Source organism: Oncorhynchus mykiss, chromosome 25 (genome assembly GCF_057628025.1).
Source record: "Oncorhynchus mykiss isolate SJ-2025 chromosome 25, ASM5762802v1, whole genome shotgun sequence".
Classification (NCBI taxonomy): Eukaryota; Metazoa; Chordata; class Actinopteri; order Salmoniformes; family Salmonidae; genus Oncorhynchus; species Oncorhynchus mykiss.
The window spans coordinates 18822689-18894777 of NC_143046.1; the positions used below are offsets into that span (position 1 = coordinate 18822689).

Genomic DNA, 72089 nt, shown 5'->3' on the forward strand with positions numbered 1-72089 from the left:
CTTATGTCTGTCTCTATCTGGTGTCTGTCTCTATCTGGTGTCTGTCTCTGGTGTCTGTCTCTATCTAATGTCTGTCTCTTATGTCTGTCTCTATCTAATGTCTGTCTCTTATGTCTGTCTCTATCTGGTGTCTGTCTCTATCTGGCGTCTGTCTCTGGTGTCTGTCTCTATCTGGTGTCTGTCTCTGGTGTCTGTCTCTATCTGGTGTCTGTCTCTATCTGGTGTCTGTCTCTGTCAGATACTTGTTTCTATCTAATGTATGTCTCTATCTAGTGTCTGTCTCTATCTAGTGTCTGTCTCTATCTAATGTCTGTCTCTATCTAGTGTCTGTCTCTATCTGGTGTCTGTCTCTATCTAATGCCTGTCTCTTATGTCTGTCTCTATCTAATGTCTGTCTCTTATGTCTGTCTCTATCTGGTGCCTGTCTCTATCTAATGTCTGTCTCTATCTAATGTCTGTCTATCTGGTGTCTGTCTCTATCTAATGTCTGTCTCTGGTGTCGTTCTCTCTCATATGTCTGTCTATGTAATGTCTGTCTCTTTCTAATGTCTGTCTCTATCTATCTAATGTCTGTATCTATCTAATGTCTGTCTCTATCTAATGTCTGTCTCTATCTAATGTCTGTCTCTTATGTCTGTCTCTATCTAATGTATGTCTCTTATGTCTGTCTCTATCTGGTGTCCATCTCTATCTAATGTCTGTCTCTATCTGATGTCTGTCTCTATCTGATGGCTGCTCTATCTAATATCTGTCTCTGACGTCTGTCTTTATCTAATATCTGTCTCTTATGTCTGTCTCTATCTAATATATGTCTTTATCTAATATCTGTCTCTTATGTCTGTCTCTATCTAATATCTGTCTCTATCTAATGTCTGTCTCTTATGTCTGTCTCTATCTAATGTCTTTCTCTATCTAATGTCTGTCTCTATCTGGTGTCTGTCTCTATCTGGTGTCTGTCTCTATCTGGTGTCTGTCTCTATCTGGTGTCTGTCTCTATCTAATGTCTGTCTCTATCTGGTGTCTGTCTCTACCTTATGTCTGTCTCTGGTGCATGTCTCTGTCTGGTGTCTGTCTCTATCTGGTGTCTGTCTCTATCTGGTGTCTGTCTCTGTCGGATACTTGTTTCTATCTAATGTATGTCTCTATCTAGTGTCTGTCTCTATCTAGTGTCTGTCTCTATCTAATGTCTGTCTCTATCTAATGTCTGTCTCTGTTGGATACTTGTCTCTATCTAATGTCTGTCTCTGGCAGATACTTGTCTCTATCTAATGTATGTCTCTATTTAATGTCTGTCTCTAGTGTCTGTCTCTATCTAATGTTTGTCTATCTAATGTCTGTCTCTATCTGGTGTCTGTCTCTATCTAATGTATGTCTCTATCTGGTGTCTGTCTCTATCTGATGTCTGTCTCTATCTGATGGCTGCTCTATCTAATATCTGTCTCTGATGTCTGTCTTTATCTAATATCTGTCTCTTATGTCTGTCTCTATCTAATGTATGTCTCTATCTGGTGTCTGTCTCTATCTAGTGCCTGTCTCTTATGTCTGTCTCTATCTAATGTCTGTCTCTTATGTCTGTCTCTATCTAATGTCTTTCTCTATCTAATGTCTGTCTCTATCTGGTGTCTGTCTCTATCTGGTGTCTGTCTCTATCTGGTGTCTGTCTCTATCTAATGTCTGTCTCTATCTGGTGTCTGTCTCTATCTTATGTCTGTCTCTGGTGCATGTCTCTATCTGGTGTCTGTCTCTATCTGGTGTCTGTCTCTGTCGGATACTTGTTTCTATCTAATGTATGTCTCTATCTAGTGTCTGTCTCTATCTAGTGTCTGTCTCTATCTAATGTCTGTCTCTATCTAATGTCTGTCTCTGTTGGATACTTGTCTCTATCTAATGTCTGTCTCTGTCAGATACTTGTCTCTATCTAATGTATGTCTCTATTTAATGTCTGTCTCTAGTGTCTGTCTCTATCTAATGTCTGTCTCTATCTAATGTCTGTCTCTATCTGGTGTCTGTCTCTATCTAATGCCTGTCTCTTATGTCTGTCTCTATCTAATGTCTGTCTCTTATGTCTGTCTCTATCTAATGTCTGTCTCTATCTGGTGTCTGTCTCTATCTAATGTATGTCTCTATCTGGTGTCTGTCTCTATCTGATGTCTGTCTCTATCTGATGGCTGCTCTATCTAATATCTGTCTCTGACGTCTGTCTCTATCTAATATCTGTCTCTATCTAATGTCTGTCTCTTATGTCTGTCTCTATCTAATATCTGTCTCTATCTAATGTCTGTCTCTATCTGGTGTCTGTCTCTATCTGGTGTCTGTCTCTATCTGGTGTCTGTCTCTATCTGGTGTCTGTCTCTATCCGATGTCTGTCTCTGGTGCATGTCTCTATCTGGTGTCTGTCTCTATCTGGTGTCTGTCTCTATCTGGTGTCTGTCTCTATGTGGTGTCTGTCTCTGTCGGATACTTGTTTCTATCTAATGTATGTCTCTATCTAGTGTCTGTCTCTATCTAATGTCTGTCTCTATCTGGTGTCTGTCTCTGTTGGATACTTGTCTCTATCTAATGTATGTCTCTGTCAGATACTTGTCTCTATCTAATGTCTGTCTCTATCTGGTGTCTGTCTCTATCTAATGCCTGTCTCTTATGTCTGTCTCTATCTAATGTCTGTCTCTATCTAATGTCTGTCTCTATCTAATGTCTGTCTCTATCTAATGTATGTCTCTATTTAATGTCTGTCTCTAGTGTCTGTCTCTATCTAATGTCTGTCTCTATCTGGTGTCTGTCTCTATCTAATGTATGTCTCTATCTGGTGTCTGTCTCTGTTGGATACTTGTCTCTATCTAATGTATGTCTCTGTCAGATACTTGTCTCTATCTAATGTCTGTCTCTATCTGGTGTCTGTCTCTATCTAATGCCTGTCTCTTATGTCTGTCTCTATCTAATGTCTGTCTCTATCTGATGTCTGTCTATCTAATGTCTGTCTCTATCTGATGTCTGTCTATCTAATGTCTGTCTCTGGTGTCGTTCTCTCTCATATGTCTGTCTATCTGATGTCTGTCTCTTTCTAATGTCTGTCTCTATCTATCTGATGTCTGTCTCTAACTGGTGTAAGACTCTATATGTGGTTTTGATTGATGCAAGACATGATGCTGGGTCGGCCCCTTCACTTGTGTCAAATTGTCCCTAGCAAGAGCTATTCATTGTACAGTAGCCTACGTTGCCTGTTAACATTGTTCCTCTCTAGATATTTTTTTTTGAAGAGATCAAGTTGCTAATCCGCTCTAAGTCGTTGTGATTCAGATATGCTTATATCTGAGCGGGAATGGTCCCAGAGTAGTAGCCAGCGCAAGGACAATCAATACCCAGTCTGAGGTCATCCTATCTTGGGCAGCCTCTGTAGTGCAGAGGCGTGGGAATGGATGATGTTACCTCAGCCTCATAGAGCTCCTGTTAACAAAGATACAGCCCTGCAAGAACAAAGGGATCTAATTCAGTTTAATTAAGTGTAAATGTCCACCGGAATTTTTTATTTAACCAGGTAAGCAAGTTGAGAACAAGTTCTCATTTACAATTGCGACCTGGCCAAGATAAAGCAAAGCAGTTCGACAAATACAACGACACAGAGTTACACATGGAGTAAAACAAACATACAGTCAATAATACAGTAGAAACAAGTCAATATACGATGTGAGCAAATGAGGTGAGATAAGGGAGGAAAAGGCAAAAAAAAGCCCATGGTGGCAAAGTAAATACAATATAGCAAGTAAAACACTGGAATGGTAGATTTGCAGTGGAAGAATGTGCAAAGTAGAAATAAAAATAATGGGGTGCAAAGGAGCAAAATAAATAAATAAATAAAATAAAATAAATACAGTAGGGAAAGAGGTAGTTGTTTGGGCTAAATTATAGATGGGCTATGTACAGGTGCAGTAATCTGTGAGCTGCTCTGACAGCTGGTGCTTAAAGCTAGTGAGGAAGATAAGTGTTTCCAGTTTCAGAGATTTTTGTAGTTCGTTCCAGTCATTGGCAGCAGAGAACTGGAAGGAGAGGCGGCCAAAGAAATAATTGGTTTTGGGGGTGACCAGAGAGATATCCCTGCTGGAGCGCGTGCTACAGGTGGGTGATGCTATGGTGACCAGCGAGCTGAGATAAGGCAGGACTTTACCTAGCAGGGTCTTGTAGATGACATGGAGCCAGTGGGTTTGGCTACGAGTATGAAGCGAGGGCCAGCCAATGAGAGCGTACAGGTCGCAATGGTGGGTAGTATATGGGGCTTTGGTGACAAAACGAATGGCACTGTGATAGACCGCATCGAATTTGTTGAGTAGGGTATTGGAGGCTATTTTGTAAATGACATCGCCGAAGTCGAGGATTGGTAGGATGGTCAGTTTTACAAGGGTATGTTTGGCAGCATGAGTGAAGGATGCTTTGTTGCGAAATAGGAAGCCAATTCTACATTTAACTTTGGATTGGAGATGTTTGATGTGGGTCTGGAAGGAGAGTTTACAGTCTAACCAGACACCTAGGTATTTGTAGTTGTCCACATATTCTAAGTCAGAGCCGTCCAGAGTAGTGATGTTGGACAGGCGGGCAGGTGCAGGCAGCGATCGGTTGAAGAGCATGCATTTAGTTTTACTTGTATTTAAGAGCAATTGGAGGCCACGGAAGGAGAGTTGTATGGCATTGAACCTTGCCTGGAGGGTTGTTAACACAGTGTCCAAAGAAGGGCCAGAAGTATACAGAATGGTGTCGCCTGCGTAGAGGTGGATCAGAGAATCACCAGCAGCAAGAGCGACATCATTGATGTATACAGAGAAGAGAATCGGTCCAAGAATTGAACCCTGTGGCACCCCCATAGAGACTGCCAGAGGTCCGGACAACAGACCCTCCGATTTGACACACTGAACTCTATCAGACAAGTAGTTGGTGAACCAGGCAAGGCAATCATTTGAGAAACCAAGGCTGTCGAGTCTGCCGATGAGGATGTGGTGATTGACAGAGTCGAAAGCCTTGGCCAGATCAATGAATCTGCACAGTAATGTTTCTTATCGATGGCGGTTAAGATATCGTTTAGGACCTTGAGCGTGGCTGTGGTGCACCCATGACCAGCTCTGAAACCAGATTTAATGATGTTCTTAACGCATTCAAATATGTTTGTGATTCATTATGCAAAAAGTTCAAAGGAAGATTATGTGATAAAGACACTCCTCTTACCTCACACACAATGCTACTTTTCATTATTATTATTAAATTTTTTGTTGTTGTATTTTACCACTCCCCAATTTTTGATCTTGTCTCATCGCTGCAACTCCCCAACAGGCTCGGGAGAGGCGATGGTGGAGTTATGACATCACGGATTCCCCCGGTACTGCCACTTATTCTGTTCACCAGGCTTCTAGGCGTCACTGAACTGGATCATCACCACAAACCTCAGACTGTCTTGTCTCATTACGCACACCTGGTTCCTATTCCCCCGGATTAGTATGTGTATACCTGTGTCCTCTCTTCCCCATTGTCCTTGTTGATTATTGTTCCATGTCCGTTGGTCTTGTGAGTACCTGTGCCCTGTGGTATCGGCGTTTGTGCTACGTTTACTGTACATTGTATTACGGTTTACATACCGTGTTAGTGTGCACTTGTTATTACAGGTCTTGTCCCGTGCATCGTCATTACGGGTCTCGTCTGGTTTATTTATTCTAGGTTTACACCTTGCTCTTTGGTTTGTGTTACAGCCCTGTGTGATATACAGTACGTGTTTGTACTCTATTTTTGGGTAGTGAAATAAAAAAAAACTATTTAGTATTCCTGCGTCTGTCTCAGTATACAACGTGACACGTGTCCTCTGAAACATGACCCACCTAACTGCGCTCCTTACTGCTCCACCCGCCAGCTTAACCCAGAAGCCAGCCGCACCAATGTATCAGAGGAAACACAGTTCAACTGGCGACCGGGGTCAGCTTGCAGGCACCCGGCCCGCCACAAGGAGTGCTAGAGCAAGATGAGCCAAGTAAAGCCCCACCGGCCAAACCCTCCCCTAACCCGGACAATGCTGGGCCAAATGTGCACCGTCCTATGGAACTCCCGGCCACAGCCGGTTGTGGCACAGCCCAGGAATAAACCTGTGTCTTTAGTAACGCCTCTCACACTGCGATGCAGTGCCTTAGACCGCTGTGCCACTCTGGAGGCCCTGGTTTTTCATTATATCTGATCATCATAACAACATACTGATTCGTGCTTCTATTTTCCCACAATGGAAGATAACAAAGAGACTTTCGAAGATTCAGTTAGCCCACACTGCAAGGCGAAAGCTAACCTAGTGTAATCGGAGTGAAATGGCTAGCTAGTTAGCAGTGCACTAGTAGATGTGGTTAGCCCATGCTGCAAGGCGAAAGCTAACCTAGTGTAACTGGAGTGAAATGGCTAGTTAGTTAGCGGTGTGTGCTAATAGTGTTTCAACTGGTGGCGTCAATCACTCTGAGACTTTGAAGTAGTTGTTTCCCTTGCTCTGTAATGGCTGCGGGTTTAATGGAACGATGCTTCGTAGGAAGCAGTTGTTGATGTGTTCAGCGTTGTCCCTGATTATAGCCCAGGTTGGGACAAGGACGGGGACGGAAGCAAAACTGTTACACTAGCTAGCTCACTCTACGTGCGTGCGTTACTGCCTCGGTATAATGATCACCACCAAGAAGAAGAAACATACAAACTACAGTATAATCTAGCAAAAGAGAATACAAGCAGGAGTACGGGAAAAACGCTGGTTGACTTGAAAAACATAGAAGACGAACTGACACAGAGATACAGGAAACACAGGGATATATACACCAGGGAAAATAAGTGACACCTGGAGGGGGTGGAGACAATCACAAGACAGGTGAAACAGATCAGGGTGTGACAAATGTGAACCACAAGTTCTAATCTTATCTCATCAGCCTTCCTCATGATCTATTCTCTTTTAAATTGCAGTCAATTCATCACCAAGGCAAAGATCTGGAGCAAAGCTACAGTAACTGAAAATGATGGTTAACGATAAAGTGACACGGCTATAATCCAGTAGTAACCTGATAAAGGTTAAGATAAGGATTAAGATAAGGGTTAGTAGTAGAAGTTGGGAAAATGGATGGGGTAAGACCTTTGTAGACAATTATGAAGCTGTACTTGGGAGGATTTGACCTTTTCTCTGTGACAGAGGTGATGACATTGCTCTTAGGTGTTCAGCAGCACTGCAACCTTCCAAATGCCAGCCGTGATCTCATGCTTGTCTCCGAGGAGAAAGGTTGCAGCAGATTCCCTCTGTATGACGTCACCTTTTGCATGTGAGGGCCTTACTAATGTCTCATTTCGTTTGTGTAAGAAAAGTATATATCCTCTATATATCCTCAAAATGCATCCTGACATGCAGCACTTGTTTTACGTCATCTCAGAATGATTACGATACAATACTGATGAAACAGTATCTATAGATAGAGGGACCTTTATGTTCTGAGTCAAAGCCCTTCCTCTCATTACATGACAAAAACACACATTTCAAATCATTAGTCGTTGAAGTGGATTATCTTAAAGCTGAAATCTGCATAAGGTGAAACAGCACCACTGTTCGCCCCAGCACATTTGTGATAGTTTTTTTGTTGAGTAAACGGAGGAGAGGAGCATCCAGCATTGTGGTAGAAAAGAAATAGCTGTTCTATCACGTGTTCAATGATGTTCAATGATGTACGAGGGGGGAAAAACGTGATCATTGTTTAAAGGATCTCCTTTGTCGTTGTAATATTGCAAATGGACATGGCAGTTTCATCATTACGGATTCCAGCTTTATATGATGTATATGAGTTTTCTCAGAGGTTTGCCATGTTTCTAGCCTCATGCTCTCGATCTCATCTCAGTCTCATACTGTCAATCTCAGCTATTTAACCAACTCCGGTTGAGCTCTGTTCAAAATTAGTGCAATATAGAGAACAGGGTGACACTTGGAACACCACTTGTTGATGAGCTCACTCTAAACTTCTCTTTTAGTGTAATCAATCCATGATGTTTACCAATGATCAGCCAATCAGAGACTATATGTCCATAATAGTCTGTGTGGATAGACTTTTGACCAGTGTCTTCAGAAGGGTATGGAGTGGTAAAATGAGAAGATGTAGAGGAAATGGAGGGATGGAGGGTGGAGAGGTGTGGAAAATGGAGGGGTGGAGGGAATGCCGTGGTGGAGGAGTTGAATGGGAAAATGTGGAGGAAGGAGGGGTGGAGTAATGGAATGATGGGGGGAATGGAGGGGTGTCGTCGAGGGATGGAGGGGTGGGGGGTGTAGAGATAGAAAGGGGTGGAGGAAAGAAGGGGGATTTGAAGGAATTTAAATAGTCTAATTATGGAAAGTAGCATCCAGAAAAAAATATCGTCTTCTTTTATGTTACAGAATTCCTCTGCTTTCATGTTTCCAAATTCATCTCCTTTCATGTTACAGAAGTCCTCCCCTTTCATGTTACAGAATTCCTCAGCTTTCATGTTACAGAAGTCCTCCCCTTTCATGTTACAGAATTCCTCAGCTTTCATGTTACAGAAGTCCTCCCCTTTCATGTTGCAGAATTCCTCCGCTTTCATGTTTCAGAAGTCCTCCCCTTTCATGTTACAGAATTCCTCAGCTTTCATGTTTCTGAATTCCTTAGCTTTCATGTTACAGAATTCCTTAGCTTTCATGTTACAGAATTCCTCTCCTTTCATGTTGCAGAATTCCTTAGCTTTCATGTTACAGAAGTCCTCCCCTTTCATGTTACAGAAGTCCTCCCCTTTCATGTTACAGAAGTCCTCCCCTTTCATGTTACAGAAGTCCTCCCCTTTCATGTTGCAGAATTCCTCCGCTTTCATGTTACAGAAGTCCTCCCCTTTCATGTTGCAGAATCTTTGTATTGAAAGTTTAAATCAGCCTTTCCTCCTCTGGGCCTGAAGAGTCCTCTGCTTGACTGTTCAGACACTCCTGATCTCTATGCTCACACCCTCATCAATAAGGATGAACTATTCCATCACAGGGCAGAAAACTAAGATTTTCATTTTCATAGACAGCATGTAGACCAGCTGTTTTATCAAGACCATTACAGAACAGGTGGCGTAGTAAGAACCTCTGTAGAAGAATATCTTCTAAATGTAATGTACAAAATATATATTACCTTGTGAGAAAAGTTCCCTCTAAGCTGCAGATGAAATATCAGCCTGCGCAGAGAAGCGCAAGATTGAATTTCACACAACTTGCTAGTTTTCTCCATTAGTTAACACTATCAACGTCTCCCTTTCCTGAGGGAATTGTGATCGAATCAATGCAACATTACACCGGAACAAAACAACTAAACAAAACTAACTATGCAAGAGATTTTGTTGTAGGCAGAACTCATCCGAGTAGGATTCTACTGTATTGACAGGTAGGACTTGCAAGATAGTACTCTACACAGACCGGTGACCCATAACCAATCAAAGCTGCAGTAGGTCTACATGCAAATAGACCATTGACATATACAGTTGAAGTCGGAAGTTTACATTACACTTAGGTTGGAGTCATTAAAACTCATGTTTCATCCACTCCACAAAATGTATTGTTAACAAACTGTAGTTTTGTACTGTACAACAATTCCAGTGGGTCAGAAGTTTACTTACACTAAGTTGACTGTGCCTTTAAACAGCTTGGAAAAGTCCAGAAAATGATGTCATGGCTTTAGAAGCTTCGTATCAGTCAATTGGAGGTGTACCTGTGGATGTATTTCAATGCCTACCTTCAAACTCAGTGCCTCTTTGCTTGACATCATGGGAAAATCAAAAGAAGTCAGCCAAGACCTCAGATATTTTTTTTAGACCTCCACAAGTCTGGTTCATCCTTGGGAGCAATTTCCAAACGCCTGAAGGTACCACGTTCATCTGTACAAACAATAGTACGTATAAACACCATGAGACCACACAGCCGTCATACCGCTCAGGAAGGAGATGCATTCTGTCTCCTAGAGATTAACATGCTTTGGTGCAAAAAGTGCAAATCAATCCCAGAACAACAGCAAAGGACCCTGTGAAGATGCTGGAGGGAACTGGTACAAAAGTATCTATATCCACAGTAAAAACGAGTCCTATATCGACATAAACTGAAAGCCCGCTCGGCAAGGAAGAAGCCACTGCTCCAAAACCGGCATAAAAAAAGCCAGACTACGGTTTGCAACTGCACATGGGGACAAGACTGTACTTTTTGGAGAAATGTCCTCTGGTCTGATAAAACAAAAATAGAACTGTTTGGCCATAATGACCATTGTTATGTTTGGAGGAAAAAGCATAATTATTGCAAGCCGAAGACACCATCCCACCCGTGTTGCACGGGGGTGGCAGCATCATGTTGTGGGGGTGCTTTGCTGCAGGAGGGACTGGTGCACTTCACAAACTAGATGGCATCATGAGGAAAGGAAAATTATGTGGATATATTGAAGCAACATCTCAAGACATCAGTCAGGAAGTTAAAGCTTGATAGCAAATGGGTCTTCCAAATGGACAATGACCCCAAGCATACTTCCAATGTTGTGGCAAAATGGCTTAAGGACAACAAAGTCAAGGTATTGGAGTGGCTATCACAAAGCCCTGACCTCAATCCTATATAAAATCTGTGGGCAGAACTGAAAAAGCGTATGCGAGCAAGGAGGCCTACAAACCTGACTCAGTTACACCAGCTCTGTCAGGAGGAATGTGCCAACATTCACCTAACTTATTGTGGGAAGCTTGTGAAAGGCTACTCGAAACGTTTGACCCAAGTAAAACAATTTAAAGGTAACACTACCAAATACTAATTGAGTATATGTAAACTTCTGACCCACTGGGAATGTGATGAAAGAAATAAAGGCTGAAATAAATCATTCTCTCTACTATTATTCTGACATTTCACATTCTTAAAATAAAATGGTGATCCTAACTGACCTAAGATAGGGAATTGTTACTAGGATTACATGTCAAGAATTGTGAAAAACTGAGTTTAAATGTATTTGGCTGAGGTGCATGTTAACTTCCAACTTCAATTGTATGTATCTGTGCCATTCACTTTGAACTGGACTGTTTTCTACAGAATTAGAAAAGTAGATGCGCTTCATTTGAGATCAAAACAAGAGCTACATGTAGCGACATGTGCACATTTGAATACTTGTTCACATCCTTCGCTAGTTAGTGAGTTATTATCGCAGTTATAGATCATTTGTAGTCAGCAATGGGGGAGCGATTGCTTCCTACAAGAGCACAAAATGTGTGCATTACTAGATATCTTTGAAAAGCAAGTCAGGTAAAAAGCAATTTTTTTTTTTAGCCCTTTTTCTCCCCAATTTCGTGGTATCCAATTGTTTTAGTAGCTACTATCTTGTCTCATCGCTACAACTCCCGTACGGGCTCGGGAGAGACGAAGGTTGAAAGTCATGCGTCCTCCGATACACAACCCAACCAAGCCGCACTGCTTCTTAACACAGCGCGCATCCAACCCGGAAGCCAACCGCACCAATGTGTCAGAGGAAACACCGTGCATGACTGTAATAATATACACTATCTTTGACCGGTCCAAAGGGAACGAAGATGGCTGCACCTTGAAAATAAGGGAGCATTGAGAAAGAAAACCCCGGCAGGTTCCAGGATCCCCAGAATATCACTCCGGAGGAGGAAAGCAGGGTTCTTGAGGAGCCGGTTACTGGGTGGTTGGGAGGTCTCGGAGGTGGCAGGCTACCTATGAGCTAACTCACTAATTCGCTCCATGATAGCCTTGAAACCTTGGTCGAGACATTCCGTCAGGGAACGAAGCCCTTCCAAAAGGTCCAGCAGTAGCTCCTCATGCTTCCCAATGGTGGCTCCCTGTAGAGAGCTGGTCCAAGTCTGCTGGGTCTGTCATGGCCAGTTCGTACTATAAGGGCACAAGGCGAGACCCAGGTGCAGACACGGGAGGCAGATGGTTTGAGTCTTTGATATTTATTATATGCAAAAGGGGTAGGCAAGAGAATGGTTGTGGACAGGCAAAAAAGTAAAAACCAGTTCAGAGTCCAGGAGGTACAGTGTGGCAGGCAGCCTCAAGGTCAGGGCAGGCAGAATGGTCAGGCAGGCAGGTACAGTGTCTCGAAAAGAGGCAAGGGTCAAAACCGGGAGGACTAGTAAAAGAGAATAGAAAAGGCAGGAACACCGGAAAAACACGCTGGTTGACTTGAAACATAGAAGACGAACTGGCACAGAGAGATAGGAAACACAGGGATAAATACACCAGGGATAACAAGCAACACCTGGAGGGGGTGGAGACAATAACAAGGACAGGGGAAACTGATCAGGGTGTGACAATTTAAAGAATATGCCAGTTCAGGACTTGTGATGCATCTGTTTCTCAAACTAGACGCTCTAATGTACTTGTCCTCTTGCTCAGTTGTACACCCGGGCCTCCCACTCCTCTTTCTATTCTGATTAGAGACAGTTTGCGCTGTTCTGTGAAGGGAGTAGTACACAGTGTTGAACCAGATCTTCAGTTTCCTGGCAATTTCTCGCATGAAATAGCCTTCATTTTTCAGAACAAGAATAGTTTCAGAAGGAAGTTCTTTGTTTCTGGCCGTTTTGAGCCTGTAATCGAACCCACAAACGCTGATGCTCCAGATACTCAACTAGTCTAAAGAAGGACAGTTTTATTGCTTCTTTAATCAGCACAACAGTTTTCAGCTGTGCTAACATAATTGCAAAGGGGTTTTCTAATGATCAATTAGCCTTTTTAAATGATAAACTTGGATTAGCTAACACAACGTGCCATTATAACACAGGAGTGACGGTTGCTGATGGTGGCCTCTGTACGCCTGTGTAGATATTCCATAAAAAATATGCCGTTTCCAGTTACAATAGTCATTTACAACATTAACAATGTCTACACTGTATTTCTGATCAATTGTATGTTATTTTAATAGACAAACATTTTTGCTTTTCTTTCAAAAATAAGGACGTTTCTAAGTGACCCCAAACTTTTGAATGGTAGTGTACAGTGGGGCAAAAAAGTATTTAGTCAGCCACCAATTGTGCAAGTTCTCCCTCTTAAAAAGATGAGAGAGGCCTGTAATTTTCATCATAGGTACACTTCAACTATGACAGACAAAATGAAAGAAAAAAACCAGAAAATCACATTGTAGGACTTTTTATGAATTTATTTGCAAATTATGGTGGAAAATAAGTATTTGGTCAATAACAAAAGTTTAGTTCAATTACCTTTACTTACTTAGGTTCATGGACAATGGTGGCCATCTTGAAGCATGTGCGGACAACAGACTGGGATAGGGAGAGATTGAATATATCTGTGAACACACCAGCCAGCTGGTCTGCGCTTGCTCTGAGGACGTGGCTAGGGATACCCTCTTGGCCGGCAGCTTTGCGTGGGTTAACACACTTAAAATGTCTTACCCACATCGGCCATGGAGAAGGAGAGCCCACAGTCCTTGACAGCGGGCCATGTTGGTGGCACTGTATTATCCTCAAAGCGAGCGAAGAATGTGTTCAGCCTGTCCAGAAGCAAGACGTTGGTGTCCGCGACGTGACTGGTTTTCCTTTTATAATCGGTGATTGTCTGTAGACCCTGCCACATACGTCTCGTGTCTGAGCAGTTTAACTGGGACTCAACATTGCCCCTATACTGACATTTAGTCTGCTTGATTGCTTTGTGGAGGGAATAACATAAGACAACTACTAGAAGTGGGTATGAAAGCTGATTGAACATTCTTCCTACTCATACATTCACTGAAAGGAATTTTCATTCAGCAAGGTCAGGTTTTGTTGTCTTGTACAAAGTTGGAGAAATCGCTCTCCACAAACTATCAATACTGACAGGACGATTCTCAGCAACAAAATAGTTATTCAATTAAGATCCTACATCTGTAGCTGTGCATTCATCAAAACACAAACCTGAGTCACTCCTCACTTGAAATGTACAGGTAACTGCCAAAATAATGGAAACACCAACATAAAGGGTCGTAATAGCGCGTTGGGACACCATAAGCACTTTATTTTGGCAGGTACCTGTATAACGCTGTGAACGCTGTTACACATTCTTTTCACAACTCTGCTGCTGCTATTTCAAAAAATCCTGTGAACTAAAAGTTTGAAGATGGATTCTCCCTTGAAGAGAACAATCAACAGAGAGAGGTATTCCAGCTAGTTATTTCGGGAGATTTAACATCCTCCCTCTATGTTTTGGATGGCATTGATCTCCCCTCGTTGTGCAGTGTCAGCCGTATGTAGAGGCGTTTGATGAAGAAGACTGAAGTCCTGGTGTTATCTGCTGTAATCTCCTAATGTGGTAATGACGGGCTACCTCCTAACCAGACAGCAGCTAGCACTGGGTCTTGGTCACAGAGGTTGCTCCTGGTTACAAGTAGTGCACTATATAGGGAATAGGGTGCAATTTGGGAGGCACATCTACCCTACCCACTCAGTATCACAGGTTGTGGACTGTTTGCATGCGGCTCAGTGAGCTGAGCACATTTCAAAAGAATCAGGCCACTCTAAATCAATCTCTTTTCTCTATGCTTTCTGTCTGGAACAAATCTAATTTTACCAAAGGGACAGTGTTGAGGTTGTGTTAATGCCTAGAACACCACAACACTGCTAACACCTGACCCTATTCATTGCTGCAACGGTCACGGGAGAGGAGCCATGCGTTCTCCGAAACATGACCCCCCCTAACCATGCTCCTTAACACCCACCAGCACCAATGTGTCGGAGGAAACACTGTTCAACTGGCAACCGGGGTCAGCCTGCAGGCCACAAGGAGTTACTAGGGCACAATGAGCCCCACCAGCCAAACCCTCCCCTAACCTGGACGACGCTGGGCCAATTGTGCACTTTCCTTTTCCACAGCCCGGGAATGAACCCGGGTCTGTAGTAACGCCTCTCACACTGCTATGCAGTGCCTTAGACCGTTGTGCCACTCAGGAGGCCCTACTCACCCTATTCATTGTGTTATTCATTTTATTGTGTAGTTGTTCGGTTGGGCCTCACATTATTTTAGGGGAGTGGATGTTGTAGAGGAGGTGTCATGAAACAACAGCTTTTCACCATACAACAACATAGAGCCTTTTACTGCATGAGCATCACTTCACTACCTGGGGTGTATTCGTTATGGAAATTATTGAGCATTTTACAACCAAATGGTAGCAAACTGCAAAACAAGAGTCTCCATTGGACAAATTCAGGCAGGTCCCTCCTCGTTCCGTTTGCTTCTATTTTCCAACAGAATGGGCGTAATGAATAGGCCCCTGTAAACATCGTCATGGCCATGGAACTTCTGTTTCAACAGGGTTTGAGAAATCCATTCAAGAAGGGATCTGGAATGTTGTCAGCTTTATACTTCCTCGAAGAGGCATTATGTTAGCCAGGCACTAAATCTAATGCATTACATTATTTGACTGTGGGACTCCACTCTTCACATTCAACTTTTGCTGATTTGGAGTGTCCATTTCCCACTGGGCACACACTCGTTGAAACAATGTTTCAATGTCCTTTCAATGAAATGACGTTGAACCAACGTGGAATAGATGTTAAATGGACAAATATGCTCAGTTGGGTATGAGTAAGACTGGAGCCCTTGACCTGGATTACAAAAGTCCTGTTTATACCTGGTTTTAACATTCGTCTTTTGTCCTGATCTCATCCACACTCTGATTGTGCCCACATATAAGCCAGTGCCTTTACACATGGCATTAAAATGTCTCTTATCCATCCACTGCGTCCACATTGTGAAAGGATTTCCTGGTCCCTCCCTGTATGCACATTATTTGTATAGATATTCTGTCAAATATATGTATATATTTTTAAAGAGAAATCAAGTCAATGGTGCCACCGGTCAATGATTTTAGAGAGTGAAATAATGATGATTTAAATGGTTTCATTGTCCATATCTGTCTAGACTTGTAAGATATCTAGACACAATGAGTCCCTGACTTCCTCCGGAGGTTGGCAGGGAGATCTGATCACAATGTGTCTTTTGATTGGTCTGCACTAGTCTAAGAATGACGGGCAGAATCAGAATGTGGACAAGATCAGGACACGTTTGAATCAGGTATAAACTGGGCTAGTGTGTCTGAGTGCTGTTCTAGGATCACTTTTGCATTTTATATCACAATGAGTAAGATTACATGGACAGGGGGGGGACCTGATCCTAGATCAGCACTTCTAGTTTAAGATGCTTTGTGGATATGGACCCTGACTTGCACCCTATCTGTTGCCTTGAGGAGAGTGAACAGCTGATGAGCAGTGTTGTATTGCAGTTTACCCACCTTTTGTGGAAAAATGAATTGTGAGTATAGGGAGCTTTTTTCACTGTGACCGGCAATTAGTTTACCCAACAATTATTTTTAACCACTACATCACTGCTGATGAGGTGCAATACTGGCCCACGGTGGACATCTGCGTTATTTCAAACAAGCCTTCTCAGGAGGGTGCCATTTTGATCCGTTTGGATGGGTTCCAATTAACTAATCAATCCTCAAACGTTCACTCTGGTGTCTAGAGTGTGGTAAAGTTTGGTGGTGCATGGCCACTGTGAAGTGGGCATATTGAGTTTTGCATTAGTCAGCTCAGTTTCCCAGGAGACCAGCTCTCACCTGAGGCATTCACAACCTGGAATCCAACTAATGACGGAAGATTCCTGCCAGTCTCTTTATTACTTGGACATCCTGCAAATTATGTTGGAAATGGGGCATCAGAGAGCAAGAGAGGGCAGAGCTGCCAATCTGAAGCCCATCATGATGGAATTCATTACAGGTAATACCCAGCATCTCAGAGCTGAACAGCATGTAAATATTGGTTCGGGGCAAACTCAACAACAAAAAATGTGAAGCATGCCAGCTAAGCCATTACACAACACAACACATTAATTGCACCATAACAGTGAAAAAGGTTCCCACAAACTGTTTGGGCCTACATAAAGCTGTACCAACAGCAGAGCTCTCTTTTCAGCACCATGGAGTGAATCCTTGCCACTGCTACACCTGGCTATCAGTGGAGCCTTGTCTGGCAGCGAAACAGTTCATTCAGCCTCATTTTAAAAAAAACATAGCTGATATGGATGACTTGCTTAAACAAATATGGTTTCTACTGTGAATTGAGATGTACAAACTATGGCATAAGGGGACGATGAGCAGATAAGAGGCAATTCATAATGTCCATTAATACATTAATGAGCGAGCTTGAACGGACATAGTCAATATAACTATTTGTTCAGCACTTCTGAAATATACAGCGACAGAATTCAGAACATGGGCCGTTCTTACAGTATTCTTCATGTACATCAAGTCAGAACCGTAGGATAAATAAAGGGGGCATATAAGCAGACAATGAAAGCTCTTACAATATTCTGACATTTCTCTAAAACAGGCTACATGTGCACCACCAACAGCTTACTACACAACATACACTTAGTAGGACTTTCTTAGCTACAGTATACATATCTCCCTGGCATTTTACATCATTTATGCAGCAGCATACAAGACATTGTTGGGCTCACCTTGTGCTGTGCTTTGAACAGGAAGGTGGTGCGGCGGTCCTTTGTGGGCAAATTGTCATCAAACTTTGTCAAAGTCTAACATTTTCTGGATTTACGGTGCTTTCAAGACAACTGGGAACACTGACGTCAGTGATCTTTAGGTTGGAGCGCTAGAAAAAAGCCTGATTTCCCGACTTGGAATTCTGAGTAGGATGACCATTGAAAACGTATTGATCTATAATTTCTCTACATATGACAAGGATTAAAAAAGATTTGCCAGTAGATTGTCGTCTTGATTCATGATGGTGACTGCTAGCTTGCTAGCTAAGATTGAATGTATGATGTTGACAGTCCAATCAAAGCTACGGTAGATATAACGTGATTTGACATTGTCTGTGGCCAATCACCTTGAGCCTTCTTGGATGGGCACTAATGTAACTATATGGCAGCACCCAAGGGGCCTGATTTTTCGAGCTCTGCCCGTAAATTTTGCTGTGACGTAGTGTTCCCATGAGTAACAGAACACTGAGCCAACCATGGCGCAACTAGAGAACATTACCAACCCCAGCGCTCCGTATTTTCTACTGGCTGCACCACCACCACAGAAAGCACTGAGCTAGGCTGAAACACCTGCATTTTGGAGCTGCCTTACTCAAGAAAGCAAAAGAGACCATGTTTGTTAGCGGCTTTATTAACTCAATTATGTTTTTGTTTTTTTACATTGTTTGCAAACTGATGTGATACATATTAAAGCCAAAATAACAGGCACTTTTTAATTTTTGCTGAACGGGGCTCTGCCTCACCTGCCCTGAATTAAGGGTCGCCACTGGAGCTGAATCATTAGGTCAGAAACACTGATTTAGCAAATATATTTATCCAACCAGAATCCCTTTGTTTTACTTATTCAACTAAAGAAAATAATTTAGCCGTCATTCATCATTTGTATTTATTTTAAAAAAAATTGCTATAATAAAGACACAAGATTGAGAAAGAGGCTACAACAAAACAATGTATTACAACATGACAAAGTACCATAGCATTTTAGTAGAAGCTGTTTGCCGGGGGAGACTAGCATTTCTTCTCTAGCATGACAAAGTACCATAGTATTATAGTAGAGCCATTTGCTGGGGGAGACTAGCATCTCTTCTCTAGCATGACAAAGTACCATAGTATTATAGTAGAAGCTGTTTGCTGGGGGAGACTAGCATCTCTTCTCTAGCATGACAAAGTACCATAGTATTATAGCAGAGCCATTTGCTGGGGGAGACTAGCATCTCTTCTCTAGCATGACAAAGTACCATAGTATTATAGTAGAAGCTGTTTGCCGGGGGAGACTAGCATCTCTTCTCTAGCATGACAAAGTACCATAGTATTATAGTAGAAGCTGTTTGCTGGGGGAGACTAGCATCTCTTCTCTAGCATGACAAAGTACCATAGTATTATAGTAGAAGCTGTTTGCCGGGGGAGACTAGCATCTCTTCTCTAGCATGACAAAGTACCATAGTATTATAGTAGAGCTGTTTGCTGGGGGAGACTAGCATCTCTTCTCTAGCATGACAAAGTACCATAGTATTATAGTAGAAGCTGTTTGCCGGGGGAGACTAGCATCTCTTCTCTAGCATGACAAAGTACCATAGTATTATAGCAGAGCTGTTTGCTGGGGGAGACTAGCATCTCTTCTCTAGCATGACAAAGTACCATAGTATTATAGCAGAGCCGTTTGCCGGGGGAGACTAGCATCTCTTCTCTAGCGTAATCCAAATACCCTTCTCTGGTCGGAGTATGAGGTCACCCAGAGGTCTCAGCTCCTCTCGGCTCTGGCAGGCCCGCACGGAGAAGTGACGCAACACCGAAGACAGCACCACCTTCTCCTCCATCATGGCAAACCGCTGGCCTGGAGACAAAGGACATACAGACATGCATGTGAGGACACCATACAATGACATAGGCCTTTTCCGAATACCCATACTTGTGTTCTAAATAGTAGACTTTTTGGGTATGAGACATTTAGAAGTTTGAGTATGCTTTAAAATGTCATACTAATTTTGTATTTTTATCAAGTAGAATTTGCTGCACACTATTTGCTGCACCCTCACAGGTGTTTCAAATAGCAGATAATCAAAATAGGGGACACACTCTACAAAAATGAATGAATGGCGGGAATCAAGCTCACTTGCGCATTCTGATGAAGCCTTCTCAGTATGGGTGAGTTGCTTACTGCATACTTTTTTACTGAACAGTATGTTCAAAATAGTATGTAGTATTAGTACACAGTCTGTAGTTTTAGTAAGTAGTAGGCAATACAGTCAGACATACAGTAGACAACCGTAAAATTGTTTCCTTTCATTCAGCTTTTGTGAGTCTCTCTCTTTGTCACTCTCTCGGTCCTCTCTACCCCCCCACTCTATCATCTTGAGGAGAGAGACAATCTGTCTCATTCAGTGTGTGGGAGACAGGGCTGATTGGCGGCAGCGGCTCTACTCTCAGGAGATGGAGAGTCAGTGCTCCTTTGCTCCTCCTCGCTAAATGGATGATTGATTCTTGAGGAAGAGTGGGCTCTTAAAGGGAATGGGAGCGTAAAAGAGGTAAGTGAGGAAGCTGTTTCATAATAAGTGTTGGCTTTATTGCAATGTGACCCATCAGGGAAGGTGCAGCGCCCTGCTTCTAAATTGAGCTTCTCCTTTCAGTTTCTTTTCTACTTCCTAAAGCCAGACTGTGGGTCAAAATAATTTAGCTGGGTCCTTGCCCTTTGTCTGTACCATTGCAATCATTTTGATAGATCATGGTTCGTATATTAGCCCCATATTAAGAGGAGAGAGGGATATGAATGGTAATATGTCCTGAGCGAACCGATGCAGTTCCTGGGTCCAGCGGAGAAGGGGATGTATGCGTAGGGATGTCGTCCTGTGCTGTTCTCTATCAGGAAACGCTCTGGCCGGAACTCCTCGGGATCCGGGAAGTATCGTGGATCGCGGTGCAGGGCGAAGGGAATGATCAGGGCATTCACTCCTTTAGGAATTTTAAAGCCATCTGCAATGGGAGGATATTAAGTATCAGTCATGGAATTACATTTTATTAATTTCTAACTGTGGGCTCATTGTACTGACAGTTGCATTGAACATTATGTCAATATTTTCTACCTGCAGAAAAACACTGACTTGTATTAAGCAAGGATGTTGCTTGGTCACACAGTGGAATCAAAGCTCAGTCCTTTGGCAAAGAGTGACATGTACCCATACTCAGACTAACAGATGCTTGCCCACCCTGAGAAGGAAGACCGGATTACTAACACTGTGATTTCGCCACTGAGTCGACAAATCTGTATTTCCTCTAAAACTACAGTTATGCTTATATTCAGAGAGAACAGGAAGTGCATATCATTTTCTAATTAGTCTAACAGTGAAATCCATCCATCTGCTTCCGCCTTGGTTTTACACTATCAGAAAATGCTTTTACTGCAAGCGGAGAGAATGGAAAACAGGCTGCCAGAGCTGACAAATACAAGTCCTGACATGTGCCGTTTCAATGAGATGGAGATGACACCCATGGATTCAAACAGTGAGGATCTTAGTCTGCTGCCGTTTTACAGGTAAAGGTGCACTTTGGGACAATCTGCTGCCACCTACTGATGTGACAGTCGTCGCTTACGGTGCGTGCGAACATGGGCACGGCGGGGAAGAGGCGAAGGGTCTCCTTGATGACGCATTCAAGGTAACGTAACCTCTTCAGGTCATCGACGGTGACGGAACGGTTGGAAGAACCTGGGTGGGTAAAAGAGGGACATATGGATGGGATTTCATAATACAATGGTCACATGCGAAAAGGAGAGAACAGGAATATGAATGTAAAGCAGTAGTGAGACAGAGATACGTGGCTATATGTAATACAACTGTCACATGGGATGAGGAGAGAACAGGAATATGAATGTAAAGCAGTAGTGAGACAGAGATACGTGGCTATATGTAATACAACTGTCACATGGGATGAGGAGAGAACAGGAATATGAATGTAAAGCAGTAGTGAGACAGAGATACGTGGCTATATGTAATACAACTGTCACATGGGATGAGGAGAGAACAGGAATATGAATGTAAAGCAGTAGTGAGACAGAGATACGTGGCTATATGTAATACAACTGTCACATGGGATGAGGAGAGAACAGGAATATGAATGTAAAGCAGTAGTGAGACAGAGATACGTGGCTATATGTAATACAACTGTCACATGGGATGAGGAGAGAACAGGAATATGAATGTAAAGCAGTAGTGAGACAGAGATACGTGGCTATATGTAATACAACTGTCACATGGGATGAGGAGAGAACAGGAATATGAATGTAAAGCAGTAGTGAGAGAGATACGTGGCTATATGTAATACAACTGTCACATGGGATGAGGAGAGAACAGGAATATGAATGTAAAGCAGTAGTGAGACAGAGATACGTGGCTATATGTAATACAACTGTCACATGGGATGAGGAGAGAACAGGAATATGAATGTAAAGCAGTAGTGAGACAGAGATACGTGGCTATATGTAATACAACTGTCACATGGGATGAGGAGAGAACAGGAATATGAATGTAAAGCAGTAGTGAGAGAGATACGTGGCTATATGTAATACAACTGTCACATGGGATGAGGAGAGAACAGGAATATGAATGTAAAGCAGTAGTGAGACAGAGATACGTGGCTATATGTAATACAACTGTCACATGGGATGAGGAGAGAACAGGAATATGAATGTAAAGCAGTAGTGAGACAGAGATACGTGGCTATATGTAATACAACTGTCACATGGGATGAGGAGAGAACAGGAATATGAATGTAAAGGAGTATATTTACCAAACACCACTTGGAGCTCCTCCTGGACCTTGGTCTGGACCTCAGGGTAGGATCCCAGTAGGTGAAGGGCCCAGTTCATAGAGGCTGCTGTGGTGTCATGGCCCTATGAACACACAATCATTCAGAAGAGCGCATTAGGGTTGTGCTGAATAGGGTGCCATTTGGGACATAACCCATGTGCAGTTGTCTAATGTACATCAAGTAATTTCAAGTAAAAGAGGAACTATCCCACCTACAGTATGAAATGTTGTTCGATTGCAAAGGGCCTCAGTGGAGTCACATGCTAAATGTGTGAGCATATTGGTGTTGGGTTTCGTTACACTACCTCAAACATAAAGGTGTCCACCTCCTCTTGGATATCACTATGGCTCAAGTAATTTCCCTCCTCATCAGTGGCTTTTAACAGCATGTCCAGGAAGGCAAGTCTTCTCCTTTTGATGCCATGGTCAGATTCACTGTCAGAACCTGCATTCTCCATGCTTTCTGCTCTCTCCTTGATCACCTGGAGATTACAAACATTAATACCGTACATTTATATTTCATTTTTGTTCAAAATAAATCTGTGCCAATAGCCATGCTAACAAGATGATTATTACAATATATAACAGATAGTCAGTCGACTGGAATCCTTTCTTACCTGTTATATATTGTTATATCCATTTTGTTAGCATGATCATTTTTGGCAGTCCAAACCACAAACACTTGGACATACAATAGGTTCCTTACAGACCTCAGTAGATCTACTCACACTCTGAGTGAATGAATGGAGGATCCTCAGTCTATTGTCATGGTCCTTCCCCTCCCATAACAGACTGTAGATGAAGTCTGGCCAATACCAGGGAGCTCTCTGGCGACGACCGATGATGTCACTCATTCTGTAAAGAAAGCTCAGTAAATCTATCAGAAACACCAAGGAATGTAGACAGGATGTAGACCGTGTATAAGACTATGTCATGATAGTTTATTAACACTTACTTGTACACACTGCGGACGTACTCAGACTCGCTGTTACTTTGTGCGTAGATGTTCTTTCCCATTGCCGTTTCTGAAACAAAAACAAAACAAATAGGAAACATTATCATTAGCATTTATTACAAATGACTTTGATCAGATTTGGAGAGTTGATTTTTACAGTGCCATTCCAAAATCAGTCACTCACCACAAATAATGTCCAAAGCACAGAGTGTGATGTAGCTAAAACAGTTGAATGGATCTCCTCCAGCCTGCTTCTCCAGTTTCTGTGTTAAAACCTCAGCCTGCTCATTCATCACCTCCAGAAACTCAGCCAAGATGGAGAAATGGAATGTCGGGGTCAACATCTTCCTTCTGCCACGCCACTTATCCCCTGTGCTGTTAGAGGCAGGACAGAGAATTACCTTGAGTATTTCCCAAATGACACCCTATTCTTTATACAGCCCAATTGTTTATACAGCCATATTCTTTATACAGCCCTATTCTTTATACAGCCCAATTGTTTATACAGCCCAATTGTTTATACAGCCCAATTGTTTACAGCCATATTCTTTATACAGCACTATTGGCCCTGGTTAAAAGTAGTGCACTATGGCCTGCCGAGTGCTAGAGGCAACACTACAGATCCGGGTTCAATCCTGGGCTGTGTCGCAGCCGGCCGTGACCAGGAGACCAATGAAGTGGTGCACAATTGGCCCAGTGTCGTCCGGGTTAGGGGAGGATTTGGCCGGCTGGAATGTCCTTGTCCCATCACGCTCTAGCGACTCCTTGTGGCAGGCTGGCGCATGTACGCTGCCTTCGGTTGCCAGCTAGATGGTGTTTCCTCTGACACATTGGTGCGGCTGGGTTGTGGGTTAAGCGAGCAGTGTGTCAAGAAGCAGTACGGCTTGGCAGGATCGTGTTTGGCTCTCATGGCTCTTGACCGTCGCCTCTCCTGAGACAGTATGGGAGTTGCAGCGATGGAACAAGACTAACTACCAATTGGATATAACAAAAATGTATTTATAATTAGACTATAATGGGAATAGGGTGCCAGTTGGGATGCAACCAACACTGAATCAGAGGGGTGCAGAGGGATGCCTTAAATCGACAGCGATATTTATGTAATCAGTTTAAAGTCCTCAGTCCCAATACGGTTTTTGATAATGGGGGAAGGAAGGAAGGAAGGAAGAGGAAAATGACCTACCTGGTGAGCAGGCCAGTCCCAAGCCAAGGCTGCATAAACCTATAGAAATAGGCCTTGTCTATGTGTTTGGAACTGTGCAGAATCCCCTTGGAAGAGAACAAATGAAATGAGAACAGATCCAGAAAAACAGACCAGAATTAACAAAAGATTGGAAGACTAGCTGTCGTCATGACATCAGCTAATGGGGATCCGAATTAAGTTTAAACATTAAAGTTATGCTCAATGGATAGGTAATGTGCTATATCTTTGACAGTATCTGATGATTATCCAGTCAGCAGTAATACAGGTAGTAAAAAAGTCCCAGCAGTGTGGTGATTACCTCCACAGTCTCTGCATGAAACAAGACCACCAATGGCAGGGGTCCAACCCAAACCTTCAGCAATGGTAAATGTCTGAACTCCTTAGTGCCTTCAATAATCTGGTTGAAGAAATCTACCAAAAAATAAAAAGTACTGCTATTGCATTTGTTACTTGGAAAATATTAGATAGCCTAACTTAAATACAGCTCAGAGGAGAGGATCTTACCTCCTGCATTAGTGCTGAACAGAAGTGCATTCCCAATGATTGGATAAGCTCCATCCACTCCAGGGATTGGCCTCAAATCGTTCCAGTCCTGAAAGTATTTCTTCAGTGGATGGTACATGATGCAGGCCAACAGAACAATCAGAAGGACCAGACATATGATCCCCAGCGTGTATGTTCCAGACATAATCACCATCTTGGTTTAACGTAGCAGTCTGCTATGTTGTGAAATCCCTCTGATCTGTATGCGGAGCAGCTTTTGACGGACTTTAGACTGGTTATGCACTTCTCTTCTTTGGCACAGTTAACCGTACGGGTACTGGAACCTCGACTCTCATGCAGCTACAGTGTGAGAAACTGGGTCATGTTGGCTGCAGCAGTTAAGTGAGGCGTGGAATGATGGGGATGGGTAATGTGAAAACAAAGGTTGGGTGTGTAATGATAGCAATTACACAATCTGTGTGTGTGTGCATGTAGTAGTTAATAGTTATTTTCTCTTCTCCTCTGACATTGACTCATGGGGTCAAACCACAACTACAGTATCATTTGCACACTGATTAGATAAGCTCATTCCACTCCAGAAATACAAATGTGCAAGTAACAGAAATAGCCATTTATTGCATAACAAAATTATATTGTTACAATTTCAAAACAATATTTGAATGAATGCCAACGTCGCCATGACATAAAAATCCCTGATCACAGTTGTAGGCTATTGGAGAATACATTTTTGTACAACTTTTTTTACCACACGACCCTGCCAAGCCGCACTGCTTCTTGACACACTGCTCACTTAACCCGGAAGCCAGCCGCACCAATGTGTCAGAGGAAACACCGTCTAGCTGGCGACTGAAGTCAGCTTGCAGGTGCCCGGCCTGCCACAAGGAGTCACTAGAGGGTGATGGGACAAGGACATCACAGCCGGCCAAACCCCTAACCCGGACAACGCTAGGCCAATTGTGCCCACCTCATGGGTCGCCCAGTCGCGGCCGGCAGCGACACAGCATGGGATTTAACCTGGGTCTGTAGTGACAACTCAATCACTGTAATGTAGTGCCTAAGACTGCTGCGACACTCGGGAGGCCTCATATTGTACTGTATTTTATATAACTTAGATTTTCACAAAAAAAACTATCAATATTTCACTGCTGATTGTTTATTTTGGATGAAATATCAGCGTACTATTGCTTGTATGCATAGACACTGCTTCACAATGCTAGCTAGCTTTCAAAAACAAACAGTAGTGAACAATGTATTTAATCACATTTGTCCTATCCTGTAATCGCTCTTGCCACATAAACAAACTACAATGTATCTAATTAAAACGGCAGATATAAAATATAACCAAGCAGATTTGTCCTGCTAAATGCCATTGCAACCTAAATGTGGTATTTTCAAATTAAAACCCTCTCCTTATTGTCCACCCGTTATCTGCACATTGCGGTCTTACCTCTGTCAGGGAGGCTAGCTAGCTATCACCATAGCAATGGCTTCAAAACGTAAGTCCAAACTCTTGTGTTAGTTCTATGGTAAATCTCACCGTAGCTGTACTTCATCAAGTCACACCCATTAATTCCAAGTGTTGGTGTTCCTGATGCATTCTGGTCTTCCTGTCTGGACTGTGCTGCTATGACAACACCACCTGGAGTCTCTTCTTCACATGACCAGGAAACCGACCAAACACTTTACGTTGATGAGGAACACCTGGATAAGTGTTATACTTCCGTTAAACTACAGTAGAAATGACACATGCTTAATTACTGCTTAATTTCCTTATCCATTCAATTAACTTTTCTCATCTCCCTCTACTTATCTACCTACTATCAATTTTCCTGTGCACATCAATCTACGAGCAGCCCCGTTCTCTTGCACATTGCACTAAACCTTACTAGTGATGGAGGAAAAAAAAAAAAAAAAAAAAAAAAAAATCAATATTTACATATCGCAATATAGTTTATTATATGGTTACATGAACCTTTAGCTAGCGCTAGTTGGCTGTACCTGTGCCAAAACTGGTATTTTTCATCCTATAGCTTGTTTTCCATCACCACTTATATATTTCCCTGACTGATCAAAACTCATGTTCTCATGGCCCTCTGGTGAGCGATGTCTGGAACATCAAATCCGGGGGAAAAAAGCAGTACCGAATCGCAATACATATCGTATCGACACCTAACTATGGTGATAATATGATAGAGGTGCCTCAGTATGATGGTAATATGGTATCGTGAGGTCCCTCAGTTATGGGGGTGATATGGTATCATGAGGTCCCTCAGTATGGTGGTGATATGGTATTGCGAGGTCCCTAGCAATTCCCAGGCCTATGCAGTACCCTCTCCACTTTCCTCCTAATAACTCCATGTAGTCATTTGCCCTTTATACAGTATTTACCTAAGAGCAGTGGTTCGGTCCCACTCTCTCCTTCAGCGGAGGAGGAAAGCGGGCGCTGGCGTCTCATCGTTGTCATGGTGCTCTCGGAGAAGCCGCTGGAGCCGGAGCAGGTGATACCCACGCCAAAGCCTGTCACGCCAAAGCCTGTCACTCCAATCGGAGCACAGTCACCTAGGAGACCATATGTGACGCATTACGACATGCCCGTCTAACGCTGACACAGGTATCATCCCAAATGGCACCCTATTCTCTGGCTTCTCATGTATCATGATGTCTGACGAGTACACTTGCAGGGCAAGGGAGGAAGAAATTATTTTTAAATGGACTGCCCTTGGCTGGAAATTCATTCATCCTGCGATGATTGGGTTTTCAGCCACTGGTAGTTTGTGGGTGCTTTATATGTGCTACAGTCAATTATGATTGCATGTCTACTATAGAACTATTAATATACGGCTACTGTATGATAGATAGCAAATTAATTAGCTAACTCACGTTGGCCTTCCTAGCAGGAACTTATGAAGGAAAATGTTTTCTACAATTTCCAAAAGCTAAACAAACAAAAACATAATTCATTTTACGAGACGTGTTTGTGCATTAGTAGCACAATGTCTAACTTACTTACATATGTTTTTACTTACACTTTGTATGTTGACTCCATATTGACGATGAGGTTTCGGCTGACTTTTCTTAGTGAATGTACAATCATCGCTAATTGAAATATGGGGTGTTCCAGCCCCAACATAATTGTATACTCGCAACTCCATTAAGAACGAGGGCTGAAGGGCTTAGGTTGCAAACTTCCCTTTCTTGGCTAATAATTTGGACCAACAACAAATATGGCCGTGGGGTTTCCCCCAAGGGCATAAGGCGAGGGTAAGTGGACAAGGGTGTCTTATGAGTTGAACCGCAGCCTCCGTCTAATGCACTACTTTGAACCAGGGCCAATAACACATTCTGCCTCTGCCTTTAACCTCCACTTTCCTCAAAGGCTGTAATAATAAATAATGAATTCCAACAACACGAGGCTATGAACACGCACTGAAAAAATAAACTGTCCTGCTTAGTCCCAAAAAAAATCTAAAAGAATATTTACAATGTACATAATACTTATAGATCCCCCTGCACTGGATACCTGTCCTGTCATTTGTTGGCTAGACACATGAGTACACAGTACTATTGCAGTCACCTGGGTGAGGTCCTTTCCCAGTCTTCATGTGGCAGGTGAAATCCATGGGAGTGAACAATCGCTTCATGGGTGTGTCTGACTAGAAAACAAATAGCTGCTTTCAAGTCACATGTTAAAAGAAAAAGGATAGTATTTGAGCAAACACACCTAGATAAATAGTGGTAATATGGAACCTACACTACAGTAATCCAAGTTAAAACAAGGATAATAATCTATTATGTTACCATAATTACCATGGCATTGTACAAAAAGGTAGACAGCTTTTATTGATTTAGCCCTTATTTAACCAGGTAAATAAACCCTCTACAGACTAAGCCTTACTGTAGCGAGTGCACTGAGAGTCGGGAAGCAAGTTCAATGACCACGAAACACAAACACCGACATGAAAACAATAACACCTGAGGAAAGAACCAAGGGGAGTGACAGATATAGGGAAGATAATCAAGGAGGTGATGGAGTCTAGGTGAGTGTTATGAGGTGCAGGTGCGCGAGACGATGGTGACAGGTGTGCGGGATAATCAGCAGCCTGATGATCTAGAGGTCGGAGAGGGAGTATGTGTGACACTTACTGCTATTAGCCCACATAAACACGTTGAATAACATTTTCACTACATGAAACGAAAGATAGTCCCCCCAAAAAATCAGTCCTACTGAGAGATATAAAACCAAATTATTTTACATGTATTTAACCCCTTATTCTTGCCACTAAACTGTCTCCACATATACTTCCATTCATTTTTTAAACTGGTACCGGGGGACCTTCAGACAAGTCTTGTGAGGCCTGTGGGCGTCCTAGAGTAAAACAACCGACATGTACGTGTTCGTGACAGTCTCGTATTTGTGTGTAGCCCAAACTGTTCAGACGCTACAGACATAACTTGACAGATCGGCTGTACCTCAGAGTAAAACGGAGAACACCATCGTGTATGTGAGAGTCTCATCTTTCCATAGAGGGGTCGTATGCTACATCATGGTCTGACAAACACCGCTCTAGCTCTGCCACCTTTCACCTCAGATGCAGAAGTGAAATATCGGCGGATGTGGTGGATTGAGACGCATCCAATGCAAAAACAGATCTCTAACTTAAATTGACAGATTTTAATGGGGATGTTTTTATTATGCTAATTAGATGTCCACAGGGGTGCAGACATCGACTCTAGGGGGCATTAAGAACACATTCTCTTTTCCAATAACGAGTTGACCAAGGTCGAGCAATAAACCACGCTGCAAAGCAGACAGCTCTGTACCCTTGATATAATGATAAGGGCATCTGCTATGCAACAGACAGTAATACAATCTCTTCTACTAACACGCCCACAGACAACCCCACCACGCCACCACTGTGTGTGTGTGTGTGTGTGTCTCGTACCCGGAGTGTGTGTGTGGTGTTGGGACGAGACAGGGACTCCAACAGCAGAGTGGGCTCTCTGAGGGGTGGAAGGATGGAGATGGGTACAGTGGTATGTCCTCCTTGCAGAATCCTCCCCCTGAGCTGTGAGAGAGAGCGAGAGATATAAAGCCCTTGAATTGAGAGAGAGAGAGAGAGACCAAAGTTCACTTGCCCTACAGCAGCACACACCTGCTCTTTGTACTGGAAATACGCATGTTTGCAAGGTCAGCCAAGCCAACACATATTTGCTTTCCATGTCCATGCAAATGCAAGAAGCGGAATCAATATGGTCATTTACGTTCAGTCAGAATGACAAGTAATTTAAAAGACATGTCATCACTACCCATTTATTATGGTATTCAGGCAAATGTAATTTACTATAACCTGCATTAGAATTGACACATTGATATACTAACTTCCTGTACTGACATTTGAGTACATTGACGAAACAGTAGGTCACCTGGTACCTGCATGGGTGCAGCAGTACACACGGAGGTTTCCAGCTCTGATTGGTCAGCATGGAGGAGGGGGAGGAGCCTCTGGTTCTGTATTGAACTGAGGATTGGGGACGGCTGTCCTTCTGTCACTGTGGTCCTACAGTACAAACCAGGACAATTACAGCCTTGTTATGATAGTTGGACGGCAGGTAGCAATGGGGCCAGTAACTGAAAGGTTGCTGGTTCAAATCCCAGTCAACTGGGTGAAAAATCTCTCGGTATGGCTATGAGCAAGTCACTTAACCCTAGCTGCTCTGGATAAGAGTCTGCTAAATGATGTAACACTTCTCTAGAACAAAACTGCAATTTTATTATTTGACCTAAAAATGTAAATATTACCATAACCAAGTCCTAATCATTTAATGTAGTTGCATATACCAATTATTATTGTGTTGCAATTAAACATCAGCCTAGCTTACTTATTAATATATACAGTAGATATCTCACAGTCTGGTTCCTCTGATGACCTGGTGTCTGGGGACAGTGTGTCTGGGGCTGAGGCAGCTCCTGGCCCTGCCCCTGGAGCTGGTACTTCTGGAGGTGGAGCTGGGTCTGGAGCAGATATGGAGCCTGGGCAGGGGCAGGCCTCGCTGAGCTGGGCCTGGGGCTCTGTGGGAGGGCGTACTACATGCTCTCCTGGATGGAGACATAGTGGGGGCTGGAGCTCTGCTGGGTCTGTCCTCCAGATCACAACTACAGAAAAGTTTTTAAAAAGTAGTGATACTAATGACATTACTTAAAGTCATACTAGTGTGTCAATTTATTTTCTAATCTATTTTAGATGTTGGAGTTCTTATTTGTACTCATCTCAAAGCCTAACAGAAAGGCTCTATCCCAAATGGTACCCTGTCCAGCCCCAAAGAGAAACAGGAATGGTTGTGTTTGTTCAGGATCAGACCCGAGCTTATAGCTGGGGATTCAGACAGACTTACTGAGACTTCTCTGCAAATCCATGTTGTCTTTGTTGAAGAGGCTTGGCTTGGATTGTCATAACACCGTTTAAATTCATCTTGAAGGTACTTGATACCTGAGAGGCCTAGGAAAAAAAAGAAGTAAATAAATATAGCTCAAGGCTTGTTTTAAGGGGGCCTTGGCTCCTCTTTTGAGGCCATTGTAATAACTGTATTTGAGATAAATGTAATTCAATTGAATGGTGTTGTTGCCAGAAGTGCACGAGCTCCTCTAGAGAGTCAATGGCAGCAGCTGACACTTTTATGTGGCTGGCAGACTTCTCACCTGTGTACTGGGGCAACAGTTGGACCACAGCAGCATGCTACGTGTGTTGGAGCCCCTGGAGAGAGGGACACGCTGACATTTACTGTTGATGTGAGGAGAGGGATCACCCAAGACTCCACCAAGAGCCTCCAAAACTCCTCTGTGACCTGCTCCACCTCCGGTAAAAACAAAATACTTTGATTCGTAACTAGGACCCAGAGTTTATCCTGGCCAGGTCAAGTGATCAGGTCTAACTCCTAGCCCAATTCATAACACAGCATAACAAAAAGCATCAGTTATAACAGAGTTGGTGTGCAGTACCATGATTGCTGTGTATAATAGGCATATCGTCATTGGTATTCATGTAGTTCTATGGCAGCTCTGTAATACAGTGGTTTGTAAATAGACAGACCAGTGATTTGTCTCTGCCAGTGTTTGTGGAGGAGCTCCCCCAGAGAGTTCACCACCTCCCTCCACATGTCATCAAAGGCCTCGTCAGCCACGGCATCCCTGATACAGGTGTGGGGAGACACAGGGGGTACCCCGGATCTCCCTGCTGCCCCCACAGATCCCGAGACTCCTCTCTGACTCACCCACTCATCCTCCCTGGGGAGAGAACACTGACGTCACGACACACTGGAGCAATAAGGCCCTCGTTCCACCCACAGGCTTGCACACAGACACATGCACACTCCCTCTCTCTCTCTCCCACAGGCTGTTACATGCTTCCACATAATCTTGAAATATTATGCTTAGAAAGTAAAGTTCAAATGCCTTACGTGTCTTTGGCATCATAGGCAAGAAATTCCTCCATCCTTCCCTCTGCCTCGTAGACCTCTTCTTGTAGAAGGGATGAGTGATCACAGAGAGAGTGGGAGAGAGGGGTTGCCCCCTGCAATGTGCAGGGAGTTGGGGAAAGACCGTGACCTTCAACACATAACCTGCAGTCAGGAAAGCAGATTATTATGAGTACAGTGCCTTGCAAAAGTATTCATCCCCTTTGCATGTTTCCTATTTTGTTGCATTACAACCTGTAATTTAAATATATATTTTTGGGGATTTCATGTAATGGACATACACAAAATAGTCCAAATTGGTGAAGGGAAAAAAAAGACTTGTTTCAAAAATTCTAAAAAAAATCAAAATGGTGGTGCAGTGGTGCGTGCATATGTATTCACTCCCTTTGCATATGTATTCACTCTCTTTGCATATGTATTCACCCCTTTGCATATGTATTCACCCCTTTGCATATGTATTCACTCCCTTTGCATATGTATTCACCCCTTTGCATATGTATTCACCCCTTTGCATATGTATTCACTCTCTTTGCATATGTATTCACTCCCTTTGCATATGTATTCACTCCCTTTGCATATGTATTCACCCCCTTTGCATATATATTCACCCCTTTGCATATGTATTCACCCCCTTTGCATATGTATTCACCCCCTTTGCATATGTATTCACCCCCTTTGCATATATATTCACCCCCTTTGCATATGTATTCACCCCCTTTGCATATGTATTCACCCCCTTTGCATATATATTCACCCCTTTGCATATGTATTCACTCCCTTTGCATATGTATTCACTCTCTTTGCATATATATTCACCCCCTTTGCATATGTATTCATACCCTTTGCATATGTATTCACCCCCTTTGCATATGTATTCATACCCTTTGCATATGTATTCAACCCCTTTGCTATGAAGCCCCTAAATAGATCTGGTGCAACCAATTACCTTCAGAAGTCACATAATTAGTTAAATAAAGTCCACCTGTGTGCAATCTAAGTGTCACATGATCTTAGTATATATACACACACCTGTTCTGAAAGGCCCCAGAGTCTGCAACACCACTAAGCAAGGGGTACCACCAAGTAAGTGGCACCATGAAGACCAAGGAGCTCTCCAAACAGGTCAGAGACAAAGTTGTGGAGAAGTACAGATCAGGGTAGGGTTATAAGAAAATATCAGAAACTTTGAACATCCCACAGAGCACCATTAAATCCATTATTTAAAAATGGAAAGAATATGGCACCACAACAAAGCTGCCAAGAGATGGCCGCCCACCAAAACTCACAGACCAGGCATGGAGGGCATTAATCAGTGGCAACAAAGAGCCCAAATATAACCCTGAAGGACATGCAAAGCTCCACAGGGAAGATTGGAGTATCTGTCCATAGGACCACTTTAAGCCGTACACTCCACAGAGCTGGGCTTTACAGAAGAGTGTCCAGAAAAAAAGCAATTGCTTAAAGAAAAAGCAAACACATTTGATGTTCGCCAAAAGGCATGTGGGATACTCCCCAAACATATGGAAGAAGGTACTCTGGTCAGATGAGACTAAACTTGAGCTTTTTGGCCATCAAGGAAAACGCTATGTCTGGCGCAAGCCCAACACCTCTCATCACCCCTGCCACTTCGCAGTTGTAAATGAGAACTTGTTCTCAACTAGCCTACCTGGTTAAATAAAGGTGAAATAAAAAATAAATAAATAAACCCCGAGAACTCCATCCCCACAGTGAAGCATGGTGGTGGCAGCATCATGCTGTGGGGATGTTTTTCATCGGCAGGGACTGGGAAACTGGTCAGAATTGAAGGAATGATGGATGGCACTAAATACAGGGAAATTCTTGAGGGAAACCTGTTTCAGTCTTCCAGAGATTTGAGACTGGGACAGGGGTTCACCTTCCAGCAGGACAATGACCCTAAGCATAATGCTAAAGCAACACTCGAGTGGTTTAAGGGGAAACATTCAAATGTCTTGGAATGGCCTAGTCAAAGCCCAGACCTCAATCCAATTGAGAATCTGTGGTATGACTTAAAGATTGCTGTACACCAGCGGAACCCATCCAACTTGAAGGAGCTGGAGCAGTTTTGCCTTGAAGAATGGGCAAGAATCCCAGTGGCTAGATGTGCCAAGCTTATAGAGACATACCCCAAGAGACTTGCAGCTGTAATTTCTGCAAAAGGTGGAAGTATTGACTTTGGGGAGTGAATAGTTATGCACGCTCAAGTTCTGTTTTCTTGTTTGTTTCACAAGAAAAAAATATTTTGCATCTTCAAAGTAGTAGGCATGCAAAATCATTTTAAATCCAGGTTGCAAGGCAACAGAATAGGAAAAATGCCAAGGGGTTGAATACTTTCACAGGCCACAGTATACCTATTTCAGACAGAATTCATGCTATGTTGCCAGTAAAAAAATATGTCACTGTTGCAGACAAAGGAGTCCAAAAATCTACCGCTAAAATTTGTCCAAACAAGTCAAACAACGTTTCTATTTAATTCTCAGGTACTCTAAAATGTAAATAAACTATAATATTTCATACGGAAAGTAGTATGTTTAATAGGAAGGCAAAATTAGTAAGCGCGCCCTCTCCCTCTGATATTGTTCCGGTGCTCTCTTCACCAAATCTCCAAATTCTTGCTTGTTTTTCAAAAGACAAGCCTGAAACCTTCAATAACGACTGTTGACATCCAGTGGAAGCCATAGGAATTGCAATCTGGGAGACGGAATTACATAGGGCCCATAGCTTTCCATTGTAAGAGCCTGGGACCTAAAAAAACAATATCTGGTTGGTTTTTCTTCGGATTTTCATTTACCATATCAATTCTGTTATAGTCCCAGATATTATTTTAACAGTTTTAGAAACTTCAAAGTGTTTTCAATTCAATGCTACCAATTATATGCATATCCTGGCTTCTGGGCCTGAGTTACAGGCAGTTTACTTGGGGCACATCAGTCAGGTGGAAATTCAGGAAACTAGACCCTATCCCTAAGAAGTTCTTCCTGACTGATGTCTTGAGATGTTGCTTCAATATATCCACATAATTTTCCTACCTCATGATGCCATCTATTTTGTGAAGTGCACCAGTCCCTCCTGCAGCAGACCAGAGGACATTTCTCCAGAAAGTACAATCTTTGTCCCCATGTGCAGTTGAAAACCGTAGTCTGGCTTTTTTATGGCGGTTTTGGAGCAGTGGCTTCTTCCTTACTGAGCGGCCTTTACGGTTATAGGACTCATTTTACTGTGGATATAGATACTTTTGTATCTGTTTCCTCGAGCATCTTCACAAGGTCCTTTGCTGTTGTTCTGGGATTGATTTGCACTTTTTGCACCAAAATACGTTCACCTCTAGGAGAGAGAACGCGTCTCCTTCCTGAGCGGTATGATGGCTGCGTGGTCCCATGGTGTTTATACTTGCGTACTATTTTTTTTGTACAGATGAACGTGGTACCTTCAGGCATTTGTGTGCTCCCAAGGATGAACCAGACTTGTAGAGGTCTACAAAAAAAATTCTGACGGTCTTGGCTGATTTCTTTTGATTTTCCAATGATGTCAAGCAAAGAGGCACTGAGATTGAAGGTAGGCCTTGAAATACATCCACAGGTACACCTCAAATGTACTCAAATGATGTCAATTAGCCTATCAGAAGCTTCTAAAGCCATGACATAATTTTCAGGAATTTTGAAAGCTGTTTAATAGGCACAGTCAACTTAGTGTATGTAAACTTCTGACCCACTGGACTTGTGATACAGTGAATTCTAAGTGAAATAATCTGTCGGTAAACAATTGTTGGAAAAATGACTTGTGTCATGCACAAAGTAGATGTCCTAACCGACTTGCCAAAACTATAGTTTGTTAACATGAAATCCGACCTCAACTGTACCTGTGTTACCCATGTACTTTTTGTATTGATTTGTTGTTAATAAAAAATATGTTTCTTTTTTTTTTGCTAAAACAATAAAATAAAAAGCTGGGACAAGTTTTCAGAGGCATCATCGAAGGATTTTTTTGTAAGAAAATACCACAACCATGACTGTGTCTCGATGCGGATTTTCATGTACCACATTTTTTACTCCCTGCCCCTTTCAGATATAAAAAAAACAGAAGGCAGACAGTATGGTAAAGAAAGTCAGGTTTTGATATAAAAGGGATTTTAGTTAGCTATGGTCTGAGAAAACATCAAGGTTGTTTAAATCTTTCAGAGTTCATCTTGACGTGTACTTGGATTAGGTCTTTTGGCATTTCTCCTTACTAGATCATTTCTAGATCATTGCTTTTGATCACCTTTGAAAGCATACTGTGCTACCACTTGCATTGTATTCATACCATACTACAGTATGTGTATTTATGCAGCCAGACAGTCATTCTCCCACTAGTCTGGCTCCCTCACTGAATCCTGAACAAACAAGGCTGTAATAGGGGTGTTTAAGTAGGTGTGTTTAATAAGGTAAATCCTCGTTTGAAATTGATTAGTAAACAAACAACTGTGTTGCCGGGAGACAGACTACCTGGATGTTATTCCCAGAACCATGGCAGATTGCTCATTATGCCATCTGTCCCTTAGCTGGCCCGCAGCCACAGAGCTCACCTCCACAACACACACCTGAACACACAACCATAATACCACTCCTCCAAAATTCTCATGTCTGCTCTGTTGCCATGGGAAACCAACTGAAGCACCGTGAGATGTTAGCGTCATGTTGTTGTTTTTGTGTAGTATACACAAGGAGCCAGGCCTTACTCTCCAGAGTTCTCCCTCTTGTCCACACACGGGGGCAGCACTGTACCCCCTCTCCCTCCACTGGCCTCCATTCTCCTGTGAATGTACTGAAACCCTTCCTGATTGGGCGACTCCAGCTGATTACCCAGAATTCTGTGAAGGAAAGACAGAAACATATAGAAGAAATTATTGGAAAGAGACACAGAGGGAGAGCCAATTCAATTAAACACTTTCACATGAAGGACTTTATTTGCATCCCAACTGGCACCCTATTCCCTATGTAGTGCACTACACTTGACAGGGTAAAGAAGTGCAGTATAGATAGGCATTTGGGACATGGTCATGCTGTTGGTGTACCTGAGGTGTGGGGAGTGTCCGTTCCACTCCTGACACTCCTCCTGCAGTCCAAGGGAGCTGCTGTTCACCCTCCCTTCATACAGCAGCTCGTCCACATCACTGAATAGCTGACGCACATGCTGGGTGTTCACTCTGTCAAACTCCTGAACACACCACAGGAGGCACACACTCACAAGACCTTCTTTACTGCAAAGGGCTCTGTGTGTGTGTTTTTTTTATTTAACCTTTATTTAACTAGGCAAGAACAAATTCTTATTTTCAATGACGGCCTAGGAACAGTGCCTGTTCAGGGGCAGAACGACAGACTTGCCAGCTCGGGAGTTTTGAACTTGCAACCTTCCGGTTGCTAGTCTAACACTCTAACCACTAGGCTACCCTGCGTGTGTGTGTGTGTGTGTGTGTGTGTGTGTGTGTGTGTGTGTGTGTGTGTGTGTGTGTGTGTGTGTGTGTGTGTGTGTGTGTGTGTGTGTGTGTGTGTGTGTGTGTGTGTGTGTGTGTGTGTGTGTGTGTGTGTGTGCGCTCATACATCATATCTCCATGAGTAGAGAGAGCTCTGTTCAGTAGAGAGGCCTGTATCACAGCTCTGAGTCTCAGACCAGCAGGTGAGGAGTCTCTCAGGGGTCACTCCTCCACAGGAAGACTGGTACGAAGACAACTCGCTGGAGGAATACATTAGCATCAGAGAAGACCTCACCCACAATGGTTGCATCCCAAATGGCACTCTATTCCCTATATAGTGCACAACTTTTGACCAAGGGCTCTGGTCAAAAGTAGTGGTCAAAGGTAGTGCACTATAGAGGGAATAGAGTGCCATTGGAGAAGCATTGGAGAAGTTATATTAAATGTTACTTATCTGTTAAATCTACTGTTAAAACATTTACTACCGATTTCTATCATTGGAAAATTACAACGTAACACATGATTGATTTGAAGCACAGTACCTTAGCTGACTTGCAATGGCCACTCCTTGACTGCCTCGGGTGAAGAGGGAAGGGTTTGAGAAAATGCTCTTCTCGCTGACCAGCTTTTTCCTGGAACAAATGCAAAGAAAAGCTGGCAATGTTTAAAAGATTTTGCTTTGTGGGGAAGTATAGTAGGTAGGTAGATGGAAGGCAGATGAGGAAGTTACATACCTATGTGATTATCTTGCATACATTATACATACCACATACACCACATAAACAGTCAAGTCACACCTGATACGTCACCTCCATGCTTACCTGATGAGTGACAGTGCCAAACAGATGTCCCGTTCAAAAGGACACCAGCAACATTAGCACGCTGATGGTAACAAACCCTCACCCAGCCCGTACAACAGCACCCCAGCCAGCTTTCTTCCACTGACTGACTACCCCCCTAATCCTCCTGCTAGTTATGACATCAATAATTCAACCTGAACAAGGCACGGTAATAAATATGCCGACAATTACATGCCTGAATGAGTTAGTCTACTACTTCATCTTTTGTTGTTTGTTTGAAATAAAGATGGATAGACAGAATTAGAATAAAAACATTGAAATATATATTTTAAATTCATATCCACATGTCATATTGTTTCAATTTCTTGCATAATATGTCCCTGAATTTCCATTTAAATGTCTCTTGTACACAATGTAATCTAAGGAGAGAATAGCACAAACTGGTGTGAGGTAAATGTACAACGTCCGATAATGCCACTTCTAGTCCCTGCTGAGTTTTCGGCTGGGATAATGAACAGCGTGTCCTGACACTATTGCAACATACACAGCATGCTACAAATATTACAATGAACTATGTATGTCATAGAGCAATGGAAATGTTAAACCGCTGAAAAGTCATTACAAGATGGAAACTGAAACCAAATCAGTGCTCGACTTGGACTGAAATAGGTGCCGGTACTCATTTTGGGTGCTGGTACTATTTATATTTAGGTGCAGGAGCTACACAATACTTTGAGCTAATATTCTATAAAGAGGAACAGGAGCTCAAGCTGTGGAAAATGTCAGGTGCCAGTTCTCAACTCTGGTGATCTCCTGCCCAAGTCAAGCACTGAACCAAATGTCATTGAAACTAGACGCCATCAGGTGATACAGATGAATGGAGTGGAGATAAATGTCTCAAATATGCATTTTTTATAATCAACTAACTATAGCTTCCTTACAAAAAAACCCTGACTTGACTTACCCTATGACGATAAGTGCCCTGCCCCTGCTGTGTTCCCCTAGCCTACAGTAGTCCGTGTGGAGCGGGTGGACCAGCAGTGGGAGGCTGGAGACAGGCAGGGCCCCCAGGTTGAGGGAAACACCCTGGGTAACGGCAGCCGCAGGCATCTACTCTCCCTCCCTAGAGGTGCCTGGAGCCAAAGAGCCAGGGGTTGTCCACTGCCTCCTCCTCAGCTGTCTGACCTGGCTGTCCACCCCAGCACTCTGCCCGGCACACCTCAGCCCACACTCACGCATCTCCAGCCAAAGAGCCAGGGGTTGTCCACTGCCTCCTCCTCAGCTGTCTGACCTGGCTGTCCACCCCAGCACTCTGCCCGGCACACCTCAGCCCACACTCACGCATCTCCAGCCAAAGGTTCCTCCTCCCCCACCTCCTCTCCTGCCTCCTCTCTGGCTGGTACAGTAAAGGTCAGAGCAAACCCCAGGGTGCTGGCCACGCACAAGGTGACAGTCTTCTCATCTTCCCCCCCCGCCTCCGACGCCCCCCCTTCAGATCACCGGATGACTCTGATACCTTCTTACGGTCTGACCATGGTTGAAACTCCCTGCTGACGTCCCTCCTCTCTTTCTCTATCCCTCCCCTCCCTCTCCTGTCTATCCCTCTCCTCCCTCGTCTATCCCTCCCCCTACTCCCGTCTACTCCTCCCGTCTATCCCCCTCTTCCTATCCCTCCCCCTCCTCCTGTCTATCCCTCCTCCCCTCCCTCTCCTGTCTATCCCTCTCCTCCCTCTCATCTATCCCTCCCCCTACTCCCGTCTATCCCCCTCCTCCCTCTCATCTATCCCTCCCCCTCCTCCCATCTATCCCTCCTCCCCTCCCTCTCCTGTCTATCCCTCTCCTCCCTCCCATCTATCCCCCTCCTCCCATCTATCCCTCCCCCTACTCCCGTCTACTCCTCCTGTCTATCCCTCCTCCTCCTATCCCTCCTCCCCTCCCCCGTCTATCCCCTCCCTCCCATCTATCCCTCTCCTCCAGTCTAACCCTCCCCCCTCCCGTCTATCCCTCCCCCTCCCTCCCGTCTATCCCTCCCCTCTCGTCTATCCCTCCCCTCTCATCTATCACCTCCTCCCTTCTATCCCTCTCCTCCCTCCCCTCCTCCCATCTATCCTCCCCCCCTTCTTCCTCTCTCTCCCCCTTCCTGCTCTGTCTCTTCTATGTCTATTGGTCTGCTGGGGACAGGCAGTTCAGTGATTCATTAGTTGCATGCGCGTGCACACACCCAGACACAGACACACACACACACTTACTAGTACACCGTATCACTCCTGTCTTCATCTCTCTTCCTACCTTTTCCTGTTCTGTTTCAACTCATCTCTCTCTCATTCTTTTCTCCCTGAATCCTTCTCCATCCCATAGCAACAAATGCTATCCATACATCTTTCTCTCCGTTTCCTTATTTCCTTGGCTCCCACAGCAACAGTTGAGCCCCAGTGAGTGGAAGACCGGCCGGTCCCACCTGTGGTTCAGTAGAGCGTTCATGTAGAAAAACCACACCTTGCTATCTTTGTCATTCTCTCCCTCTGGGCAGAGAGTCTAGCAGCACAATGAAACTGCTGTCCTCATCATTTTCCTATAGCTCGTTCATTAAAATAATAAATGCACAGAGGAAAAGATGCATGTGGGGGAAAAGCTTCATTTCCGCAAAAGGAATCAACCTTAACTTGCATGTGAGGGGGATCCTGTATACTTCCTGTAAACACCACACACTACCACCCTCTAGTAAACAAGAACAAAAACCCTCCTGTGTGATATGGATGGCAAAGGAAAACTAATTAGCGAGAGAGTGATGCAGGCGGCTTAACGGTTGGTGGAGGTCAAAGAGGAGGGTGGACGTCGCAGCCAGACAGCTCACATTTCCCTCACAGAGCAAATGCCAAACCAGCCGAACACAACCCAGCCAACACATGCTCATCAAACTTTCAGCAACAGCACGGGTACAGAAAGGCCCACCTAATTGAAATGGAGTCGTTTTCTCCCAGGCCTTTGTGAGGCAACAATAGTACAGTGATTTCATAGGGCTTGAGCAACCATCCCTGTGAGATCTCTGCTGCTCCATATCTGCTTTTCTGTCAATTGAGTGACCACCAAGGTTATTATAGTAAATGAAAACGAAAAGTAAATCATGAAAAAACTATTCAGTAAACTGAAATAAAATGATTAACAAACCGGTTTGAAAAACTACAACTATACTGAAACTATTATCTTTGACTCTAAAACCATTAAAATAAAATAAAAACCAAAATGAAGTATTTTCAGTTTTTTTAGGGGGCAAAAATCAAATGGGGTTTTCAAGGTTTTTTTTCTGATTGGGTTTTCAAACTTCTTAATTTGGCGGGTCACATTGACACTGACTTTGTCATTTAAAAGGTAGACTCAGCAAGATGGCGTCGAAATAAACACGTATCTAACCCCCATATCACACACTCACAAACTGAAATTATAATAGTATGTGTGTACATTATACAATCAATTAGTGAGAGAGCGCCTCAAATATTACATTTATTTGTATATATCCACTATCCACATAAATCCCTGCAAATGTGTTCTTGTTTCAGTCATGTCTTTGGTCACGTTCGCATGGTTATACAAAGACTCCCCAATGCGTGACAATAGAGCCTCCCACAGTGCAGGCGACGGCTGCATGGTGCAGCTGGTGAGAAGCAACTGCAGAAACTGGCAGTCAAAACGTCATGTCCTTTAATTGCATGATATTTGTAAAGTACATGTAGGTGTAAAGGATGTCACGCTGCTTGCTTAGTGAGTACCACTTCCTCATGATTCGGCTCACACCGAGGCTCGACCCCAGGACCTCTGCCTTGCTAGCACTAGTGACCGGCCTTCTAAAGTGTGTTACCAGTCTGCGCCAGGCTAAAAGCTAGCAATTCTCTGGCGGGGACACTTCAGGCTGCGGAGTACATTTTACACATCCCCATGTGTATGCAGTCCTCAGTCAGACAATTGCTATCCCCAGAATGCAACACTCCTTGAAAAGCGGTAACCGACGATGGTCATCGACTTGGCAAAAATGATCCGCTCGAAAGCGGCCATTGAGATGAGCACGATGCAAGGCTTTCATCTCACACAGTCAGAAAGAATACCTGGGATATGTGCATTTACCAGTGGAGGCTGCTGAGGGGAGAACGGCTCATAATAAATGTCTGGAATGGAGAAAATGGAATGGTATCAAACACATGGTCTTCATATGTTTGATACCGTTCCATTACACTGCATTCCAGCCATTATAATGAGCTGTCCTCCCCTCAGCAGCCTCCACTGCACAGCACACTGTTACAATGTTACAATGTGGTAGCTACAGGACCAAAACAGCTGAGAAGTTTAGCCTCGCGCTTCAGCGCTCCTGGTTTTTGAGGAAATGTATCCACTACTACTAGTTTACTTGGTGCAGCTAAATCTCCTGTCATTTCTCTGAGTCTACCTCTAAAGATAACGTAACCTATGACCTGACCCATCACCTTATGCATTACTGTCCAAGTAGCTTGGCGGTTAGAAGCATTGAGCCATTAACCGAAAGGTTGTTGATTTGAATCCCTGAGAAGGCAAGGTGGCCATTCTGCCGTTGAGCAAGGCAACTAACCCCCTGCAACAACATACTGCTTTCCAGTCAACGTTGATTAAGGCAGCGAAAGACATACTTCAGTTGAATGCATTCAGTTGCGCAACGGACTAGATATCCTTCCCTTCACAGTGGCAAAATGTGACATCACAAAAAATATACAACACATAAATGGCTCCTAGACTCTCACCCATAGGCTACTTTCTGTTAATGTGCATCATGTGATTTTAACCAATTATGAGTAGGCAGTGCCTAATAATTCCCTTCTAATTGTCTACTAATTGGTTGTTGATGTCATTGGAAACACTTATCTTCCTCTCTTTTTGACTGGCGTGTTGCTGGAAATGATGAATATGAACATTTTTGAAATTTCCCTTTAAAAGTTCAGAACCCTCATTCTCTATTCTTTTCACATGAGGTCACTAAAATATCATTTATCAAACTGCTGGAGCGTCACTTTGCCTAACCCCTATGCATTACGTTACCACACAAAATATAGCAGACATACTACTGCCGTGATTTCACTTAAATCCATATTCATGCAATGGCTACAACTGAGAGACTATTTAACAACAATTATAAACTGGATGGTTCGAGCCCTGAATGCTGATTGGCTGACAGCAGTGGTATATCAAACCGTATACCACAGGTACAACAAAACATTTAGTTTTACTGCTCTAATTAGGTTGGTAGCCAGTTTATAATACGTAGCAATAAGACACCTCTGGCGTTTGTGATATATGGCTAATATACAACGGCTAAGGGCTGTTGTCGTCGTGCATAATAATAATAATACTATCCCTTAGCAAGGTATATTGACCACATACCCTCGGGCCTTATTGCTTAAAAATATAGCCCGCATTAACGTTCTTTTCAAATCAAATTAAGTGAATGCAATAGCAGTCCCTCGTCTCATTATCTGAGACAGAGAGGTACTCAGGGGGTATTTAAGCCGTAACTATGCCTTAACCATGCTATCAGGGTAGATGGAGCAATTAGATATAGCTGTGGCAAAGGAAAGACTACACCTTGATTCTCTGACATTGGCCCTGTATTAATTAGTCATATCAAGATGCCATTGAGGGACAAATGGAGCAGACCAGTTGATGAGGAAATTAATAAAGGGGTCAGAAGACATCTGCACATTATACGTTTTTTTCATTAACCTCCATAGTGCTTGACTTAGAACGGAAAGTGTCTGGCGAACGAGATAAGAAGTTCTATCAACTTTACATTAAACAACAAATACTTACACAGTGGAAGGTGAGTATCACAACATTTTAAATAATTCCACAAAGCAAAAGTATTTCCAACTTTTGGTTGTGATAAATCAGAAGGAAAAAAAAGCTTAAAATTATGCATTTAGGGAATCTTACTTTGAACTGTCATCCTTCTGTTGCATCTGTTGCAGTCTGCTTGTGCTCGGCCTCTTCCATTGATACTGATCTCTGTCAAGCAGGAACCATTTGTCGGAGTTAAGATACATTATTTCTAACAAACACTCCATAGGCTATGGAGCCTGCAGATCCTTTATATGCGTTTTCTGTGCCTGGACCGTCATGAAAAAAGCCTAAACTCGTCCTAGTCCCTACTTTCAAATGATCCCAGGTCGGCTCGGTGTCGGAGACGTAAACTATGAATGGGATTGCGACGGCAGCCTCACATCCCAAATGAACCGAGCCTGGCAGCACGTGTGCCTGCCAGATGCAGGTGGTTGCTACGCCAAACAAATGTGGGGAATCTGATTGGACCAAGGAACTTCGCTACTGTATCAGGCTTTGATCTAGCCTACTACATCAGAGACTTTCACTGAATGTATTGTATTCCTGCTTTGCATTCAATATGTTAGTTATAACCAAAGTAAAATAGGACCATGTTGGTAGGCGATAAAACAGACGAGTTACAGTGCTTTCGGAAAGTACTCAGACCCTTTGAGTTTTTCCACGTTTTGTTACCTTAGTCTTATTCTAAAATGTATTACAAATAAATACATCCTTAGCAATCGACACAAATTATAGCATAATCACAAAGCGCAAACAGGTTTTTAGACATTTTTGCAAATGTATTAAAAATCCAAATTTAAAATAGCTTATTTTTATAAGTATTCAGACACTTTGCCATGAGACTCGAAATTGAGCTCAGGTGCATCCTGTTTCCATTTATTAATGTTGAGATGTTTCTAAAAATTCATTGGAGTCCACCTGTGAAATTCAGTTGATTGGACATGATTTGGAAAGGCACACCTGTCTATATATATATATATATACACAGTGGGGAGAAAAAGTATTTATACACTACCGATTTTGCAGGTTTTCCTACTTGCAAAGCATGTAGAGGTCTGTATTTTTTATCATAGGTACACTTCAACTGTGAGAGACGGAATCTAAAACAAAAATCCAGAAAATCACATTGTATGATTTTTAAGTAATTAATTAGCATTTTATTGCATGACATAAGTATTTGATACATCAAAAAATAAGAACTTAATATTTGGTACAGAAACCTTTGTTTGCAATAACAGAGATTATACGTTTCCTGTAGTTCTTGACCAGGTTTGCACACACTGCAGCAGGGATTTTGGCCCACTCCTCCATACAGACCTTCTCCAGATCCTTCAGGTTTCGGGGCTGTCGTTGGGCAATACTCCAAAGATTTTCTATTGGGTTCAGGTCTGGAGACTGGAGACTGGCTAGGCCACTCCAGGACCTTGAGATGCTTCTAACGGAGCCACTCCTTAGTTACCCTGGCTGTGTGTTTTGGGTCGTTGTCATGCTGGAAGACCCAGCCACAACCCATATTCAATGCGCTTACTGAGGGAAGGAGGTTGTTGGCCAAGATCTCGCGATACATGGCCCCATCCATCCTCCCCTCAATACGGTGCAGTCATCCTGTCCCCTTTGCAGAAAAGCATCCCAAAGAATGATGTTTCCACCTCCATGCTTCACGGTTGGGATGGTGTTCTTGGGGTTGTACTCATCCTTCTTCTTCCTCCAAACACGGCGAGTGGAGTTTAGACCAAAAAGCTCTATTTTTGTCTCATCAGACCACACGACCTTCTCCCATTCCTCCTCTGGATCATCCAGATGGTCATTGGCAAACTTCAGACGGGCCTGGACATGCGCTGGCTTGAGCAGGGGGACCTTGCGTGCGCTGCAGGATTTTAATCCATGACTGCGTAGTGTGTTACTAATGGTTTTCTTTGAGACTGTGGTCCCAGCTCTCTTCAGGTCATTGACCAGGTCCTGCCGTGTAGTTCTGGGCTGATCCCTCACCTTTCTCATGATCATTGATGCCCCACGAGGTGAGATCTTGCATGGAGCCCCAGACCGAGGGTGATTTATCGTCATCTTGAACTTCTTTCATTTTCTAATAATTGCACCAACAGTTGTTGCCTTCTCACCAAGCTGCTTGCCTATTGTCCTGTAGCCCATCCCAGCCTTGTGCAGGTCTACAATTGTATCCCTGATGTCCTTAAACAGCTCTCTGGTCTTGGCCATTGTGGAGAGGTTGGAGTCTGTTTGATTGAGTGTGTGGACAGGTGTCTTTTATACAGGTAACGAGTTCAAACAGGTGCAGTTAATACAGGTAATGAGTGGAGAACAGGAGGCCTGCTTAAAGAAAAACTAACAGGTCTGTGAGAGCCGGAATTCATACTAGTTGGTAGGTGATCAAATACTTATGTCATGCAATAAAATGCAAATTAATTACTTAAAAATCAAACAAAGTGATTTTCTGTAGTTTTGTTTTTAGATTCCGTCTCTCACAGTTGAAGTGTACTTATGATAAAAAATTACAGACCTCTACATGCTTTGTAAGTAGAAAAACCTGCAAAATCGGCAGTGTATCAAAAACTTGTTCTCCCCACTGTATATATAGACAGGCATATATACTGTAACAAAGTATTGAGATAAACTTTTGTTATTGACCAAATACTTTTTTTCCACCATAATTTGCAAATAAATTCATAAAAAATCCTACAATGTGATTTTCTGGATTTTTTTTTCTCATTTTGTCTGTCATAGTTGAAGTGTCCCACTCATCTTTTTAAGTGGGAGAACTTGCACAATTGGTGGCTGACTAAATACTTTTTTGCCCCACTGTATGTATATAGGGTCCCACAGTTGACAGTGCAGGTCAGAGCAAAAACCAAGACATGAGGTTGAAGGAATTGTCTGTAGAGATCCGAGGTAAGATTGTGTCACTGTACAGATCGGGGGAAGGGTACAGAAAAATGTATGCAGCATTGAAGGTCCCCAAGAACATAGTGGCCGCCAACATTCTTAAATGGAAGAAGTTTGGAACCACCAAAACTCTTCCTAGAGCTTGCCACCCGGCCACACTGAGTAATCGAAGGAGAAGGGCCTTGGTTAGGGAGGTGACCTAACGAACCCGATGGTCACTCTGACAGAGCTCCAGAGTTCCTCTGTGGAGATGGGAGAACCTTCCAGAAGGACAACCATCTCTGCAGCATTTCACCAATCAGGCCTTTATGATAGAGTGGCCAGACGGAAGCCACTCCTCAGTAAAAGGCATATGACAGCCCACTTGGAGTTTGCCAAACGACACCTAAAGATTCTCAGATCATGAGAAACAAGATTCTCTGGTCTGATGAAATCAAGATTGAACTATTTGGCCTGAATGCCAAGCGTCACGTCTGAAGGAAACCTGGCACCATCCCTATGGTGAAGCATTAGTGGTGGCAACATCATACTGTGGGGATGTCTTTCAGCGGCAGGGACTGGAAGACTAGTCAGGATGGAGGCAAAGAATGAACGGAGCAAAGTACAGTGAGATTCTTAATGAAAACCTGCTCTAGAGCGCTCAGGACCTCAGACTGGAGCGAAGGTTGACCTTCCAACAGGACAACAACCCTGTGCACACAGCCAAGGCAACACAGGAGTGGCTTTGGGTCAAGTCTCTGAATGTCCTTGAGTGGCCCAGCCAGGGCCCGGACTTGAACCCGATCAAACATCTCTAGAAACATGAAAATGGCTGTGCAGCAATGCTCCCCATCCAGCCTGACAGAGCTTGAGAGGATCTGCAGAGAAGAATGGGAGAAACTCCCCAAATACAGGTGTGCCAAGCTTGTAGTGTAATACCTAAGAAGACCCGAGGCTGTAATCGCTGCCAAAGGTGTTTCAACAAGTTACTGAGTAAATGGTCTGAATACTTATGTAAATGCCATATTTCAGCTTTATTTTGAATACATTTGCAAAATGTTCTAGACCTGTTTTTGTTTTGTCTTTATGGGGTATTGTGTGTAGATTAGACAAAAGCAATTTAATACATTTTAGAATAGGGCTGTAACCTAACAAAATGTGGAAATAAAAATACTCTCCGAAGGCACTGTATGTGTTATACCTTTTAGGGTAGACCTATGTATAGTCTGAATTATATCATTTTACTTTTTATTTTAGCCAATGTGGAAGAATATAAGGCAGACCCAAAACCAAACAACCTCTGCATTTACTGTTAATGGTTTAAACAGTAGCCTACCTAAAAATGATATGCAGCCCTTTGACCACCAGGGAGAGCTATAGAGCTTTCTGTGTTTGCAAACATTGCAGCAAGTTGGTGGCAGAACGAGGTGGGGTTCTTCTGGAATCCCAGCAAAAAAGCCTATATTTACATGTTGCTTATGAGTGCATTTCACACCACTTTTGGATAATAATCGGATTTTAAGGCTCTTGTGAATGTCCTGCTTAATATAATGTTTGTGTCATCATCGCAAATCCCCTGCGTTATACTTAAAAAACACTTCCACCAGTAAAATGGCTCTTTGGTTGGCTTTTGCTACAGCCTATATCAATGAGCGTTAGCATTCTAGCTAACAACTGTTGCATCCAAAATAGTTATTTTGCATAAAACATAATTGTAAGCGTATGAGGACCCCCCTCCCCCAAAAAGTTATTTTGTTTAGAATCAATAAAAAATACAATCTAGGCTGTTGAATGGGTGCAGATGGCCAAACCATCATACTACCACCATGCATGCTAGTTGGTCTGAGGTTCTTACTCTGGAATGCTGTGTTTGGTTTTCGCCAGACCTAATTGGACCCATCTCGTCCAAAAAGTTGACTCAAGATTGCCAAGAAGCTGGATGATCATCAAGACTCTTAGAAGAATGTTCTATGGACCGATAGGAGTATAACTTTTTGGACGACTTGGGGACCATTATCCCTGGCAAAAACCTAACACTGCATTCCGCAGTAAGAACCTTATACCAACGGTCAAGCATGGTGGTGGTAGTGTGATGGTTTGGTGATGCTTTACTGCTTCAGGACCTGGACGACTTGCCTTAATAGAAGGAACTATGAATTATGCTCGGTATGAGAGAATCCTATAGGTGAATGTCAGGCCATCCATCTGTGAGCTGAAGCGCAGCTGGGTCATGCAGCAAGACAATGATCCAAAACACACAATCAAGTCTACATGAAAATTGCTAAAAAGCAACACATTTGAAGTTTTGGAATGGCCTAGTCAAAGTCCAGACCTATTCCCAATTGAGATGTTGTCGCAGGACTTGAAACGAGCAGTTCATGCTTGAAAACCCAGAAATGTCGCTGAGTTAAAGCAGTTCTGCGTGGAAGAGTGGGACAAAATTCCTCCACAGCGACGTGAGAGACTGATCAACAACTACAGGAAGTGTTTGGTTGTGGTCATTGCAGATAAAGGTGGTACAACCAGTTATTGAGTGTAAGGGGGCAATTACTTTTTCACACAGGGGCATTTGGTGTTGCATAACTTTGATTATGAAAAAATGTGAATATGTAGGTCATTGTTGTATTTGTTAACTCACGTTCCCTTTATCTAATATTAGGTTTTGGTTGAAGATCTGATAACATTCAGTATCAGAAACATGCAGAAGTAGAGAACATTAGAAAGGAAGCAAATACTTTCTCACAGCACTATATCCTTGACTCAGGTAGGATCCCCTGGAGGGAAATGCAGCAGTGGGAGAGAGACCCCCTCCCCCTCTCTGGTCCTTCAGAGTGCCTAAGTGACAGGCTTATTTATGTGGGCAGGTATAAATAGTGACAGAGGAGCCGTCCAAGCCAGCCGAGCCAGGCTGAAGCTAGCTGTGAATCCTGCCGCCGGGGAGGTGGAGATGTGAGATGGATGGTTTCACCATGGGGGGGGGGAAAGGTCATGGTGAAATCAATACAGCCATAACTCAGCCCTGGGGAGGATCCCTACTGCTCCCTCCCTTTCAGGTGCTGCTGCCTGGCCTGAGTGGCCTCCCTTTTACATCTTTGTTAAGCCTATTCAGGAATTAGCATGGGAGAGACTGCTAGACTTACTCCACCCTGCACTGGGCTGATTGGCTCTTTGACCCTCTTCTTGCTCACCTGCAGACTCTATAATAGGTGTGTATTACTTTTTTACTTTTGACTTCTTATCCAGAGCAACGTATAGTGAGTGCATACATTTTCATACTTTTCCATACTGGTCCCCCATGGGAATCAAACCCACAACCCTGATGTTACAAGCGCCATGCTCTACCAACTGAGAAACCCAGGACATGATTCATTACATTCCAGGCCGATTACATTGCAGATTTTGTATTTCATCAACTATTGGTTGCGTGCCATGTCATTGACTACACAGTCGGGCACCAGATTGCTATATCATATGATGTGATTAGCTGATATGTTAAACACATGTCTATCAAGAGGTTCAGAGATGCAATGTAGTCTGCTTGGAACGCCACTGTTCAGGCTGTGAAACAATGAGGTGTCATCATATCAGATTCCTGTTTCACATTCCAACTGACACTTTCTTGGCGGAATGACAAGATCAGTGGATTGACATTGAGTGGATGAATGTGTCATGTCCAGTAAACTGGTAGTACATTGTAATAGATAGAGCAAAAATACATTTTTACCATTGATATTCTCCTCTCAGGATCCCATGCTGCATTCTGTTCTTGCAGACTTATTATTCTGCAGTGGTCCTTGACGCACACACTACTCTCTGAATATCTGGTCTTATAAGAGGCAGGTGGGTTACCTCAATGGCCAATGGACTGGGCATTACTTCACCATCACCAGTCGCCATGCGTTTCACTGAGCTGAGCACTGCCATTAGGCCTAATAACTAACACCTCCAAATGTAGGCTATTCTACTGCCATCCCCATCTGCTTTGATTTAATTCCGGGGAAGCCAAGGCAAGAACTCTGATTGGTTTTGTGCTGGGCTAAGCCGCTGACTGCAGCTTAAAGTATTTGTCAAACATGAGACGCAAAAAGCACTTTTGTTTTGGTGCTGTGTTGCACGTGTCACCACATGTAGGCTACCTGAAGACCCCAGAGTCTAGGCGCAGCACCCCCGCACAGCCGCAACGCTCTGTGCCACAGCGCTCATTAACTAAAACAAATGTCAACTAAATGTGTAATGCATTTTCATTTTAGTATGCACGCCAAACAAAAGGCAAACAAACTGGACATTGATCATCCTTTAGGAGATACGCCACTGAAGGTTATAGACCTAGAAAGGAACCGCATTTGAGCGGCAGGGCGTCAGGTAGAAACCAATCAGAAGCAGTAGATTGGATTGCTATGGGACAGTGAGAGGAGTCCGGCCTAGTTGACTGTCATTAAAAGTGTTTGGGATACCATGCGCTCCCGTTCATACAGTGGGGCAAAAAGGTATTTAGTCAGCCACCAATTGTGCAAGTTCTCCCACTTAAAAAGATGAGAGAGGCCTGTAATTTTTATCATAGGTACACTTCAACTATGACAGACAAAATGATAAAGAAAAATCCAGAAAATCACATTGTAGGATTTTTAATGAATTTATTTGCAAATTATGGTGGAAAATAAGTATTTGGTCAATAACAAAAGTTTATCTCAATACTTTGTTATATACCCTTTGTTGGCAATGACAGAGGTCAAACGTTTTCTGTAAGTCTTCACAAGGTTTTCACACACTGTTGCTGGTATTTTGGCCCATTCCTCCATGCAGATCTCCTCTAGAGCAGTGATGTTTTGGGACTGTTGCTGGGCAACACGGACTTTCAACTCCCTCCAAAGATTTTCTATAGGGTTGAGATCTGGAGACTGGCTAGGCCACTCCAGGACCTTGAAATGCTTCTTACGAAGCCACTCCTTCGTTGCCTGGGTGGTGTGTTTGGGATCATTGTCATGCTGAAAGACCCAGCCACGTTTCATCTTCAATGCCCTTGCTGATGGAAGGAGGTTTTCTCTCAAAATCTCACGATACATGGCCCCATTCATTCTTTTCTTTACACGGATCAGTCGTCCTGGTCCCTTTGCAGAAAAACAGCCCCAAAGCATGATGTTTCCACCCCCATGCGTCACAGTAGGTATGGTGTTATTTGGATGCAACTCAGCATTCTTTGTCCTCCAAACACGACGAGTTGAGTTTTTACCAAAAAGTTATATTTTGGTTTCATCTGACCATATGACATTCTCCCAAACTTCTTCTGGATCATCCAAATGCTCTCTAGCAAACTTCAGATGGGCCTGGACATGTACTGTCTTAAGCCAGGTAGGTCCGCATTTTGAGGCCACGCAGGTTCTTGCAGATCATGCTGCAGCCACATTCTGTACTCATAGTCATTATTATTTTGCCAATAGTCGGTGTCCTTTGGTCCGTTCATCTGGGGTGCTCATCCTACCCCCTCTCAGGCACCCCTGGTCGAATAGTAGCTTGGTTGTGGGTTTCTTCCTCTCGGAAAATGCAGATCGGGCTGCCAATCCTTGCTGCTCCAGTTACCGTCTTTCTGTGCTGTCTTCTGTTTAAGTGTGTTCCTTTACATACAGTGGTTCTTTTAAAAGTTTTCAGCTTATGGTAAATTGCGTCATTCTAGCAACAATGGCTGACACTTAAATAACGTGCCATAGAATTCCACGGCACCCCACAAGCTATGCTGCAGTATGCCGCAACTTTTAAAGGAAGAACCACTGTATATACATATGTATCAATGTCTGAGTGTGTACAGTATGTCTGTGTATGCATTCTCACTGGCACCACAAACTATCAGAATCCTTCATAGTTGTTCAACTCCCTCTCAGACTGCTCTGTCTTCATCTTAATGTTGTTCTGACTGCAGGTCATCAGTTTGACTGGGACGTTGAGCTGTTGCATTAAGCCCATCAGTCTACTGCCAGGTGAGGGGGTGGTGGGTGTACTCTGTTGTATTAAGCCCATCAGTCTACTGCCAGGTGAAGAGGTGGTGGGTGTACTCTGTTGTATTAAGCCCATCAGTCTACTGCCAGGTGAGGGGGTGGTGGGTGTACTCTGTTATAGATTTGGGATAATCTGTGGATCTGTTGGGGTGGTATGTAAATAGGAGTCGTCCAGGGTTTATGGGATGATAGTGTTGATGTGAACCCTGACCAGCCTTTCAAAGCATTTCCTGGCTACACATATGAGTGCTACGGGATGGTAGGCATTTAGGCAGGTTACCTTGGAATTCTTGAGCACAGGGACTATGGTGGTCTACTTGTGGTTGAAAATGTCAGTGAAGACACTTGCCAGCTGGTCAGCACATGCTCTGAGCACACATCCTGGTAATCAGTCTGGCCCAGCAGTCATGTGAATGTTAACCTATCTTATTCACATCAGCTACGCAGAGTGTGATCACAGTCGTCCGGATCAGCTGGTGCAGTGTTATCTGCCTTGAAGCAGCATAGAAGACATTTAGCTTGTTTCCCATCTATTTCTGATGTCCATCCAGTTTCATTTCAATTTGACCATATATTTTTAACTGTGCTGTTTCACAAAAGTTCTGAACCTATTTACAGACACAGTATATTTGACATTTGTTATCTTGTTGTTATTAGTCCCACCCTTCAGCTCAATTCAACTTCTCCCATCTATCTCTTAACACCATCCATATTGGATTTCTATTTGTCATATATTTTTCAGGTGTGATGTGATGTTTCACAAAAGTACTGAACCTTTCTATTCTCATAGTTTCTACAGATTGTAAACTAAAGATAAACGTTTTTGCTAAAAGTATTATATTATTGATCGATCAAATCACCCAGTATTGCTATGTGCAGCATTAGCTCCAGGTAAATGTTGCAATTCTTCAGCCATTCCTGGACCTGTGACCAAAAACAAGCTACAAATGGACACTACCAAAATAAATGATCTAATGACTCTGTCTCTTCGCAGCAAAATCTGCAGAGCTGGGAAGGTTGTATCCCCCATATACATAACATTCTATTGGTTGCAAGAATTTTTAATAATAATTTTAGTTTTGTGTATCAGTTCATAAACCATGTGCCATGGAATCGGTACATCGAAAATCTCTTTTGCAATCTATATGGCACAGCTGTGAAAAATAAATTGTCCTTAAAGTAAACTGGTGTATCTTTTTATTTACCACCATTTTCTTTAACCAATGTTGGTCTTTAATGCAGGGCCGAAAGACATGTTCCTCACTTTTTCCCCTTCCACTTGAGTTTAACCACAATATTTGTTGTATTATTTGTTCTGTCTTTTCTGGTGGATTAAACTGAAATTGTAACCAACTTTCTATGGCTTGTTTTAAAAATAACTATATTTTGGAGATTTCGTTTTCAAATAACCGAAAGTGAGAGGTTGTAATCTGAATAAAGGGAAAAAGGCCGTTCTTGAACATGGGGTCAGACATTCTTACTAATTTGTTAGAGAACCAGTTCAGATTTAAGTACAACTTTTGTATGACTGACACCCTTAGTGAGAGGTCTAATGCTTTAATATTGAATCATTTCTGCCTTCCAAATTCATATTAATTCTGTAAATAAGCCCTTTTAATTTTGTCTGACTTGCCATTCCAAATAAAATTGAATGTTTTTTGCTCTTATAATTTAAATAGTTTTCTAGGTGTAGGCAATACCATAAGCAAATAGGTAAACTGGGATATGACTAAAGAGTTAATCAGAGTGATTTTTTCCCCCACAAATATACAGGTATTTTCCTTTCCAAGATCTTATCTATTTTTGCAAACTTTCTATTAACATTTACTGGAGTGAGATAATGTCTTTATTTCGGGAAAGATGTCCACATCCCCGAGTATGTCCACATCCCCGAGTATTTCCACATCCCCGAGTATGTCCACGTCCCCGAGTATGTCCACGTCCCCGCGTATGTCCACATCCCCGAGTATGTCCACATCCCCGAGTATGTCCACATCCCCGAGTATGTCCACGTCCCCGAGTATGTCCACGTCCCCGAGTATGTCCACGTCCCCGTGTATGTCCACGTCCCCGCGTATGTCCACATCCCCGAGTATGTCCACGTCCCCACGTATGTCCACATCCCCGAGTATGTCCACATCCCCGAGTATGTCCACGTCCCCGAGTATGTCCACGTCCCCGAGTATGTCCACGTCCCCGCGTATGTCCACATCCCCGAGTATGTCCACATCCCCCGTTAGAGAGCTAAGAAACAGTATCTAGATCCTCTATGAGGCTGTGGAGGTATCCATATTGTCGATGTAAAAGAAAACATGAATCATCATCGTACAATGACACCTTTGTTTTTAAGCCCCTGATTTCTCACCCCTTAATATTATTGTTGGAGCTGATATTAATAATAAATAGACGAAAGTGGACACCCTTGTATTACTCCTCATGGCAGTTTAAAACTTTCTGAGAAGTGGCCATTATTCACTATTTTACACTTAGGGTTACTATACATAACATTAACCCATTTTATAAGAGATTGCCAAAATTGAAATATTCCAGGCATTTATATATAAACTCCAGTCATACTTTATCAAAGGCCTTTTCAAAGTCAGCTATGAATACCAGACCTGGTTTCCCAGATGTTTCATAGTGTTCTATCCAGTCTTATATTATCTCCAATGTATCGTCCATGTAAAAAATCTATCTGATTAGGATGAATAATATCCCCCAATACCTTTTTTAAATCTATGCGCTAAGCATTTTGCTAGAATTTTTGCATCCCAACACTGAAATGAAGAGGTCTCCAAATTTTTTTCATGAACTGGATCTTTATATTTACCACTTGGATCCTGTTTCAGTAATTGTCACGTTCTGACCTTTATTTCCTTTGTTTTGTCTTTATTTTAATGGTCAGGGCGTGAGTTGGGGGTCTATGTTTTGTGTTTCTATGTCTTTCTATTTCTGTGTTCGGCCTAGTATGGTTCTCAATCAGAGGCAGGTGTCGTTAGTTGTCTCTGATTGAGAATCATACATAGGTAGCCTGTTTTTCACTGTTGGTTTGTGGGTGATTGTTTCCTGTGTCAGTGTTTGTGCCACACGGGATTGTTTCGGTTTGGTCACATTTATTGTTTTTGTATTTTGTGTTCATGTTGAGTTTTTCTTATTAAAACATGGACACTTACCACGCCGCATCTTGGTCCGATCCTTGCTACACCTCTTCAGAGGAAGAAATCAGCCGTTACAGAATCACCCACCAACCAAGGACCAAGCGGTGTGGTAAACAGCAGCAGCATCAGCGATGTCAAGACTCCTGGACATGCGAGGAAATCCTAGACGGGAGAGGACCCTGGGCACAGCCAGAGGAATATCGCCACCCCAAAGCAGAGCTGGAGGCAGCGAAGGCGGAGAGGTGCTGGTATGAGGCAGCACGGCGGCGCAGATGGAAGCCCGAGAGTCAGCCCCAAAAATGTATTGGGGGGGCACACAGAGAGTATGGCGAAGCCAGGTAGGAGACCTGCGCCAACTTCCTGTGCTTACCGGAGAGCGAGAGGGACTGGGCAGGCACCGTGTTATGCTGTGGAGCGTACGGTGTCCCCAGTGCAGGTGCATAGCCCGGTGCGGTACATTTCAGCTCCTCGAATCGGCCGGGCTAGAGTGGGCATCAAGCCAGGTGCCATGAAGCCGGCTTTACGCATCTGGTCTCCAGTGCGTCTCCTTGGGCCGGCATACATGGCACCAGCCTTACGCATGGTGTCTCCAGTGCGTCTCCTCGAGCCGGCATACATGGCACCAGCCTTACGCATGGTGTTCCCGGTTCGCCTGCACAGCCCAGTGCGGGCTATTCCACCCCCGCCGCACTGGCATGGCGACCGGGAGCATTCAACCAGGTAAGGTTGGGCAGGCTCGGTGCCCAAGACCTCCAGTGCGCCTGCACGGTCCGGTCTATCCAGTGCCACCTCCACGCACCAGCCCTCCGGTGGCAGCCCCCCGCATCAGGCTGTCTCTTCGTCTCATCCCTACAGGTGCGCCCGCCTCTCCAGCGCTGCCAGAGCCTTCCTCCTCTCCCGGAGCCGCCAGAGTCTCCCGTCTGTCCGGAGCCGCCAGAGTCTCCCGTCTGTCCGGAGCCGCCAGAGTGTCCCGTCTGTCCGGAGCCGCCAGAGTCTCCCGTCTGTCCGGAGCCGCCAGAGTCTCCCGTCTGTCCGGAGCCGCCAGAGTCTCCCGTCTGTCCGGAGCCGCCAGAGTCTCCCGTCTGTCCGGAGCCGCCAGAGTCTCCCGTCTGTCCGGAGCCGCCAGAGTCTCCCGTCTGTCCGGAGCCGCCGGGGCCGCCAGAGCCGCCCGGAGCCGCCGGGGCCGCCAGTCAGCCAGGACCTGCCAGGGCCGCCAGTCAGCCAGGAGCTGCCGGAGTCTCCCGCCTGTCCGGCGCTGCCGGAGTCTACCATTCATTCGGGACCTGTGGCGTGGGTCCCCAGTCCAAGATCGGCGGCGAGGGTCGCCGCTCTAAAGAGGCCACGGAGGCGGGCTAAGAGGCGCACCAAAACTATGTTGAAGTTGGGTCCACGTCCAGCGCCAGAGCAGACACCGCGGGCAGACGCCCACCGAGACCCTCCCCTATAGGTTCAGGTTCGGAGTCCGCACCTTTGGGGGGGTACTGTCACCTTTTGACCTTTATTTCCTTTGTTTTGTCTTTATTTTAGTATGGTCAGGGCGAGAGTTGGGGTGGGCAGTCTGTTTTGTGTTTCTATGTCTTTCTATTTCTGTGTTCGGCCTAGTATGGTTCTCATTCAGAGGCAGGTGTCGTTAGTTGTCTCTGATTGAGAATCATACATAGGTAGCCTGTTTTTCACTGTTGGTTTGTGGGTGATTGTTTCTTGTGTCAGTGTTTGTGCCACACGGGATTGTTTCGGTTTGGTCACATTTATTGTTTTTGTATTTTGTGTTCATGTTAGTTTTTCTTATTAAAACATGGACACTTACCACGCCGCATCTTGGTCCGATCCTTGCTACACCTCTTCAGAGGAAGAAATCAGCCGTTACAGTAATAGTGAAAGTAGACCTTCTTGTTGAGTGTTTAATAATATACCATTTATATAGGAGTGGTTAAAACATGCTAATAATGGCCCTCTGAGTATATCAACAAATGTTTGGAATACCTCCACTGGTACGCCATCCAGCCCTGAAGATTTCCTGGACTTAAAGGCTTTAATTGCATCAAGAAGTTCCTCCTCTGTAATTTGGCCTTCACATGAGTCTTTCTGTACAGCTGCTAATTTTACATCATTAATAGGGGGGGAAATCCATACAATTAGCTTTGGTTAGTGGAGATGGAGACAAACGCAAACATATGCTTAAAGTACTTTACATCCTCTTTCAAAATATAATTTGGTAAATCTGCTGTTTTGTCTTGCCAATGCACTGAAAACCCAGCTAACTATGTTATCCATGTTCTTCTTCAGCCACAAGTCGGTGAAACAGGATGTTACAGTTGATACAGAGTGCTTAGTGACTTGGCAAGCAGCCTGTTGAGAACCAGCTGAGCTTCAGTCTCAAGCCAATGAACTAGCCAAGTCTCCCTTTTTTCCTCTGAGAAAACGGCATGATTCTAGCCATTACCGTTCAAAAGATATTACCCATAATACCGGCGCTATGTTTTTTTATTTTCTATTGTGCATTGGCAGGTCGTATTTTTCATTCATAAAGCATATCCCGGGCCATTCTAAAACTAGGGTACTTGCAGACCGCACCATTAACCATTTGTTTAGGCTACATCTTGTTTGTTCATGTTACCTCTTTAGCTAGCTACAGCTAACAACCTGGGGTGTGTTCAGCAGGGCGCAACGTTTTGGAACGTTCAGAAATAAATATTCTATGTAGAACAAACATGCCTCTCTGACATGTTGAATATGGTATAACATTGGCTCTATTCATGAAATTTCTATCTGCAGCTTTCAAGAATGTTTTGCAACTGAACGTGGGCCTGGTAATATTACCAGTTGCCTATATGCAAACATTTTGTGGCACAGAAAAAAAAGGAAAATGGATAACAAACAATTTATTGACCAAATCCTTCTTGCCACTACACTATCTTTATTTTGAGATTAGGTGCACCCAGTGACTCAGACTGGAGCACTTGGACCAGGTCTCGAGCACGGGGACTTCAGCCATAGGAACTCATAACTCAACTAGTGACTCGACCATTGGTGACTCCGACTTGGACTCTGACTCAAGCACAGGGGACTTAGGACTCAATTCGGACTCTAGGTTTAGAGAACATCTCTACCGGTTTCCACCGACTTCTCCGCCCAATGGTAGCGGGCGAAGTATGGTTTCAACATGTTGACATGACACAGACTTGTTTTCTTCCTGTTCTCCAGTGTGGCGATGTAATCCAGATGACCATTTTTTTCACTATAGCATCTCTACCTGAGAACGTGAGGAATTGTTGACTGATCGTTCAAATGACACCATGCGTTTTAATGTGCGACTATAGTCAATGTTTATTTGTTTATTTGGATCCCCATTAGCTTTTGCAGAGTCAGCAGCTATTCTTTCTGGGGTCCACACAAAAACAAAACAATAACAAGTGACAAAACACTGATACACTAAACAAGGACAGTCACACAAATTCAAAACAACAATATACAAACAATAATAATAAAATGATGTAAAAAACAATTGTGTGTGTTTGTGTGTCCCCTCACAGTCCCCACGGTTCCATTAAGTTGTTTAATCTTTTTTTAAAGGTAATTCTGCTGTTTGCTTGAGTAATTAGAGATGGAAGGGAGTTTCATTGGATCATGACTCTGTATAGTACTCTGCGTTGCCAAGAATTCATTTTGGACTTGGGGCCTGTGAAGAGACCCCTGGTGGCATGTCTAATGGGGTATTTATGGATGTCTGAGCTGAATTTTATTTGATTATGCAGACAATCTGGTATTTTCATTACAGTAATACTGAAACTAGAAGAGAATAAGTTCATCTCTAGGGTTCATTACAACAACAGAGATGAAACATAATGGTATGTAGGGTACTACGTTGTAATTCTATAAAGATGTTATTTTTTATTTAACCTTTATTTAACTAGGCAAATAGTTAAGAACAAATTCTTATTTACAATCATAGCCTAGCCCGACGATGCTGGGCCAATTGTGTACCATCCTATGGGACTCCCAATCACAGCCAAATGTGATACAGCCTGGAATCAAACCAGGGTCTGTTAGGATGCCTCTAGCACTGAGATGCAGTGCCTTAGAGAGCTGTGCCACTCGGGAGCGCCAACAGTAACAGATACAAGAAAGACACTGAATCTGTTTATATATCTTGGCTTGCACCATGTTCTAATGTATGGGCCTTGGATTCTGGATTCGTAGGGAGCTCATATCCATCCAGAAGCCTGTATTTAGTTACTAATGTACACAGCAGTGCTAAGAAACAGGTTGTATATTTGGAGATGTCGTAATACTTTCAGATGATATATAGGTTAGGATTTGAAGATGACGTGTAGGCTATATACAGGTCCTGCCTTGGGAAGTGATTGCACAATTGAATCGAAACTCAATTCAAGCTCCAAACATGGGAACTTGTTGTGTAACCCATCAGAAAATGCCCTTGTCATGATGAAGGATAACAATCAGCAGGTGGAGTAGTACTGGGTTAGAATGTGCTGCCTGACTGGTGCATCCTTGGTTTAAAATGGTGCTAGATATCTGAGGGGAGGATAACTGGCATGAAGGGCATATACACTGAGTGGACAAAACATTAAGAACACCTTCCCCTTTTCCCTCAGAACAGCCTCAATTTATCGAGGCGTGAACATCTACAAGGTGTTCGGAAGCGTTCCACAGGGATGTTGGCCCATGTTTACTCCAATGCTTCCCACAGTTGTGTCAAGTTGGCTGGATGTGCTTTGGAACATTTTTGATACACACAGGAAACTGTTGAGCATGGAAAACCCAGCAGCATTGCAGTTCGTGACACAAACTTCCATACCCGATTCAAAGGCACTTAAATCTTTTGTCTAGCCCATTCACCCTCTGAATGACACACACACACAATCCATGTCTCAGTTGTCTCAAGGCTTAAAAATCCTTCATTAACCTGTCTCCTCCCCTTCATCTACACTGATTGAAGTGGATTTAACAAGTAACATCATTAAGGGATCATAGCGGTCACCTGGATTCACCTGGTCAGTCTATATCATGGAAAGAGTTCCTAATGTTTTTTACACTCCGTGTAAAACAGACTATAATATCTGTCTTCAAAACAAGGAGAAAGAGAGAGGGGCTTATTGAGTGATCATGTATCCAGGGAGAGTGATCATCCAGCCTCTGTACATTCCTAACTTGTTTACCCTTCAGATTACTGAGCTGTCTAACATTATTACTGTCTAGATGGGCCCACAGTGAACTGAAGCCTATAGGATGAGTGAGTGAGAGTGCTTGGATGTATAGGGGGTATTACTGGGACTCTTTGGCCACATCCCAAATGGCACCCTATTTCCTTTGTAGTGCTCTGCTTTTGACCAGTGTCCATAGAGTTCTGGTCAAAAGGGGTGCACTATATAGGGAATGGGGTGCCATTTGAGACGCATTCTTACCCCCAGCTGAGCCGGCTTTCGCTCCCTAAGACACGTGTCAAACTCCTTCCACAGAGGGCTGATTTTCTGCGGGTTTTCGCTCTCCCATGTACTTGATTGATGAATTAAGGTCATGAATTAATTAGTAGAGAACTCCCCTCACCTGGTTGTCTAGGTCTTGATTGATGAATTAAGGTCATTAATTAATTAGTAGAGAACTCCCCTCACCTGGTTGTCTAGGTCTTGATTGATGAATTAAGGTCATTAATTAGTTAGTAGAGAACTCCCCTCACCTAGTTGTCTAGGTCTTGATTGATTAATTAAGGTCATTAGTTAGTAGAGAACTCCACTCACCTGGTTGTCTAGGTCTTGATTGATGAATTAAGGTCATTAATTAGTTAGTAGAGAACTTCACTCACCTGGTTGTCTAGGTCTTGATTGAAAGGAAAAAACAAAAACCCGCGGACACTAGGCCCTCCATGGAATGAGTTTGTTACCCCTTGCAGCAGGGCTGCAGGAATGAACCAGCCACCATGTCCCAATCACAGAACATTACCTCCCTGCTGGGCTGCAGGGCTGCAGGAATGAACCACCATGTCCCAATCACAGAACATTACCTCCCTGCTGGGCTGCAGGGCTGCAGGAATGAACCACCATGTCCCAATCACAGAACATTACCTCCCTGCTGGGCTGCAGGGCTGCAGGAATGAACCACCATGTCCCAATCACAGAACATTACCTCCCTGCTGGGCTGCAGGGCTGCAGGAATGAACCACCATGTCCCAATCACAGAACATTACCTCCCTGCTGGGCTGAAGGGCTGCAGGAATGAACCAGCCACCATGTCCACCATGGGATGCCATTTGATTAGCTAGTAAGTCATCTTGTTTAGAAGTCTTAAGGCTTTGGTGTAGAAGCTGTTCAGGGTCCTGTTGGTTCCAGACTTGGTACACTAGTATGGCTTGCTGTACCAGCTGTACTAGCAGAGAGAACAGTCTGTGGCTTTGGTAGCTGAAATCCTTGACAATTTTGGGGTCCTTCCTCTGACACCACCTGGTATAGAGGTCCTGGATTGCAGGGAACTCGGCCCCAGTGATGTACTGGGCCATACGCACTACCCTCTGTAGCGCCTTGCAGTTGGATGCCAAGCAGTTGCCATATCAAGCGGGGATGCAGCCAGCCAATATGCTCTCGATTGTGCAGCTGTAGAACTTTTTGAGGATCTGAGGGCCCATGCTGAAATCTTTTCAGATTTGGCAGATTGTGTTTGGAGTATTTCTAGTCTCTGTGACCTGCCAACAGTGACTGATACCATCAAGGCTACATTATTCCCAGTGTTCAACACTTCAGATTACCCTATTTAAACATAGCCATTGTGCAGAGCGGGCTGTGGAAAATAGGTGTTATTTGTTTGACAAATAGCAGATCAGAATGCAGCCAGGAGCAATCAATATCCGGATTGCTTGCCCCTGCTGCAGGCTTATTCATTTATTTTTTGTATTTTATTATTTATTTAACCTATATATTTTTTTTGCGCTGTATCTCTCGACTTGGACAAAACATTTAAAAGCTGATAAATCGTTTTTTTTATTAACCATCCAGCTTTTAACCATCCTGTTTATCTACAAACCTGGAGAACATTTTCAGATAACAGTGCAAGCGTATGTTCACCAGTGGGCTTCCCTAGAGCCATGAGAGAGCGTTTGTCGTCATCGCTTCTGAAACTCTAGCCCACCAGTGAAAGGTTTCAGAAGGTTTGACTGATTTTGGTTTCCTGTGCATCCCTCCCATGGCTCTGCATGGGTAGGAGTGGGCATTCGGTATGTGGATTCAGATCCAGGTATGACCTGTTTTTCACAGCCAGTGGCTCCAAAAGTAGTGCTGCTCTTCCCATTGTCATTGTATTCTGTGTAGCCAGATTCCAATTACATTTGACGAGACTTTGTGTGTGAGTGGTGGGGCGAACAAATGGGAGACAGCCATGACACTGTGAGGTGGACAGAGGATTCTCTATCCTGAGGTAACTTGATCCTCTTTTGGGGGTCCCTTGAGATTACTGAGCCCCCATTGCTCTTTCAGGACTGTACAAGGGTGGGAACCTGCCTCCAACAACACTTCCTCTACTAGCCATACAGACACACATGAAGACTCCCACCAAAGTGCAGCAGACAAAATGCAAATGTCTACATAATAATATCTCTCCACAAATTATGTTTTATTAAATGCACAGTTTGCCCCCCGAACAGATTTACGATCAGACAGCTCATTATTTGGTAATAGACCAGAGAAAAAAGAGAATTCTCAAGAGATTAATGTCTTCAGCTATAAAGCACTGAGTTTATGAAGTAGATGGACTTTTTGTAACGCTGATAGATGCGTTTACAAACTCTAATGACTGTTATAGATTACACTTCTTACCCTGCTGACTTCAGAAGATAGATGCGTTTACAAACTCTAAGGACTGTTATAGATTACACTTCTTACCCTGCTGACTTCAGAAGATAGATGCGTTTACAAACTCTAAGGACTGTTATAGATTACACTTCTTACCCTGCTGACTTCAGAAGATAGATGCGTTTACAAACTCTAATGACTGTTATAGATTACATTTCTTACCCTGCTGACTTCAGAAGATAGATGCGTTTACAAACTCTAAGGACTGTTATAGATTACATTTCTTACCCTGCTGACTTCAGAAGATAGATGCGTTTACAAACTCTAAGGACTGTTATAGATTACACTTCTTACCCTGCTGACTTCAGAAGATAGATGCGTTTACAAACTCTAAGGACTGTTATAGATTACACTTCTTACCCTGCTGACTTCAGAAGATAGATGCGTTTACAAACTCTAAGGACTGTTATAGATTACATTTCTTACCCTGCTGACTTCAGAAGATAGATGCGTTTACAAACTCTAAGGACTGTTATAGATTACACTTCTTACCCTGCTGACTTCAGAAGATAGATGCGTTTACAAACTCTAAGGACTGTTATAGATTACACTTCTTACCCTGCTGACTTCAGAAGATAGATTCAACTATCTTCTGCTCTTTGATTGATACAACACTGATGACTGTTAGATATTAGACATCTCAGTGTGGATGGGCACATCCACACATCCACACTATTCTACTCCTATGCTGAAAAAAATGCATAGTACGAGGCTGTTATTCTCTATTTAGATTTCCCCTTTGCCGTAGATCAATAGCAATTGATAGATGAGGATCTCTCACGTACAGGGCTCCACAGGGTGCCACAGGGCTCCACAGGATGCCACAGGGCTCCACAGGGTGCCACAGTGTGCCAGAGGGCTCCACAGGGTGCCACAGGACTCCACAGGGCTCCACAGGGCTCTACAGGGCTCCACGGGGTGCCACAGGGCTCCACAGGGTGCCACAGGGCTCCACAGGGCTCCACAGGGTGCCACTGGGCTCCACAGGGTGCCACAGGGCTCCACAGGGTGCCACATGGCTCCACAGGGTGCCACAGGGTGACACAGGGCTCCACAGGGCTCCACAGGGTGCCACAGGGCTCCACAGGGGGCCACAGGGCTCCACAGGGTGCCACAGGGCTCCACAGGGTGCCACAGTGTGCCAGAGGGCTCCACAGGGTGCCACAGGACTCCACAGGGCTCCACAGGGCTCTACAGGGCTCCACAGGGTGCCACAGGGCTCCACAGGGTGCCACAGGGCTCCACAGGGCTCCACAGGGTGCCACAGGGCTCCACAGGGTGCCACATGGCTCCACAGGGTGCCACAGGGCTCCACAGGGCTCCACAGGGTGCCACAGGGCTCCACAGGGTGCCACAGGGCTCCACAGGGTGCCACAGGGTGCCACAGGGCTCCACAGGGTGCCACAGGGCTCCACAGGGTGCCACAGGGCTCCACAGGGTGTCACAGGGCTCCACAGGGTGCCACTGGTTCAACTGTCAATATTGATTTTACTGACGGATGTCTATTCACCCTTCATCAAATGTTTTTTTTCCCTCTTGCGCTGTTTAAATCTAATTAGATAAGTGTACATTCACATACACATATATATTTGCGTGATATAGCCTAGTCAATGACACTCTGTTACATAGAAATACGTGTGTGTGTGTGTAAAACTGTACTGTATGTCTTCTCCAGCAAACAGGCAGACAGACCAACCTAGATGTCCAGCATCAGAAAAGGCAGAAAGTAAGTGTTTCATATCCATGTGAGAGAGATTAACACAGAAAGGATCCGTGTCATCCCCAAAATGTCCCAGAAAGATTTGGGGCTTATGTTTCAATGCCCTTCGCTGCTAATCTCTACTTTTAATGTGTCTGTATCATTTACACTGTCCTTCCTATGCTTTTATGCATTATTTTCACAGCACACCCTAAACAGGACGAACAAAATCAGTGCATGTACATGTTTCTGCCGTGGTCTACTTTCATCACATCTATTTTGATATAATCACAGGCAAAAGCACAAAACAGCCTTAAATCTGCTAGGACAGTGAGCGGGCTTCGGGACAGAGTGCTGTAAATCCAGGGTGGATGGATAGGATGTTGTTTGGCCAGGGTTCTGTGGCAGCCTGCATCCCAAATGGCACCCTATTCTCTATGTAGTGCACTACTTTTGCCCAGGGCCCATAGAGCTCTGGTCATAAGCAGTGCAATTTAGGGAATAGAGTGCCATTTGGGACGCATCCCTGGCTTAGCACTTCAGGGGCGGTGTGAAGTGGAGAGGAGAGAACCATGGGGCAGCATTGAACATGTCAGCTGGCCAAGGTAAGGCCGCCCGCCCAGGGCCCCGGCGCTAACTGGCACCAGCCACGTCTATCTCAGCCTGAAGATTTCCCTTTTGTGTCTGTGCCAGCCAAAGAGTTAGAGAGCTTGCTTTTGAAACTGAGAAAAGGGGTATTTTTCAGAGATGCTCCTCCATTATTTTTGTTGCAGTAAATACAGATGTAATAATTGACTTCTCTAAATTGACACTTTGCTCCACAAGCCTTTGAAGTGTAAGTGAAAAATCACAGTAAGCATTCAGTATTTTCGTTCTTGTTTCATTTGCTGATCTTACAGAGACAATCTCTTGGCAGTACATAGTATCACCTCTCTGTGGACATGGTGTTGCAGGAGAAAGTTGACAGCACAAAGGATACATTTAGATGTGTGGTTGGACAGGCGCTGAAACAGCAGATACTAGGATACAGTATACCCAAAATGCAAATTAGCAATAAATGAGCAAATTATTTGCAGAGTAATGAAACATGCAAATATTGCAGAATTATCCACCTGATGCAATCTGAAGTTCAGAATAGTCCAATTGTGTCCTCTTAGGTTCAGTAGCTAGGGTTGTTGACCTCTGTATAAATTCAGTAACCTGGAGTCAAGAACAATCTATGGAAATATTGACTCGATTGTTCACTCCAGGCCATAGCCTCTCACGTGCAATTCAGCAGATATGCATATTGAGTACCCTGACCTCGGACCCCATACTGACGTTAAGAAGAAGGGCTCAAAGAGTCGAGCATAAACAAGACCGATTCTAACAGAAGCGCCATGTTTTGATCAGTAAGCTGCTCTTCATCTGGACATTATCTCCTGTCTCAAGTGTTACAATTGTTGAACTTTTATGGGATGCTGCGTGGTCGGGTCTGGCCGACAGGGCTTCTGTTTATCACAACTGTCCTGTGCACTTTGATACATGGCTGTCACAACATCACCCTCCCTCCACTTAGCTTACTGCAGGTAGTACCGCAGGCCTACATACTTTTTCAATTGAACCATAAGGTTGGCCGTTCAACAGAACAAAGAGGAAAATGTGTGATTGACTTTAGTATTTCAGCATGATCACTCCACTCCAAAACAAGTCAATTTAGAATTGTGATAAAGGTTGTTATCAGATGGACGTGGCAGTTAGGAGTCTGAGAAAGGCAAAGATAAGAACAGAATTCTTTCAATAGCGTTTTATCAGCTAGCTACTTGGCACATATGCAGGTTAAATAGCTCGGAAGTGGACCAGGGGAAGTGGACCAGGGGAGAGGCATAATTATAGGTTGTATTTTGAAACACAACCAGATACTGAACCACTAAGTGATATGGCAGATCAGTCACCCGTCATCACAGTCCCACTACGTCTTCAGCAGGACAGGACAGGCTCACCCACACTGTGGTGGGGTAGGGGTGGGAGAGTGGAGAATAGATACAGAGTTACAAAAAATAACATTGGGTTCTGGGCACTCTTTCATATGATACAAGTATTGTAAAGCCCAGCACTAAAGTCAATTTTTTGTCCCCCAAATTATTATTTTTGACTTGGGGGATTTTAGTTTTTTTTAAAGACTGTAAAATCACCAAGATTTCAGATAAAAAAATATATTTATTTATGAAATCTGTTCCCAAGTATTCCCGCAAATAAGAAAAGATCAATATGTGCTGGTGTCTCAATGTAATCAAGGTGTGAAATGATTGTTATTTTCAAATTCAATCTCTCTTTGGGCTTAGTTATGGTCAATTTGCAGTGTACAAATTCATTTGCTCTGACAAAAAAATGTTTCACATGTGGAGTGTTATTACATGTGAACCTGCAAATTCGATTTTCTCACGTTATTGAATTTCATTACATTTGGAGTTGTTTTAAATGTGAAACGGCAATTCAACTTGTGAAAGTGAGATGTCCAGGTGAACATTTTTCACATGTGGAACTACATATTTGATTTTCAGATGTGAACGTTTTGAACATGTGAAACTGCAATTCACATGTGAGGTGAGATCCTCACATGTGAAAGGTGGTGCTAACATGTGAACTCTAAATTTAATACATGGGAAATATGTTTTGTTAAATTTAATTTAAGCTCAACATGTGAAAACAGCTGTGTTTTATTTTTTTTGGAAGCAATGATTCATGTTGCCTGGTCTTTTATTATAATTATTATATTGCTCTGGCCTCCTGACCATTTGCTCCACAAAAATCGTCCCACAGCTGAATAGTTGCCTGCCTGCCCCTAGTCTATTTCAAGCACAGTGTCACCTTGTTCTAAAGCTCAATGAATAAAGAACGAAAGGGTATGGGTATATGGTGCACACAAGGTAAAGCTGATTGCCTGATAGGCTACTGTGCATGAGAGAAATTGGATTAATTAGGCCTAATTCATAAAGTCGGTGACGGTGATGCATGCATTAATTAGTAACACAAACACGTTGGTTTCTTGAGGGGGTGAAATGTTGAGAAAACATGCACTTTTAAATGCCCTGAAAGGAAGTGGATTTGCTCCATTCAGAAGGACCTCGTGTTCATGATAGGCCATGCATGCCTTCCTTACAAATTGAACTGTTGGTTGTTTCCATGACTACGAAAACCAGCGCTGCACCAATGACTGATCTTGTGTTGGGCGACACAGCCATTTTCGCTCTCGGGGGAAAATAATATTGTACTGCGGTATTAAAACAAGGATTCTATTCTTGAAATACACACAGGCATACAGGTTGGATAGCAATAATTTATTTGGTGTGTTGCAGTTTCCCGACCGTGCACTGCATTTACGGTTGGGGAAAACTGATTATCTTCTGTGAAGCATTTGTGGAGCTGCGTATTGTCTTGCGGAAGCTGGTCTGGGATGCTGTCGGAATAGATATCGAACTCATCCCATACTAGGCAACTGATCCAACAGCAGTGTTTGCGCTCTATGGACTGCCTGCCTGCCTGCCTGCCTGACTCCTCAAAAACAGGTGCATATAGTCTATAAATCATTTGTGGGAAAATATTTGCGCATTGTATTTCAGGGTCAAAGGAACACACGGTGGCAATTATTGGTAAGTATATTTATTGTGGCAATGGGCACGATAGAGGTGGGATAAATGTTCTGTATCACGGTTATTTAACTAGGCTACTGACTAATCACGCGCTGGAAAGTTATCTAAAGATACATTATTTTTTGCACTGTTATATTGTACCACTGTGCTCAAAGCTGACACAGTTGTAAAGAGTTAAAAATTTGTAACATTAAGGGAAGCGTTGTATAACTCCAGCATACGGTCATTCACGTGACGCATTGTCCCATTATTACATGGGATTAAAGGGGTTCATTATTTTCAGAGCAGTTGAAGCGATGTGACTTCAAATCATTCATTTTGACTGATCAAATATAACACTGGTAGTACTGTTGTGTTGTAAACAAAGGGATTGTACCCTATCAAAGGTCCATTTTAAAACGTGTTAATTTGTTATGTTCGCAAGTGTTCTTCTGCATCAAAATGATCGAACTGCCTAGACTGGGTCACGCTTTAGATTAGACCTAGGTGATAAAGTGAAGTGACAGCTAGGCCTGTGGAATAACATTGAATTCAGTTAAAATGTTTAAAAATGTAAACTATGACTAGAACATGCCAGACATGTCAAACATCCTTGCGTTATATTTATAATATTCAACGATGAAGAATGAGTTATTCCAGGTAAGATTACATCAAGGACGGTCATATTGTGACATCATATCATACATATATTATGTTATATGTTATCATACAGCACACTAGACTAACCAACACATGTTCTATGTCAAGCCCTATGAGAATAGAGTACCAAGGTCATTGAATTAAACTACCATTATACTGTATACAGATGTATAGAAACAAATTAGACCAAAACTTGAATTATAGCACTCACAATGTGTGAAGCTACTTCAACTCCAAATGGTACTCTCTTCCCTTTGTAGTACACTACTTTCGACAAAAGTAGTGCACTATATAGGGAATATGGTGGAATATGGTGCCTGTCACTTCGGTATAAAGGGTCGGGAGACAGGCGCAGGAATGCGTAATAGTTTAAAAAAATGTCTTTACCCAAATTACAGGGTGCCGTGTACAGGCACGGGGACGAAGACCAAACAAACACATATACAACACACAGGGTTGAAACCCAAACAAAAGAGTGAGGAGTACCTTGAATAAATAACACAAGCGCACAATGATTATCACACGGGACGAGACCCGTAATCATCTGCGCAATCCACAATGGCACGAAAGCCAAAACAACATAGCACAGATACTCACACAAAACAATGGACATTGTAACAATAATCGACAGGACACTGGTAAACCAAGGTTACACTTATACAATTACTAATCACTTGGAATAGGGGCCAGGTGTGCGTAATGTTCCAGAGGGATGTGACAGTGTCATTTGGGACTCTCCCTTTGAAGCATTAATGCATACCACAGATGCATACCTTCCATTCATAGGTTTGGCCATACATCGTCCTATAACACAGTCTGGATACACATCAGCCTTTGACAACTATCAGATATCCACCTCCTCATAGTGTTGTCATATTCCTACACATGAAAGTAAAAACGATTTTGTCCATTTTTTTAAGTTATCATCAGGAAGTGACCATCACTGTCAATGGTCAATAAGTCATATAAATTATTTCTCTCTTAGGGGCTGTGTGGAATGAAACAGCTGCCACTTGATAATATATACAGTACTGTAGCTCTCCCCTGGTACTTGCTGTCAGCCAGTTAGTGTGTGTGTGTATAGATCATGGGGTGTAGATGGACATGACATTAGGGGAAAGAGCAATGTCATACACCTGTGTGCTGATTGATGCATTTTTTTCCTCCGCCATTTTGAATGCCATTAGGTTCATTTACCTTGGCTCGAGTAGTCGAGTATTGAAAGTTAACCTACATTTCTTTGCTGTTTGAAGTCCAAACACAGATAATAATTAAATAAATAAATAAAGGGCAATGACATTTCACATTGAGAATGTTATTCATTCATGCTGAATTCCCAAGGGTATAAACTGACAGATGCCTATAATACTACAAAGAGCCACCCACTTGTATGGAGTCGCTGGTAGGCTAGCCTACCTCTTGGCTCTGAACCTGATTATCCCTAAAATATCAGTCTGTCCTGTCTTAATGGTGTAGCTAACCTCGGCAGGAGAATATGAGTGATGTTGGTTTTATTGCACAGGTTTCTTTGGAACATGTTTGTGCTGACACCTTCAGTCATGGCACATTCTGTGACCTCTTGGGTGAAGGGGGAGTTCCTCTTCCAGGAGACGTCTGTCA

At 43.4% G+C, this 72089-nt stretch overlaps 3 protein-coding genes across 33 annotated transcripts in view; 1 reads left to right on the forward strand and 2 right to left on the reverse strand.

Annotated features, from left to right (window-relative positions):
- Positions 1–18163: 18163 nt before the first annotated feature.
- On the reverse strand, positions 18164–26591 carry cyp4v2b (cytochrome P450, family 4, subfamily V, member 2b). Its single transcript, XM_090220309.1, has 11 exons — positions 25014–26591; positions 24808–24920; positions 24489–24574; positions 23490–23680; positions 23306–23375; positions 23079–23205; positions 22656–22832; positions 22331–22433; positions 21115–21249; positions 20339–20518; positions 18164–19382 (listed from the first exon to the last, which is right to left on the reverse strand). Exons 1-11 carry the CDS (start codon positions 25204–25206, stop codon positions 19222–19224), a joined length of 1536 nt encoding a protein of 511 aa, XP_090076435.1. The 5' UTR covers positions 25207–26591; the 3' UTR covers positions 18164–19221.
- Positions 25609–45048, reverse strand: fam149a (family with sequence similarity 149 member A). Of its 3 annotated transcripts, none has more exons than XM_036970055.2 (15): positions 44709–45048; positions 38499–38588; positions 38084–38216; positions 37558–37700; positions 37222–37353; positions 32469–32630; positions 32102–32295; positions 31711–31865; positions 31407–31510; positions 30922–31167; positions 30445–30571; positions 29957–30079; positions 28588–28666; positions 27402–27572; positions 25609–26714 (listed from the first exon to the last, which is right to left on the reverse strand). In XM_036970055.2, the coding sequence occupies exons 1-15, from the start codon at positions 44837–44839 to the stop codon at positions 26638–26640; spliced, it is 2067 nt and encodes a 688-aa protein (XP_036825950.2). In that variant the 5' UTR covers positions 44840–45048; the 3' UTR covers positions 25609–26637. The 3 variants fall into 3 exon arrangements, with proteins under 3 accessions (XP_036825950.2, XP_036825949.2, XP_090076434.1); XM_036970054.2 differs by lacking the exon at positions 44709–45048 and adding an exon at positions 39721–40267; XM_090220308.1 differs by lacking the exons at positions 25609–26714; positions 27402–27572; positions 28588–28666; ... (1 more) ...; positions 30445–30571; positions 44709–45048 and adding an exon at positions 39721–40074 and having other exon boundaries at positions 30894–31167.
- A 24244-nt stretch (positions 45049–69292) lies between these two features.
- Positions 69293–72089, forward strand: part of sorbs2b (sorbin and SH3 domain containing 2b) — an 83483-nt gene continuing 80686 nt past the window's right edge. For 16 of the 29 annotated variants that reach the window (XM_036970458.2, XM_090220315.1, XM_090220318.1 and 13 more), the window contains exon 1: positions 69293–69746. The gene's annotated coding sequence lies outside the window, so the exon portion shown is untranslated. Of the gene's footprint in view, positions 69831–72089 lie in introns of all 29 variants that reach the window. The other 13 variants (XM_036970463.2, XM_090220320.1, XM_090220322.1 and 10 more) reach the window with 6 other exon arrangements.

Bases quoted from the DNA above. Each gene is read 5' to 3' on its own strand.
- fam149a (XM_036970054.2), bottom strand. From the start codon at position 39,866: ATGCCTGCGGCTGCCGTTACCCAGGGTGTTTCCCTCAACCTGGGGGCC. The intron at 31,168-31,406 runs GTAAGTCTGTCT...ACTTTTCTGTAG, and splicing joins GGATTTGCAGAGAAGTCTCA to TTGTGATCTGGAGGACAGAC. The intron at 26,715-27,401 runs GTAAATACTGTA...ACACTTATCCAG, and splicing joins GACCGAACCACTGCTCTTAG to GTGTTCCTCATCAACGTAAA.
- cyp4v2b (XM_090220309.1), bottom strand. From the start codon at position 25,206: ATGGTGATTATGTCTGGAACATACACGCTGGGGATCATATGTCTGGTC. The intron at 23,681-24,488 runs GTAGGTCATTTT...TGCCTCTAACAG, and splicing joins GGGACTGGCCTGCTCACCAG to CACAGGGGATAAGTGGCGTG. The intron at 21,250-22,330 runs GTAAATATACTC...TTACCCACCCAG, and splicing joins GGAGCTCCAAGTGGTGTTTG to GTTCTTCCAACCGTTCCGTC.